The sequence below is a fragment of the Dipteris shenzhenensis genome, chromosome 1, assembly GCF_047967505.1.
Source record: "Dipteris shenzhenensis isolate YYH24624 ecotype China chromosome 1, Dip_SZ_1.0, whole genome shotgun sequence".
Classification (NCBI taxonomy): Eukaryota; Viridiplantae; Streptophyta; class Polypodiopsida; order Gleicheniales; family Dipteridaceae; genus Dipteris; species Dipteris shenzhenensis.
Window position 1 is genome coordinate 42,855,796 of NC_141596.1, and position 65,024 is coordinate 42,920,819.

Consider the following 65,024-nt stretch of genomic DNA (forward strand, 5'->3'; position numbering starts at 1 on the left):
TCATTATTTAATGGAGCCTTACTTTTGGTCTAGCAACAGATTCAAGGAAGATAGACTTTGAGTTACAATCCAAGTTAGCAAAGATTAGGTAATCTATTGACAAATTATGATAAGGTAATATGATGATAAAAGACTTGGTAATACGATGACTAAATATGCATGGCATCATGCTCTAAAATGTAGCCTTAATTTTTGTACCAATATAAATTAGAAGAAGATCTATTTCACTTTGTAATGCAAGTCCATAAAGGTTATGGATTTAAAAGAATAGGATAGGGAGCAAACACACACTTGTGAAAGGATAAAAACTAGCTTTCTAACTAAATCATGATAATTGTGTCCATTATTATAAAAACTTCTAGTAGTTAAAGCAAAGAAAACAATCCTTATCTTCAACAACACTAAAGTAATGGATGCTCTAGGCTAGTAATGTATTCGTAAAGAGTCAAAGGGGAATCTTTTTGAAATGGAGTTGCAAAAGCATCTTTTGGGATAAATATACACAGTGATGGGTGGATTCGAGGACCCAAAGTAAACAAGGGGTTGATAGCTTCATCAAGAATAACAAAGCATGCATTAATCAGATAGCCCTTGAGGTGAATATGAAGCTTGATGAAGATATCTATGATGCTCCATAGGGTGGTTGATTGCAACTACAAAAAGATCAGAGTGAAAGAGGTTTGAAGACATAGCAGGCACAACCAAGCTAATCACATGGGCAATGGCATAATTGAATTTTTAAGGAAGAAGAGGTGGCATTGGCAAATTGCATTAGTAGAGGGGCATTTGAAGAGATATACAAGTTCTGGTTTGTAAAAACCTCTAGCAATTTCCCACATGGCATGTACTATCGAAAGGGTTACAAAGGAGGGGAGAGTAGCCCTTTCTTATATGTCAAACACTATAGAAGGGGAATGTGGACTAGAGGTCTATGTGTGGGGGCGATAGAGCTAGCATAGAGATGGGATAAGGCAATTCATGTTGTATTAATTTTGTAGTAAATGGGATAGGTTATCACTTTAGGAAAAGTAAGAAGATCATTAGGCTATAGTCATGCAAGCAATGCCTCTCCTATGTCTAGTGGAGAATTGCGATTCTGGAGTCTAATTGTGGAGATGGAAGAAGCTTTGAAGATGTGGGAATAGGAAAAACTAGAGGATGATAGAGTCAAGAGTAGGTAAAACTGGTGATAGGGTGACTATCCTTTCCATTGTTATTTTTCACATTGTTAACAGAAGCTATAAGAAAGAGGTGATAGATAAGATTCGATATAAAAAAGTAATGCCTACATTGAGCATTGGAAGATTGCAAGAGCAGATAAGTTTGATTAAAAGCTTTGACCTTGTCAAGTATGTGGAATAGGAAGCTAAGTGTGAGGACCTTTTAAAATTAATAGATGACATGATTCCTGTAAGCACACTTTGTCACCCCTTTGGTAGCTAAGTAAGAAGGACTTGGTGGATATGTTTTGCCTGTGAGTTCATCTAAAGATATGTGAATGTAGGGTTCATTAAATTATTTCCAAAGAAGCTTGACAAACTAGTGGTTGGGGATTGTAGACCCATAACCATATTGAATTTATGGAAATGGTTATGAGTCTTAAAATTAGAGAACTTTGCTCTTATACATTTAGTCATGAGCAGACTAGATTTATCAAGGGGCATCAATGAATGTGATGAATGTTTCTTCTACAATTAACATTGCCAAGGCCACTAATAAAAGGGTTTATAAAAATGAAGGGACATCAATGAAAATGTGCTCACTATTAGTTTTGCAATTGACTTTGCCAGGGCCACTAATCAAAGGCATATTCTCTATGATAGGATTTGTTGGAACACATGGGGTTTCGGGGAACTTTGATAGACATTTCCGGGCAAAGTGCCAGTTCCTCTTGTAAATACATGAAGTATCAAGAAGTCAAACGAGCTTGATGGACCAATCAATTGATTGACGTTCACCTTATCCGGCATCTCTTAGGCTCCCATAGTATTTAGGCGCTTTTGACTCTCTAAGGGATTTTCTTGCTGACTGTGGGATACATAGCAAACTCTCTAGCAAGCAAGTTACATTATCCAAAGCATCATCTAACCAACAATGTAACCACCCATATGGAAACAAGAATTCATCAATACTAAACGCTAGGTTCCATGGGAATGCCAAAATGGCAACCCCTACAAGGATAAAGGATATACCCACCAAGAAATTTTGAATTGCTTTAGATACACAAAGTTAAAAGAAAAAATATTTTCCTAAAAATTGGAAGAAGGGAATCTAAAAGAAGAGAAATCCAAACCTTCAGATACTCATATTAAAATGAACAAGGAATAAGGGAATCCGAAAAAAGGGAAATCTAAGCCTTCAGATACGCGTACTAAAAGTCCCTTGGACAAGGGCAATCCTGAAAGAAAGAATATGTAGCCAACGAGTAGCCAACACATCTCACGTTGAGGAAGATTTGAGGGTATTTATTTAAAGAACTTCACATCTGGCAGCATGCTAATTGCACTTACCCAAACTATCCAAGAGTCAAATGTGGAAGAGATAGGTCACCAAAGAGAGCCCCTTGGGTCACATATGCATTCACAAGGAGGCCATACTCGAATACAAGGAGCTTTCCATAAAGAATAAATAGAACCCCTCCACTTTAATCCGTTTCTCAAGTCATGGCTTGACTTTGTCCACAGGCACCTTACAAACCACTGTCTTTGCGAAAGCCCCTCTTTGTTCAGCAACCTACATGCAACAATTGGTAAGCCTCCTCATTTGAAATCCTTGGTACCACATAAAGTTGATAAACCTTATCAGTATACACAACTCTTTCTTTCTGAGATAGGTCCACCCCCTCAAAAATTCACGAATCCATAATACACGTATCTCGTGAACCGTAATATCCACTACCACAGTGTCTAAATCACCTTTCCCTCACCCATGTGAAGCCCAACAAAACGTGATGAAGTATTTAAAACCTCAAACCAATGAAATCTATGGCCTTTCCTCTTGGCCCTTACTTCAAGCTCTGGATTGTGATTGTGCCACCCCCCACTCGACTACATCTCGCATGCTCTGCTGTCGTGCACTCACGACCGTGGTGATTGTACCACCTTATTGAAATTGGAATATTGTAAGGATCAAAATCACACCGATATTACTTTTGAGATGTCAGCTGCCTGCCAAGTAAGCTCGGCAATTAATCACTTGCCAATGTCACACAAAGATGTGGTCCTATCCATGTCCAAATGGAAGATGTGGTCCTATGCATGTCCAAATGTATTCCGCTTGGAGTAAAAAAGAACTGGGCATGGGTTGACACGTGGTATTGTTCCATGCTTTGAGAAAACCAATGGTCATGTGCTAGAGGAAATGAAAGATGCCATTGAAAAGTTAACTCAGGATCTGTTGCTCTGCGGATCTTCGGAGCGTCCACGATGAAACACGGGCGTTGGTACGCTACGCTCGCGCTCGGCTCGGCGATCTGCGGCGCTGCCATGGAGTTATTTATGATCAATACGGGCTTCTGTGTGTGAGATGCTCCAAAACTTCACGTCCTATCTTCTTGAAAAAGCAAGCTTGCTCATATTCACATCTTTGAAGTCAAACCTTTGAAATTAGATCAAAGAAAAGGCACTAGAAAGAAGTCGAAGTATGCCCAAAATACACTTTCTGTTTGAAATTTGGTTAAAGAATGGGCACGCATTGGACGGTCTTACTGGCGTAAGTATCCAGGTTTTGTTTCTTGGCTCCACGGAAGTTACGGAAATCTTAGGCATAGTACAGATGCTCAAAATAATACACAAAAAAGTTGGCTCGGGGGTTCGTGAGAGGGAGAATGGTATTTACTAAGGCTTGTGAAAGACCAAAAAATGCTTATGAGACCACAAGCTAAACTGAAACACCCTGTATAGGGGAACTAGAAATTTGTAGCACACCTCTATTTATGTAGTGAAAACTAGAGAAAAAGCTGTAAATACATACGAGATTTGATGAAACAAGCCAAGGATCTCGCTGGTGTCCAGAGCTGGCCCATAGCTATTCCTGGATCTGTAGGTGCCCAGCGTCAGGATAAAGCCATTCTCAGTCAGCCAGAGAAAATGGTTTCTGTAGGATGCTAGTTTGATGGCATGAAGTGGCATTGAGGATACCCAAGTAGGTGTACCTGCGTCAGGATAAAGTCATCCTCAGTTAGGCGGAGAAAATGGCCTCTCTAAAATGCCATTTTGATGGCATAAAGGAAGAAGGAGGTCGTCTCTAATGATCCAATGGATCTTCTATTGTGTCAGACATAGAGAGGGTGCATCTAGAGAATATTGGTATGGAGGAGGTGGACATGCTTAGAGAGTTAAAAAATCTGATGACTCGTGCATACCTTTTTTTTGTTTTTTAAACAAAGAAAATGAACTGCCATTAATGCATTGAAATAACCAACCATACAAATCAGCAAAACCAAAAGGTGTTGACCATAGGAAACAAGATAGAACTTAACAAAACCAGCTTACTCCTACAGAACTCAGCTCACTGCCTAGGGAATCTCTAGAACTTGGTTGTCAAAAAGAAACCAGCTTACTTTAGGAGAACTTAGCTCACTGCCTAGGGAATCTCCTAAATGGGGGTTAGCAGCGAATACCTCTTGCCACAGTGAGGACATAAAAAATGCATGCATGCCATGCCTTGCAGAAACAGTCCTGCTTTCCGGCGGTAGCTCCAGATTCCGGAGTCCTTGTGCTCCCAGATGGCATGTAGGGTGTAAAGAATATCCTACCAAATGGCGACAAAAGTGGCTGCTAGGAAAATTTGATGTCCTCCCATCACCAAAATGCAATGGGCAACCCATATGTTCCAAGCAGTAATGTTGGGCACCGTCTTCCATACACTATTCTCTAGCGAAGGCGTAGGGCGTACATGGCAGGGAGGCACCGCATCATATGCCTCAATCCTAACCACATGCTGGCCTTGGATCCGGTAAGTTAGACCTCCCTACGCGACCATCCCCCATGTGAAGTCTTGTTGAATCGGCTGCATGTTGACCACAATCCTACACGCCACTAACCAAATCCTATCTAGCGCTGGGCATCCCAGAGATAGTGAGATATCAACTTTAGCACTCTGCCTGTGCAACTAGTGGCAGCTGCCATCCACCCGCATCTGCTCCATCCAAGGGCGAATGGGCAAGCTCCCATGAGCCATGAGATTTTCCGTGGTCTCAGGCTAGTCCAGAGACGCGACCAAAAGCGAGAGAGAACCTCATGTGGACCTCTTGCTCAACCCAATGACGCTTCCTCAAGGGGGTCCAGGCTATGGCTTTTAGCTGCAAGCAGTGGCCAATGTGAGTCGTATAGGAGAAAACGGACACCTCCTCTACTCTATTCGTGTGCTCTACTCTGAAGGATCGCATAAACAAAAGAGAGCACGTACAAGGTGTTGGGATATCAAGCTCCACTCGTGATATGCCAGGGTGACCGTTGTGCATTTATGTCACCGACTTGTTGGTACACCACCCATGAATAATAGCTGGATTACAACTATCTTTATGTACTCTAGTTAGTGCAAATTGGTAAAGTTTCTTTGTCTATGCAGGATGGGAAAAAGAAATACTTGTCTGATGTATTTCATGTCCCGAATATCACCAAGAACCTGGTTTCTGTTGGTCAAATGGTTGAGCAGGGCTTGCAAGTCAGATTTAATCCTCATGGATGCTTTGTTGAGGATATGAAAAATAAAGGTCGCTTGATAGCAAAAGGGAAAAAGAAGGGCATGATGTTTATGTTGGATGCGGACATGTCTGAATTGAGTACAGCAATGTTTGCACATAGGATCGGTGGAGTTGCAGATATTGATATTTGGCATAAACGCATTGGTCATGTTAATGTACAACAACTTAAATTAATGCAGGCTCAAAATATTGTTGCAGGATTGCCTAAGTTCAAGGTTGCAGAAATGCATAAGGTATGTGAAGCCTGTCAATTTGGAAAACAGGCAAGGAAACTATTTCTTAGACATGTTCAAGAGAGTAAGAGGTCATTGGAATTAATCCACTCTGATGTGTGGACTACTAAAGCTGCATCTATTGGAGGCAGTTATTATTTTGTCACTTTTATTGATAACTATAGCAGAAAAATTTGGGTATATTTTATGAAAAAGAAAAGTGAAGTGTTTGGGCATTTCAAAGCTTTTAAAGTTATGGTTGAGAAAGAAATAGGCTTGCAAATAAAATGCCTAAGGTCAGATGGAGGGGGAGAGTACCTCTCAAATGAGTTTGCAAGATTCCTGCAAGAGCATGGCATAAAGCAAGAGAAGTGAAGTGTTTGGGCATTTCAAAGCTTTTAAAGTTATGGTTGAGAAAGAAATAGGCCTGCAAATAAAATGCCTAAGGTCAGATGGAGGGAGAGAGTACCTCTCAAATGAGTTTGCAAGATTTCTGCAAGAGCATGGCATAAAGCAGCAATATTCATGCAGTCATATCCCACAGCGAAATGGACTTGCAAAAAGGAAAAACAGGCATATTGGAGAGGTATCTCGTGTCATGCTCCACGAAAAAGACCTGTCAAATTATTATTGGACTGAAGCAGTTGCTACAGCAGTCTACATAATGAACAGGACTCCTACTGTAGTTATACATGGCATGACGCTAGAGGAAAGGTATACTGGTAGGAAATCAAATATTTCTCATTTAAAAGTTTTTTGTTGCATTTGTTCGTGTGTCAGATGAGTTGAGATCCAAGTTGGATTCAAAAGCTGAGAAGTGCATCTTTATTGATTATTCTCTGCAGCAGAAAGGCTATAGATGCTATAACCTTTCTACTCGTAAGTTTACAGTGAGTAGAGATGTTTTTTTTAATGAGATGAGCAGCTGGTATAAACCAGTAAATGGTATAGACCTGTCAGATTATTATTGGACTGAAGCAGTTGCTACAGCAGTCTACATAATGAACAGGACTCCTACTGTAGCAATACATGGCATGACGCTAGAGGAAAGGTATACTGGTAGGAAATCAAATATTTCTCATTTAAAAGTTTTTTGTTGCATTTGTTCGTGTGTCAGATGAGTTGAGATCCAAGTTGGATCCAAAAGCTGAGAAGTGCATCTTTATTGATTATTCTCTGCAGCAGAAAGGCTATAGATGCTATAACCTTTCTACTCGTAAGTTTACAGTGAGTAGAGATGTTTTTTTTAATGAGATGAGCAGCTGGTATAAACCAGTAAATGTGATTGATGATGTAGATGCACAAAATGGTCAGTGGACATGTAGTGTACTCTAGCAGTAATTCACATACTTCGCCATGGATAGGCAGATTGAGATCAGGAGAATCTCCTCAAAGCAATGCAAATAGTGGTATGCAAGTATCACGAAAGGAAAAAGAGAAAGTAGATCAGCCCATGGTTGATGTGAATGCAGGTCACTCTTATGTGGATGGTGAATCCAGTGGCTCAGAACAGAGCCTTGATGATGAGTTGGGTATTCCTTCTGTTGTTACACCTGAAGTAAGGAAGACAAAGGATGTTTTGAGAGTACCTGGTAGTAAGCCTATTTTGCGCAGGTCTACCAGAGTTAAGTATCATGTGGATAGGCTGAAATATGATGGAGTTACAGCCATTCACTATGCCTATATGATCAAAGTGATACATAAACCAGAACCCACTTCTTTTGAGCAAGCCATGGGAAAAGAAAAATGAGAGAAAGCTATGGTTGAAGAAATGGATGCTTTAGAAGCAAATGCTACATGGGAATTGGTGTCTTTGCCTAAAGACAAGAATGCAATTGGCTGCAAGTGGGTCTATAAGGTGAAGCACAATGCAGATGGTTCTGTGAGCAGATACAAGGCAAGATTAGTTGTCAAGGGGTATGTACAGACATATGGCATTGATTATGAAGAAACATTCAGTCCGGTTGCAAGGATGGCAACCGTAAGAGCAGCCATTGCTATGGGTGCATCAAAGGAATGGTCTTTACATCAGATGGATGTAAAGAATGTCTTCTTGCATGGTGATTTGCAAGAAGAGGTCTATATGGAGCAGCCATCAGGTTATGTGCATGATGTTTATCCTGAGTTTGTTTGCAGGTTGAAGAAAGCCTTGTATGGCTTGAAGCAAGCATCAAGAGCATGGTCTGATAAAATAGGACAGTATCTTGTCACTATAAGCTTTCAAATTTCCACGGTAGATTTCTCACTTTATGTGAGAAAACAGAGAAAGGTATTATGCTGCTTGTCATTTATGTTGATGATTTGATCATCACAAGTGATAGTAATGAAGATATCATTCATGTGAAAATGCTATTGAAGCAGAAGTTTGAGATAAAGGATTTGGGAAAGCTGCATTACTTCTTGGACATTGAGGTGATTAGATTCACAAGTGGAATATGGCTCTTGCAGAGGCAGTATGGATTGGACATGCTGTCCAAATATGAGATGACAGGCTGTAAGCCTATTTCAGTTCCTTTGGAGCAAAACGTGAAGCTGAGCGCAGATGCAGGTGAGCTTCTGAAAGATCCTACTATGTACAGACGCATAGTAGAAAGTTTGATTTATATGACTATTGTCGTGCCAGATTTGAGCTATGCTGTTAGGTTGGTAAGTCAGTTTATATAAGCTCCAAGGAAATCGCATTTGGATGCGGCTAGACGCATACTGAGGTATGTGAAGTTCACATTGTAGTATGGACTATTTTATGAGACTGGGGTTCAGATACAGTTGCATGGATACACTGATGCTGATTGGGTTATTTCTGATAGACGATCTACGAGTGGATATGTGTTCTCTTTTGGGAGTGGTGCAGGCTCCAAGGAAATCGCATTTAGATGCGGCTAGACGCATACTGAGGTATGTGAAGTCCACATTGTAGTATGGACTATTTTATGAGATTGGGGTTCAGATACAGTTGCATGGATACACTGATGCTGATTGAGCTGGTAGTATTTCTAATAGACGATCTACCAGTGGATATGTGTTCTCTTTTGGAAGTGTTGCAGTCACTTGGAGCAGCAAGAAACAACCTACAGTTGTCTTATCGAGCACAGAGACTGAGTACAGAAGTGCAGCAATGGTTGCATGTGAGGTAGCTTTGTTGCGTAAGCTACTTTATGATTTGCATCAGTCTACAGATGGGTCAGTTGTCATTTATTGTGATAACATGAGCAGTATACACTTGGCAAATAGCCCAGTCTATCATGCTAGAACAAAGCACTTTAAGGTGCATTATCACTATGTGCGAGAGAAGGTTCTAGTAGGTTTTATTGATTTGGTTTATGTCAACACAGAGGATCAGGTAGCTGACATATTCACGAAGGCCTTGGGTGCAGAGAAGCTGCACAAGTTCAGAGACCTGCTTAGTGTGCAGGAATTGGGATTCAGCTTGAGGAGGAGTGTTGAGATATTGAGCTCCACTCGTGATATGTCAGGTTGACTGTTGTGCATTTATGTCACCGACTTGTTAGCTGCAGATGTGGTTGGTACACCGCCCATGAATAATAGCTGGATGACAGCTATCTTTATGTACTCTAGTTAGTGGCTCAGTTAGTATGCCACCTAGGTTAGCTGAGTTTGGTATGAGACCCACATATAGGGTTCATCTATTCCTTTTGTACTAAGAGAGAGTTCTTTTGGCTTACATAACTAAGAAGAGGAAAACTGTTTTCAGCCTCCACCTTTGTGTGTATTCCCCCATTGTGTATGTGAGAAAGTTGCAAGTGAGACTCCTTACTTCTCTCCCACTAACTTCACACAAGGTACAAGGGTCGATGAGAAACGCCGTCATGTCAACTAGGATAGATGAAAAAAGGAGTACAAGGTACTTGTACCTAGACCTAGGACTAAGTGTCTTAGGTGTCACATAGGACTAAGTGTCCTATGTGGCCTAAACGGCACTAACACTACAAGTGCCTATATTTATGCCTACAAGGCACATATCATGGCCTATAGGGCATCACTTTACCAGAGTGTCACATACTGGCAATGATATGTGCCTTGTAGGCATAAATATAGGCACTTGTAGTGTTAGTGCCGTTTAGGCCACATAGGACACTTAGTCCTATGTGACACCTAAGACACTTAGTCCTAGGTCTAGGTATAAGTACCTTGTACTCCTTTTTTCATCTATCCTAGTTGACATGACGGCGTTTCTCATCGACCCTTGTACCTTGTGTGAAGTTAGTGGGAGAGAAGTAAGGAGTCTCACTTGTAACTTTCTCACATACACAATGGGGGAATACACACAAAGGTGGAGGCTGAAAACAGTTTTCCTCTTCTTAGTTATGTAAGCCAAAAGAACTCTCTCTTGGATCCAAAAGCTGAGAAGTGCATCTTCATTGATTATTCTCTGCAGCAGAAAGGCTATAGATGCTATAACCTTTCTACTCGTAAGTTTACAGTGAGTAGAGATGCTTTTTTTAATGAGATGAGCAGCTGGTATAAACCAGTAAATGTGATTGATGATGTAGATGCACAAAATGGTCAGTGGACATGTAGTGTCCTCTAGCAGTGATTCACATACTTCGCCATGGATAGGCAGATTGAGATCAGGAGAATCTCCTCAAAGCAATGCAGATAGTGGTATGCAAGTATCACGAAAGGAAAAAGAGAAAGTAGATCAGCCCATGGTTGATGTGAATGCAGGTCACTCTTATGTGGATGGTGAATCCAGTGGCTCAGAACAGAGCCTTGATGATGAGTTGGGTATTCCTTCTGTTGTTACACCTGAAGTAAGGAAGACAAAGGATGTTTTGAGAGTACCTGGTAGTGAGCCTATTTTGCGCAGGTCTACCAGAGTTAAGTATCATGTGGATAGGCTGAAATATGATGGAGTTACAGCCATTCACTATGCCTATATGATCAAAGTGATACATAAACCAGAACCCACTTCTTTTGAGCAAGCCATGGGAAAAGAAAAATGAGAGAAAGCTATGGTTGAAGAAATGGATGCTTTAGAAGCAAATGCTACATGGGAATTGGTGTCTTTGCCTAACGACAAGAATGCAATTGGCTGCAAGTGGGTCTATAAGGTGAAGCACAATGCAGATGGTTCTATGAGCAGATACAAGGCAAGATTAGTTATCAAGGGGTATGTACAGACATATGGCATTGATTATGAAGAAACATTCAGTCCGGTTGCAAGGATGGCAACCGTAAAAGCAGCCATTGCTATGGGTGCATCAAAGGGATGGTCTTTACATCAGATGGATGTAAAGAATGTCTTCTTGCATGGTGATTTGCAAGAAGAGGTCTATATGGAGCAGCCATCAGGTTATGTGCATGATGTTTATCCTGAGTTTGTTTGCAGGTTGAAGAAAGCCTTGTATGGCTTGAAGCAAGCATCAAGAGCATGGTCTGATAAAATAGGACAGTATCTTGTCACTATAAGCTTTCAAATTTCCACGGTAGATTTCTCACTTTATGTGAGAAAACAGAGAAAGGTATTATGCTGCTTGTCATTTATGTTGATGATTTGATCATCACAAGTGATAGTAATGAAGATATCATTCATGTGAAAATGCTATTGAAGCAGAAGTTTGAGATAAAGGATTTGGGAAAGCTGCATTACTTCTTGGACATTGAGGTGATTAGATTCACAAGTGGAATATGGCTCTTGCAGAGGCAGTATGGATTGGACATGCTGTCCAAATATGAGATGACAGGCTGTAAGCCTATTTCAGTTCCTTTGGAGCAAAACGTGAAGCTGAGCGCAGATGCAGGTGAGCTTCTGAAAGATCCTACTATGTACAGACGCATAGTAGAAAGTTTGATTTATATGACTATTGTCGTGCCAGATTTGAGCTATGCTGTTAGGTTGGTAAGTCAGTTTATATAAGCTCCAAGGAAATCGCATTTGGATGCGGCTAGACGCATACTGAGGTATGTGAAGTTCACATTGTAGTATGGACTATTTTATGAGACTGGGGTTCAGATACAGTTGCATGGATACACTGATGCTGATTGGGTTATTTCTGATAGACGATCTACGAGTGGATATGTGTTCTCTTTTGGGAGTGGTGCAGGCTCCAAGGAAATCGCATTTAGATGCGGCTAGACGCATACTGAGGTATGTGAAGTCCACATTGTAGTATGGACTATTTTATGAGATTGGGGTTCAGATACAGTTGCATGGATACACTGATGCTGATTGAGCTGGTAGTATTTCTAATAGACGATCTACCAGTGGATATGTGTTCTCTTTTGGAAGTGTTGCAGTCACTTGGAGCAGCAAGAAACAACCTACAGTTGTCTTATCGAGCACAGAGACTGAGTACAGAAGTGCAGCAATGGTTGCATGTGAGGTAGCTTTGTTGCGTAAGCTACTTTATGATTTGCATCAGTCTACAGATGGGTCAGTTGTCATTTATTGTGATAACATGAGCAGTATACACTTGGCAAATAGCCCAGTCTATCATGCTAGAACAAAGCACTTTAAGGTGCATTATCACTATGTGCGAGAGAAGGTTCTAGTAGGTTTTATTGATTTGGTTTATGTCAACACAGAGGATCAGGTAGCTGACATATTCACGAAGGCCTTGGGTGCAGAGAAGCTGCACAAGTTCAGAGACCTGCTTAGTGTGCAGGAATTGGGATTCAGCTTGAGGAGGAGTGTTGAGATATTGAGCTCCACTCGTGATATGTCAGGTTGACTGTTGTGCATTTATGTCACCGACTTGTTAGCTGCAGATGTGGTTGGTACACCGCCCATGAATAATAGCTGGATGACAGCTATCTTTATGTACTCTAGTTAGTGGCTCAGTTAGTATGCCACCTAGGTTAGCTGAGTTTGGTATGAGACCCACATATAGGGTTCATCTATTCCTTTTGTACTAAGAGAGAGTTCTTTTGGCTTACATAACTAAGAAGAGGAAAACTGTTTTCAGCCTCCACCTTTGTGTGTATTCCCCCATTGTGTATGTGAGAAAGTTGCAAGTGAGACTCCTTACTTCTCTCCCACTAACTTCACACAAGGTACAAGGGTCGATGAGAAACGCCGTCATGTCAACTAGGATAGATGAAAAAAGGAGTACAAGGTACTTGTACCTAGACCTAGGACTAAGTGTCTTAGGTGTCACATAGGACTAAGTGTCCTATGTGGCCTAAACGGCACTAACACTACAAGTGCCTATATTTATGCCTACAAGGCACATATCATGGCCTATAGGGCATCACTTTACCAGAGTGTCACATACTGGCAATGATATGTGCCTTGTAGGCATAAATATAGGCACTTGTAGTGTTAGTGCCGTTTAGGCCACATAGGACACTTAGTCCTATGTGACACCTAAGACACTTAGTCCTAGGTCTAGGTATAAGTACCTTGTACTCCTTTTTTCATCTATCCTAGTTGACATGACGGCGTTTCTCATCGACCCTTGTACCTTGTGTGAAGTTAGTGGGAGAGAAGTAAGGAGTCTCACTTGTAACTTTCTCACATACACAATGGGGGAATACACACAAAGGTGGAGGCTGAAAACAGTTTTCCTCTTCTTAGTTATGTAAGCCAAAAGAACTCTCTCTTGGATCCAAAAGCTGAGAAGTGCATCTTCATTGATTATTCTCTGCAGCAGAAAGGCTATAGATGCTATAACCTTTCTACTCGTAAGTTTACAGTGAGTAGAGATGCTTTTTTTAATGAGATGAGCAGCTGGTATAAACCAGTAAATGTGATTGATGATGTAGATGCACAAAATGGTCAGTGGACATGTAGTGTCCTCTAGCAGTGATTCACATACTTCGCCATGGATAGGCAGATTGAGATCAGGAGAATCTCCTCAAAGCAATGCAGATAGTGGTATGCAAGTATCACGAAAGGAAAAAGAGAAAGTAGATCAGCCCATGGTTGATGTGAATGCAGGTCACTCTTATGTGGATGGTGAATCCAGTGGCTCAGAACAGAGCCTTGATGATGAGTTGGGTATTCCTTCTGTTGTTACACCTGAAGTAAGGAAGACAAAGGATGTTTTGAGAGTACCTGGTAGTGAGCCTATTTTGCGCAGGTCTACCAGAGTTAAGTATCATGTGGATAGGCTGAAATATGATGGAGTTACAGCCATTCACTATGCCTATATGATCAAAGTGATACATAAACCAGAACCCACTTCTTTTGAGCAAGCCATGGGAAAAGAAAAATGAGAGAAAGCTATGGTTGAAGAAATGGATGCTTTAGAAGCAAATGCTACATGGGAATTGGTGTCTTTGCCTAACGACAAGAATGCAATTGGCTGCAAGTGGGTCTATAAGGTGAAGCACAATGCAGATGGTTCTATGAGCAGATACAAGGCAAGATTAGTTATCAAGGGGTATGTACAGACATATGGCATTGATTATGAAGAAACATTCAGTCCGGTTGCAAGGATGGCAACCGTAAAAGCAGCCATTGCTATGGGTGCATCAAAGGGATGGTCTTTACATCAGATGGATGTAAAGAATGTCTTCTTGCATGGTGATTTGCAAGAAGAGGTCTATATGGAGCAGCCATCAGGTTATGTGCATGATGTTTATCCTGAGTTTGTTTGCAGGTTGAAGAAAGCCTTGTATGGCTTGAAGCAAGCATCAAGAGCATGGTCTGATAAAATAGGACAGTATCTTGTCACTATAAGCTTTCAAATTTCCACGGTAGATTTCTCACTTTATGTGAGAAAACAGAGAAAGGTATTATGCTGCTTGTCATTTATGTTGATGATTTGATCATCACAAGTGATAGTAATGAAGATATCATTCATGTGAAAATGCTATTGAAGCAGAAGTTTGAGATAAAGGATTTGGGAAAGCTGCATTACTTCTTGGACATTGAGGTGATTAGATTCACAAGTGGAATATGGCTCTTGCAGAGGCAGTATGGATTGGACATGCTGTCCAAATATGAGATGACAGGCTGTAAGCCTATTTCAGTTCCTTTGGAGCAAAACGTGAAGCTGAGCGCAGATGCAGGTGAGCTTCTGAAAGATCCTACTATGTACAGACGCATAGTAGAAAGTTTGATTTATATGACTATTGTCGTGCCAGATTTGAGCTATGCTGTTAGGTTGGTAAGTCAGTTTATATAAGCTCCAAGGAAATCGCATTTGGATGCGGCTAGACGCATACTGAGGTATGTGAAGTTCACATTGTAGTATGGACTATTTTATGAGACTGGGGTTCAGATACAGTTGCATGGATACACTGATGCTGATTGGGTTATTTCTGATAGACGATCTACGAGTGGATATGTGTTCTCTTTTGGGAGTGGTGCAGGCTCCAAGGAAATCGCATTTAGATGCGGCTAGACGCATACTGAGGTATGTGAAGTCCACATTGTAGTATGGACTATTTTATGAGATTGGGGTTCAGATACAGTTGCATGGATACACTGATGCTGATTGAGCTGGTAGTATTTCTAATAGACGATCTACCAGTGGATATGTGTTCTCTTTTGGAAGTGTTGCAGTCACTTGGAGCAGCAAGAAACAACCTACAGTTGTCTTATCGAGCACAGAGACTGAGTACAGAAGTGCAGCAATGGTTGCATGTGAGGTAGCTTGGTTGCGTAAGCTACTTTATGATATGCATCAGTCTACAGATGGGTCAGTTGTCATTTATTGTGATAACATGAGCAGTATACACTTGGCAAATAGCCCAGTCTATCATGCTAGAACAAAGCACTTTGAGGTGCATTATCACTATGTGCGAGAGAAGGTTCTAGTAGGTTTTATTGATTTGGTTTATGTCAGCACAGAGGATCAGGTAGCTGACATATTCACGAAGGCCTTGGGTGCAGAGAAGCTGCACAAGTTCAGAGACCTGCTTAGTGTGCAGGATGGGATTGAGCTTGAGGAGGAGTGTTGAGATATCGAGCTCCACTCGTGATATGTCAGGGTGACTGTTGTGCATTTATGTCACCGACTTGTTAGCTGCAGATGTGGTTGGTACACCGCCCATGAATAATAGCTGGATGACAGCTATCTTTATGTACTCTAGTTAGTGGCTCAGTTAGTATGCCACCTAGGTTAGCTGAGTTTGGTATGAGACCCACATATAGGGTTCATCTATTCCTTTTGTACTAAGAGAGAGTTCTTTTGGCTTACATAACTAAGAAGAGGAAAACTGTTTTCAGCCTCCACCTTTGTGTGTATTCCCCCATTGTGTATGTGAGAAAGTTGCAAGTGAGACTCCTTACTTCTCTCCCACTAACTTCACACAAGGTACAAGGGTCGATGAGAAATGCCGTCATGTCAACTAGGATAGATGAAAAAAGGAGTACAAGGTACTTGTACCTAGACCTAGGACTAAGTGTCTTAGGTGTCACATAGGACTAAGTGTCCTATGTGGCCTAAACGGCACTAATACTACAAGTGCCTATATTTATGCCTACAAGGCACATATCATGGCCTATAGGGCATCACAAGGACATGTGGCCCAGTCACTATCCGTGTAAGCATGCATAGTAAGTGAACCCTAATCACCATGGAAGAGGGCTAAATCCTGAGTGCATCATCCTGAGTGCATCTGAGATATCTGAAGACTCTCTTCATTGCCTGCCAATGCTCTGCCAATGCTGTGAACTGGGCATCTGCATGAATTTGCTGAGCTGAGATACTGCATACTGTAAGTCAGGTTTGGTGTGACATAAATAAATAAGGCATCCAATAGCCTGGTGATAAAGAGTGATATCTCATGGTGGGATCCCATCATGAGCTGAGAATTTGAAGCCAGGGTCCACTGGAGTAGAGATTGGCTTGCAATCCTCAAACTGAAAATGATCGAGGAGCTGTCCAATATACTTGGACTGAGACATCATGATACCCTCCACAACATGAGCAAATTGAATGCCCAAATAATAATGGAGCTGTCCCATGTCTGACATGTCAAAAATCTGCTGCAAATCAGTCTTGAAAGTTGCAGTTTGTTGAGTATCTGGGCTCGTGATGAGCATATCATCCACCTATAAAATCAGCACTTAAAAATCAAATCCACTCCCACGGACATAAAGAGTGGGCTCTTTGGGGCTATTCTAAAAACCAAGAGATAGTAAGTGTGCATGAATTTTGGCATACCATGCCCTAGGTGCTTGCTTCAAACCATAAAGGGCTTTTCTCAACCGGCATACCTTATTTTCAGAATTAACAACCTCAAAGCCAGGAGGTTGTGTGACATATACTTCTTCCTGCAGATCCCCATGAAGAAAAGCAGTCTTGATGTCAAGTTGGTGCACTTGCCAATGATGATGGGCGCAAGGGCAATGACACATCTAAAGGTACTAATCCTGCATGTGGGAACAAATGTCTCCTCAAAGTCAATGCGTTGTTGTTGGGCATACCCTTTTGCAACAAGACGGGCTTTGTATTGATCTATGTTGCCATCAGATTTCCTTTTTAATTTGTAGACCCACCGGGTACCAATGGCATGCTTGCCGGGAGGGAGATCTACTAATTCCAATGTGTCATTTTTGGCAATGGATTGTAACTCAGCTCTCATTGCATCCATCCACTCTTTGCTGCCAAAAGCATCTTTATGGCACAAAGGGTCTTCATTGCAAGCTGTAGCAAGGAGTGCAAACTCAAGAAAGTGACCATGCATTTGTCTATTCCCTAATCTTGTCCGGGCAGCAAAAGGCTAATCTTGTTTGCTGTCCCTCAATGTATCAAGAAGCCATCTGGGAACTTGCCTTTGCTATCTATTGACAGCTCTTTCTTCAATGACTGCATCATGAATAGTGGGATCATTTTGTGCTGGAAGAGAAACCTACAAATCAGCATGGGGTAGTGGCTGATTATTGCTTGGTGGAGGGCCTGCAGGAGGCTCATGTTGCTGGTCAAAGTCCTCTTCTGAGGATGGCAGAGGTAACCAAGATTCAAAGGCATCAAACATGTCAACATCTGGCTTAGCTTTGTAGTCCACAAGAGGAGAAGCTGAATGTTCAGCAAAGATTACATCTCTATTGACAATAATCTTCCCAGTATTTGGTTGATATAACCAATACCCTCTGCTCTCTTGGCTGTAACCAATAAATATGCATTTGATTGCCTTGTCATCAAGCTTATGTCTCAGCTGAGATGGTACATGAACATATGCAAGAGACCCAAAAACTCTCATGTGTGAAAGTGAAGGCTTCCTGCCTTTCCATGCTTCATAAGGTGTAACAGTCTTCAATGCCCGTGTAGATGATCTATTCAGCACATAGTTGGCACACATCACTGCATCAAGCCAAAATTTATTGGGCAAAGACTTGGCCTTAAGCATGCATCTAGCCATCTCCATTGTGGACCTATTTTTCCTTTCAGAAACAGGATTCTGCTAAGGAGTGTAAGGAGTAGTGCATGAGTGAATAATGCCCCGTGAAGACAAAAATGCATCAAACTCCTTTGACATATACTCTCCCCCCCTATCTGTATTGAGGATGACAAGCTTGCATCTTAAATCTTTCTCAACCATATTTAGCCACCTCTGAAAGCATGAGAAAACTTCAGATTTGGCTTTTAAAGGATATACCCAGCAATATCTTGTGACATCATCAATGAGAGTCATGAAATATTTGTACCCTCCAATGGCATTTGTCCTCATTGGGCCACAGACATCAGTGTGCACTAGCTGCAATTTCCTTTGTGAGAGTTTTAGACAATTCTTTTGAAAAGCAAACCGATGCATCTTACCCAAAAGACAACCCTCACACACATGTTTGGAAACTGTGTGAGTTTGAGGTACATCATTTTCCATCTACTGTCAATGTAGCATTGCAAGAGCTCTATAATTGAGATGACCCATTCTCTCATGCCAAAGATGAGTTTCAGCAAGCTGTGAATCTGAAATAGCAAATGCTTTAATAGCAAAGTGCAGCTGAGTGTGATGATCAAGGTGATAAAGCCCCTTTTGCAAAGTGCCAGTGAGAACTATGGCATTGTCATCATGAAGATCATAAACTAGGCATCTGTAGCCATCAAAAATCACTCTGAAACCTGAAGTAGCAATTGTTGAAATTGAGATCAGGTTGACTTCAATTACAGGCACAAAGAGAACATTTGTCAAAGTGACAGAATGACTTGAAATAGATGTGAGCTGCACATCTCCGATTCCTTTTACAGCATATGAAGCATTATTAGCACATGTGACAGTCCCCCCTCGAGGTGCATCAGCTAAAGAGTGAAACAACTGTCTACAAGATGTGACATGCTTCGAAGCACCACTATCAAAGTATGAGGACTGAGCATCATTAGCAGTAAAGAGTGCATTAGATTTGGGATCAAATGAGCAATGGACAGCCCATGCCCAATCATCCTGAAGAGCATGTGCATGTGAAGCATCTGCTGGCTCATGGGATTCAATAGCATGTGAGGCATTAACTGTCTATCCTGCTTTCTCTTTCTCTGAAGCAGTGCGCTTCCTGCATTCTGAAATGTCATGTCCATGCTTCCCACAATAGTGGCATCTTTTCTTCTTTGACTTATCTACTGTATTTTTAGATGCATGGGAGGAATCACAGCTGCTATGCGCAGATTTTGGCTTGCCCATAGGCTTGGAAGCCTTGCCTCTTCCTGTCTGCTGTGAAGCAAATGCATGATCAAGAATAATGGCTTGTCTATTAGCTCGACTTTGCTCTTCCTGCAAAAGCAAAGTAACCAGTTGATCAAAAGAATAGTGGTCTGGATTCATGGCCACTAATCGAAGGGTTGTAGCAAACCCTTGGTATGTATTTGGCAGTCGATTCAATGTGGTATTGACAAGCTGTGAATTTGGCACCACCTCATCAATGTTGGCAAGTTGTTTCATGAGGTCCTTGACCTTTGTTAGATATGCATCCATAGAGTCACCTTCATTCATACTGACTTCCTGTAATTGCCTTCTCAAATATGCAACTTGAGCTTCATTGTGAATCTGATAGAGAGAAGCCAATTTATCCCAAGCATCCTTTGCTGTCCTGCAAGACCGGATGTGTGGAATAATGATTCTCTTACATGATAAAGCAATACATAGTGCTCTCTCTTACAACCTCCCCATTCTCTGCAACTGCCTTGCTTATCCTTTCTTTGAATTCTTTATTCAACCTAGTTCTCCATGACACAAGCTTTCCATCACGACGAGATGGGCGCACATGGCTTGGCGTACTGATTTTTTGCATACGAGATGGGAAGCTCATGACACCAATAGCATCATCAGTCTCAAATACAAATCCTGCCCTTACCAGGGTCTCCCTCTCATCCACAGTAATTGATGTCCGACATGCAACCTTCCACACACCTGGAGAGTTTCCAGCTTTTGTAGTGACACCCTTGAGGCTTTTGGGTTTTCAGGTCTCTTTCAGGGTATCACATTTACTATGGCTGGGAACAATCAAGATCTATTTGGCGTTCTTTGTGAAGATGATAAGTTGGATGGCACCAACTATTTGATGTGGTCTTATCTTATGAAACATATTCTAGTTGCAAAGCATTTGAGGAATATTGTTTCTGGGGTTGATCTGAGGCCAGCCAATGCTACAGTGGTTGCCTCTACTACTGGTCCCTTTGCAGGGGGTACTCCTCCTAATGCCTCATCTTCTAGCACTCCTGCTGCTACTCTTCCAACTCAGGAACAGTCAAGATGGGATGCAAGAGATGCAAATGCACATTCACGATCTGACCCAACTGTGACTATGGCAGGCAATGTTCACTGCAAAAACAGCAAATCTGGCAAAAGCCCCAAATTTAATGAGGGCAAATAGGCCAAAAAGAAGGCAAATGCAGAAAAGCCCCAAATTTTGCTGAAATTTTTGCAAATGTGACCCAATGTATAGCCTCAAGGCTTGAAAATGCAAAAATATGAGTTACTGTCCCAAACACCAGTTGAAATTGAGCTCCCAACACAAAAGCCCCAAATTTTGTTGACCTAAGTGATGACGTGGCACAATGTGACAGTCCTAAACCTGAAATTAACTGAAAACTTCAATTTTTGGAAGGATTTCAGTTGTCAACCTTGTCCAAAGTATTGTATTGATTGGTTGAAGGTCCAGATGTCAAAAGCCCTAAATTTTTTTGTTGGAAATTAGGGTTTGACAAAAAAAACTGTCAAAAACAGTAAAATACTGCAAATGTTGCTTGTGAATCAGCTTCTGGTCCTTTGAGATTAGGACTGAGGCTCAAAAGGCCTCTGTAGGTAGAGTATAACCAACCACGAAGCTGCTGCAGCAGGTTGAAGTGCAAAAGACAGCTGGAGCGTAGCTGGAACAGCCCTTAGACACCTCGAACTTAGTGCGTGGCTGGTAGTATCTCCTTTGGAGGGCTCTGAACAGGTCGCGATAGCAGAACGTCTTCAGCAGATGACTGTGGAGAGGTCACGGGAGCTAGGCGCTTGGATCTGGGTCTGGTCAATGTCGCGGGAGCTAGGCGTTTGGAACAACAGTACAAAGGTGACAATAGATGGTCATGGGTACTGTGGAGGACCTCGAAAATGCTGCAGCTGAAGCCTACAAGCAGTCGCCTCAGTTTGGGAACAACAATGAGGCACTTTGTGGCGACGAAAAAACACTAGAAGCCTTGGACAACAGTTGGAGGAAACGTACGGGATCTATACGTATTTGTACGGACAGTACGGAAAAGAGGTGTAGGAAGCAGAGCTGGGCTCTGATACCACTAAAGGGTCGCGTAGACAAAAGAGAGCACGTACAAGGTACAAGGGTCGATGAGAAACGCCGTCACGTCAACTTGGATAAATGAAAAAAGGAGTACAAGGTACTTGTACCTAGACCTAGGACTAAGTGTCCTAGGTGTCACATAGGACTAAGTGTCCTAGGAGGCCTAAAAGGCACTAACACTACAAGTGCCTATATTTATGCCTACAAGGCACATACCACATCACTAGAACCACCAGGAGATGGCCTACATACTCAAGCTGGCCGAAACCACTCACTAGGTCCCATTGGATGTCAGGACGAGGTTGACCCTCCCATGGCCAAAGGTGCCACTGTGTTTCCTCCGGATCTGATAGGGCTGTGTCTGGGTCAATAGTCCAAACCTTGTCCAAGTGGCCCACTATCTTGATCCTCTACCACACTAGCCCATCCAAGACCTCCTCATCCCATGTTCTTGCTCTGTCTCATCCTGCAAGAGGCAGTTATTACCCAGTGACTACTAAAGGAAGTGAATCCTACGAGGCACTACTATCCTCGAGAACTGTCCTGACCAATATGGGGGTCCAGGTGGTGCTCAGTCCCTCCCTCCAAGAGTTGGGAATCACTGCATCAATCTTTGCCATCCATATGCCTACCCCCCTCAGATGCCAGAGTGCTTGGACCATGTCCTTTGCATCCATAGGGAGCTGTCTCCAAATCCCAAAGGACCTCTCTGGGCCACTGTCCCACTGTGCCTAGCCAATATGTGACCGTTCTCCTAGCATATGTCCCTCTAGGTCCTTAATCTCAGGGTGCCATATGATTGGCTACCGCTCCTCACAGCATGTGGGCCTGGCCTAAATAAGTCCCCCAAACAAGCGCTTTCAGAAGGTTCCTCATAAAGAGGGAGAGGGCTCTGAAAAAATCCATCTACGGGGCTGTTCCCGAGAAGCCCTTGCTGACCCCAGAGCTTCTAGGGCTTAGAGTTTGGGGTGAGACCACATACATCTACTTTGCAATGATGCTAAGGCTTCCTTGGGCCTCCGGTAGAATCATTGTTTGCCATGCCACCCTGATTCTAGTGTTCGGTGTGTTATTAAGTGCCTAAGCTGACCCATGCGTCCCTTGTGAAAGCACTAGCATGAGGCTATGTACCAGGCTGTGGCAAGAAGGAACTCGTTGGCCACCAAGGCCCTGCCTACTAAGGAGAGTTGGGCCGAGCTTTAGTAAAGAAGCTTGTGCCGCACACTCTCTAGTACTGGGGCAATCTGCTGCTGTGTTGATATGTTCACACCCACCTGGCACCCAAGATATCTCACTTGTCTGCCCCCACGGAATCCGTCCAAAACCAAGGGCAGTCCCTCAGCCTCGGACCTCCTAGACCTCCTCAGTCTCGCTGAGTAGTATTGCTTGGATCAGAGGGAAACTTAGAATTGTTCCTGACTCGGCATCTGGAGTGTGTCTTGACTCGTGTGCTCACTTTGTCACCTCGAGTCACATCAAGGATCTCAAGAGCATCCACCAACTCCTCATCTCGGAGAGCTCAATAATCATGTTTAGTTCAGCTGTCCCCATGTTTCACATTTTGCATACTTTACTATGCTCGAGAGCCCATTTCTCCCCACACTTAAAAGCATTGATTTGCCCTCTTCCTGTTGTCCATAATGGCTCGGGTACGTTGTTTTATTTTTTATTTTCCTGCTACAGCATGTGGGTTTCCTCCTAGTTTCCCATCGGATTGCAAGCTTTGCATATGGCATTTTGCTACCCCATATTTTAGGAAGCCTAGGAAATGGGGCTGCTACAGCCTTCTAGTCATGCCATTCAAGCATCCAGGGTTTCTTTTCAACCTCAAATGCAGTCCCATGTGAGCTGCCTGTAGCATTCTTATACCCGTGGACATACTTGGGCTCGAATACCTTCATGATCTTGGCAGCTCACTCAATGGTTTGAGGTTCACGAGCCCACACATATGAGGCAAGGGACAAATGCAAGCCGTGAATGAAATGCAGCAACTTTCCCTTCTCGAAAATGTCATTCAAGTACTCCTGGAACGTGCCTGTTTGAGATAATGCGTAAAATTCAGCCAAGTACTGCTCAAGTACTACCGGGAATACAAATGTAGTGGCCATCAGCTTTTGTAACCCTTCCCAAGTGGCTGGCCTGTTCCCACCAAGTGTGAACATAATCATGTAAATGCATGCCGGCAAATATACTGCACTTCTCGTCATGTTTAGGATAGAAGCAGAAGTAGTATTGCAGCTTCATGAGCCATTCTTCCAGCTCATTGGGAGTAGGTGTCTCACGTTTAAATTTGTGCACAGTGAGCTTATCCTTGACATCTTTCGCTGCATAATTCCTGCTTTGGCTACTCCCAAATGTACGGTCATCATCATGCTTAAGGTTCACCTAATTATGGAATGGCATCTCCTAACGGATGGCCACGGTAAGAGCGCAATGCCTTGGACAGCATATCATCAATCTTGGGCTGCTGTCCATGGCCAACACTCTGATGAAATGTAGAGCCATCCATCTAGTGCACGGGCTGTGTATGGCTATAAGTACTCATCGGTTGCGGAACGGGAGCATGAATCCCCGGCTCTGTATACCCACCAAATGCATCTCGTTGCAGGGACTGCATACCAAAAGGCTAGAGGAGGATTGACCTCTCTCCCCCTGCTGTGGACTGGCCTGTGAACCCAAGACAACTCCAGGCAAGCTGGCTGGTGTGGTGAAAGGACTGACGGTGCTCATAGGAGCACTCATCGAATGCACAGAAATGGGTTGGCCCACGAGAGATGGCTCCATCTACAAATGCAGAGAGCTGCAAATTGCAGAACGCGACAAGAGGGTTGGAGGTGCAGAATGCATCCTCAATGCCATGATAATCCCCATATTGCGGAGCAGGCTGGTCAAACTGAAACGGACTGAAGTGCTGAAATCCTGCTGTGCGTCAAGCATCTGCCATAAAACCCCCGTGTGGTGCAGAGAATGCATCCTAGCTGTCCGATTGATCCCCATGCTATGGTATAGGCTGCTTGCCTTTGTTCGGTGATATGGTGTGGTGACTTGGTTGAGTTACTTGGTTGAGTTGATGGCTGATCTGCTGACCAATTTGCTGCCCCAACTAGAGAAATGCACCATGGAGCGTGGAGGAAAATGCCTCTAGGAAGTGTACCTGTGCATCCCAAGATGTGGGAGAGAGGGGCTGAGTAGTAGAAACATGACCACCAATGGATGCACCCACTATGGAAGGCGCATGCTGATGTTGAGAGCATCATCACTGTTGTCATGTGCACGGATGGGTATCTGATGTGTACAAAGGTACCCAAGACTAGCTCAGTTAGCCTAGGGAGGCTTAGGGCTAGGTAGGCTTGATTCTCGAGTTGAGTGACAAGGGTACGAACCAGATAGAGGTCTTCGCTATTTTTGGCGCATTGGGCTCGAGTTTATAAAAGGGGCCCAAGGGTTCAGTTTCCAGAGAGCAGGGGGGAACAAGACTAGCTCTCTCGTGCAAGGTCTTGATCTTGGATCGTGTCGTGGACACACGCCTACATCCTAACGTAGCCCCAAGATCCAACAACAGATCCAAGGCCTCCAGGCGCCACCTGGTGGTATGGGACACCAGGTTGGTTGGGGATCTGGTTGGGAGTTCGTGCCAGTAGCTCAACTCATGGCTCGGAGGAGACATATCTTGATTCGAGATCATTTCTCGTAGATGTCGTGGTTGGGTGGTGAGCAGCCTGCTCAGACTCTCATGTTTCTTGTTGTTCTTGTGTTTGCTTGCAGGTTTGGATTCTCAGGAGCTCTGGGGTCACGTCAGTTGATATTAGAACCAACTCCTAAGGTATGATTCTTTGGGGATGACGATGGAAAGGGACGTGATTTCCTCTAGGTAAGATTCAAATTCAAAATTTCTTGGGATAACCTGCAAAAGCTTGTGGATTCGTCAGTTAGGGTTACAATTCATCTAAATTGGGATAGAAGGGATTCGTGAAGAGAGCCCATGAGGATTCGCTATGAAGCAAGGAGAGTCATGAAGATTCATTGAAGAATCAAGAGAGAGAGATTCACAGCTAGGGATTTGTGATTGAGGGGATTTCCTAGCAGGAAGATTAGCTTGCGTAGGGCTGCCGGGGATGCAACGGAATGTCTAGCTGAGAGTATTAGGACTGGCATGAGAGAAGAGGGCTGAAAGAGAGGTGGAATGGAGCTGGTCAGATCGAAAGTGGCAGATCGGAAGTGGGCCGAGAAGGGTTTGATGCTTGGAAGCTTAATAAAAAAGCGAGAAGGCTTCCAAGTTAGGTGGATGGTTTTTTTGGAAAGTTTGGCTTTCTAAAAGCTAGGGTTTACGTAAGCGTTTTATTTGTGAGAAGCAGGGTCACACAAGGAACGATTGTCCTAAGTGCAAGAACCAGACACAAACACAGGCACCGAAGCTCCAAGCAGGCCAAGGAAACAAAGCTAAGGGAGCTAACCAAGCCTTGATGACATGTATTTTTGTAAATGTCATTACCTAGCCGACTTTCATGTAATTGCACTTTTAATAATTCGTTATTTGGCCCCCATGACCTTTTTCGAGCTTATGAAGAAGTGAGGGACAAACTAGTTCACATTCCCCGGGCAGCTCTCACAATTTTGTGAATTACAAACTTGTGCCAAGGTTGGGGCTGTCGCGATCACACCTACGAGGTGCAGCTTCCAGTTGGGAAGTAGTTTTGGAATCGCAAGATCGGCGATCTCTCTCTCCGGATTCAAGACTCCACAGATACTCTTATGTGCTTAGTCACCTTCTTCCTTTCTTGTTCTCTTTCTCTCTTTTTTTCCTTTTCTTTCTTTCTTCTTCTTTTGGACGTATTTTAGTAAGCACTAGGTTTGCCCAAGAGACTCTGCGGGTCTTTAGAAACCTAGTATAGCTACTTATGCTTGGGCACTGATGACAACATAACTGTTGCTTTGCTTGCTAAGTATGTCTTCCTTTTGTTTTTCATAAAAGTTTTTGTTTACCTCTTTTTTCTTCTCTTTCATTTTCCGTTTTATTTTTTGTGTAGATTTTTAGTCTTTAGAACAACAAAAATTCTAAATTTGTATGATTGGACTTATTCTAGTCTTACAAAGGTATATGTTATGCACTTGGAACATGTGGACTTGTTGATCGGAATAGAGTGGTTTAAAACCCATGATATTCAGATCAGATGGAAAAATCATACTCTCTCTCTTTGGATAAGGACATCCAAGTTTGTATTAAAGGTGATGATATTCCCTCTTCTCAAGGACCTATTGTATCTGCGATGCAGCTTCATAATATATTAAACACTTCTCATTATGATGTGTATCATTGTGTTTTGATTCCACTTTCTTCATTTGTTGTTTCCGTTAATAACGAAAATGATTTAAGCGCGTTTGAACACCGAGAATTGAGAACGTTATTAGATGATTTTGTTGATGTATTCCCTGCACAACTCCTACCTCTAGAAAGGGCAGTAGATCATCACGTAGATTTAGTCCGTGGGGCTCAACCTATTAGTATTCCACCTTATAGGATGAGCTAGCTTGAGGAGGACAAGTTAGCTTCGTAGCTTCAGGATTATCTTCGCCCAAGTAAATTACCCTGGGGTGCAATGGTGTGGCAGATGCCTTAAGTCAAGTCACGTTCGTAAATGCTATATCATTTACGGAAATGTCCTCAAACCTATTTCAATTCTTGAGAGGACCTTGCACAACTGATAGTCATTTCAGGTTTTTCTAGCAGAAGGTCCAAGATGAGAGCTCCATGGTTGACTAGAACTCAAGGATTGTGCCTTCTATCGCTGTTCTGGAATCAAAAGATATGTGTGCCAGATGTTTCGGATCTTCGATCCAAGATTCTCTAGGAGTGTCATGATGCTCCTAGCGCTAGACATCCCGGGGTACATAGGACTCTGTCTCTTGTGAAATATACTGTAACCGGCCCTTGATCACAAAGGACAGTGTACCTGTCTCTACTATCTCACAAAACTGAAAATACAGCCAACTTGAAAGATTGCCTTTGTCCACAAACAAAACTCAGAGCATAAAACTTCACTGTATAGCATCATGGAACCATTTAAGACAAGGGAGGCTAGAATGCCCCTACTCGGAAGCATAAAGAGTGACACTTATTGGCCCCAACACTTGGCGCCCCTTGCGGTATTTATTTCATTACTGGTTAGCTCAAGGTACAAAGGGACTCCCTTCAAGAGCTCACCCGCAGAGGTGCAACCCAATACAATGCCAACCCGTGGCTGTGCTAGTGACCAACTCCTAGTGCTATTCCTTTGGTTCCTTTCAAAAGTCATGCATAACACAAATAGACCAATCTAACAACATACCAAGCAATGCATTCACACATGTCCAGCCAATACTGAGCCCAAGGCTAGCCACTGCAACCCCAAGAAGAGAGTATCACAACCAGTGCCCCAATCCTCTCCCGGGCCAACGGCAAGGCATCCAACCTAGCAGAAACTCAGTAAGAATGGCAGTAGCATAGAGTAGGAAGAGAAGATGAAAATTCAGCCAACAGAAAGAGCCTGTTTCAGCCTGGAACAGCTCCAGAAGTAGGTTGAATAGCGGACAGCAAACTCTGGTAGGAGGGAGCTGCCTATGAGTGTCTTCCAGCACCAGAAAAGATCAGAAAAGAGTGCGTCCACCAAGCTGTAGGAAATCCACCATGAATGCGTCCTCCAGAATGGAGTTTCCAGCCCACAAACACCTCAGAACTCAGTGCGCCTTGCACCAGACAGAGGCCAGGAGTATATGGCCTCATATGCAGGAAAGAAGAACTTCTATCTCGAAGAAAGTCGAGAAAAGCTTCAAAAATGGCCCAAAATGGAGGCGTCCGGGTCCAAGAAGCATGCCAACAACAGAGAGCACCAAGAGGAGGAGAACTATTGTGAAGAAAGCTCGAAAATCCACTTCAGCCAGCAAGAGGGAGGCTGCAAAAATCCGCCATGTTGAGAATGAAGTAGAAGTCTCAAATCAGCAAGGAAGGGAAAGGAAGGGCTCCAGAGCCTTCCAGGGACTTCCAGGGGTGACACCTAGGTGCCACAAGGCAAGCAGAGAAGCCACATGCAGACACATGTACTAAATGAGACGTGGGATTTTTGTTAGAAATGACCCAACAAAGGGTACGCACAGCGGAAGACTGATAGTAATGCCCAGGAGCTCACACAGTGTGCGTGTGGGATGTGGAATCACAAACTCCTTAACTTATGTGCATAAAATAGATGTGCAGACTCATCAATAGACAATGCACCAGCCAGATAGAGAAACCACCAAAATCATATATTTCCATCCAAAACTATGGACACAATACAAAAGAGATAGATCCAGAGTCCCACCAATGGTGTGGTCCTCTAATCTTACCACAAGGTCCTCCTCCTATCTGCTAGTTATCTCTAGACTCGAGCTCGCGTGCTCCAACCTTGAGCGTCTATAGACTTTCCGTCCAGTGTGTTCTTCTCCACCTTACTGCCTATGAATCAGCCTAGGTGGGCAGCCCTTGCCAAGCTTTGTCTGCACCACACAGGTCCCCTTGGTCCTTGTGAATGTAGGCCCCAAGATAGCTGTTCCACTACTCCAACCTACTTGTGAATGGCTGCTCCAGAAGATGATGATCTCAGCAACCTTCTGTCCTAGAAGACAGTCTAGGTTCAGCCTCTCCCTGGAGCTAAGTCTGCAGCAACACCTCTCTCCTTCACTTCCTGTGTAGAGGCCCAAGGATGGTGGATATGCTACTCCTTTCTGCTCCTCCCAAAGCTGCTTGGCTGGATGTGAAATGAGGCCCAGGGCCTCTCCTTGTATAGGGCTCAAGGCCCCCTTGAACCAACCGACCAGCCAGCCCTAAATGGGCCGACTGGCTGGTCTGCTAGGTTGGCTGGCCAACCGACCTGGTTGGCTCAGCCCAACCAGCCCTGCGGATGTGAAGAACACTAAGCTGTGGCATGAGAGGTTTAGTCATCTAAACCTTAGTTCTTTGAAGGAGATGCATAAAAGTAGAATGATTGCAGACCTACCAGAAATTTCAGATCTGTCCGATATATGTGAAGCTTGCATGATGGGCAAGCAGCATCGGCATCCCTTTCCTAAAGATGCCAGCAAGGCAAAGGCTCCTCTAGAGGTCGTTCACACGGACCTCTGCGGAAAGATGGAGACGGAAGCTTTGGGTGGTTCCTACTACTTCATGACGTTGATCGACGACTACAGTAGAAGGATATGGATATACTTCCTGAAGACGAAAGACGAGGCTTTCAGTAGGTTCAAGGAATGGCATGTAATGGTCGAGGAAGAATCGGGGAGGAAGATGAAGAAGTTGAGATCAGATGGAGGTGGAGAGTTCACATCGACTGAATTTGAAAGTTACTGCAAAAGTCACGGGATCAAGAGGTAGAAATCCCCGTCACATACATCCGTACCTTCTTTGTACTGAAGCGCTGTCTGTCCTTGCTGGAAATCCCTGCGCAATCAAGCTGCTGCAGGTCCCTGGGGATTGTTTGGGATTTGTCCCATACTTTGTTGCAGGTTTTGTGACAGGCTGAGGTGTTTGGAGCCTTTTTCAGTGGACAAAACAGTGTATGACAAGTGGTTTATGCATATAAAATCAGTGCAATACCTCATCTGAGGTGGGAGAAGTGTCCAGGACAGCAGTGTTTTGTGCTTCGTCAGATGATGATGCACTGATAAAGCACTTGTGGAACAGCTACAGCATTCTGAAGTTACTGTTTTATGCCTATTTGAGCACGGTACAGTGTGTCAGAAGGTACAGTGACTGGAGGGAAAATTCTGTTTTGCTGCAGATTTTTTGACAGTACAAAACAGAACTATTGTGAGTGCTCCTGGCTCTTGATAGAGCAGGTTTTCTGAGAAATCAGAATTTTATTTAGTCATTTTTGACTTACAGGGAGTCAGGCACTTTCCTTATCTGATATGGCATCAGGGGGAAGTGAATCCTCAATACTAAACATAAAGAAATTGGAAGGGGCACACAATTATGCATTATGGGCAGAACAGTGTTTGAATGTACTTTTGCTAAAGAAGATTTCTAAGCCCATAAGGGTGAAGGGTGTCAAGCCATCTGGGATGGCAGATGATGAGTGGGAGGAGCTTGATTTGTCCGCAAGGGCTGCTATCATGCTTACTCTCACTGATTCTCTTGTGTTCAATGTTCAGGCAGAAATGTTCAGGCAGAAAAGACCTCTTATGGCCTATGATAGAGGCTAGAAGAGTTGTATGCCCAAAAGAGTTCAGCCAGTAAGGTTTATTGGTTGAAGAAGCTTGTCGACCTTCGCATGAAGGAAGGTACAGCTATGACCTCACACTTGAGTGAGTTCAATGCCATCTTTACACAGCTTAGGGGACGAGCATTTTCTGAGCGAAATCTTCCGAGTGTCCGAGCGAAGGAAAAAAAAAGCTTCCAACTATGCATAAATATGGCAAAAATCAATCAGAAGAAAACATAGTTTCACTTAGAAATATGCAAAGTATTATAGCAATGCCTATTTTATACAAAAATCTTTAGGTGAATCTGTAGGAATGGTGAGAGCATAATGGGATGGCTTTTGAAGAAACCCACATGTAGAGTAGACTTCTCTATGAAAATTCCCTTATGATCCTTCTTACAACTTTTACTTAATAGGGGGTGACATTGAAAACCCTCTCTCAACCTATCTTCATGAAAGAGTTTCTTCAAAGAAAACTCATTGAAGCAAGCCATCCAGGTAGTTTCGCCAGCGAAACCCCTTTGAAGCAAGTCTCCCAAGGTAGTTTCGCTGGCGAAACTACCTTGGACAGCACTTTTAAAAGTGACATAACTTTCATATCCAATGTCCAAATATAGTCATTCAACCACTCAAATTGATCGGAACACCCCATTTGAGCACATCTATGAAGTTATATTTTGGAAAATCTTTCATATATAGTATTAAATATTACATGTATTTTATGAGAGTGATATATAAGCCCAAGTTAATACTTATTTATAGTAATTTAGACTTCTTTAGAAACATGTCCATAAATATGCTATAAAAACACTAAAAAGATATTGCCATATGATATAAATGTGTTAATAAGTAATTATATATGCATAGTATTATTACATTGAGAGTGATTATGAGGAATGTTTCTTAAAGGAATCAACACTTTTTTAAGGTAATAACAGGGGTACAAAGGGATGTCTCTAAATAAGAAAATTATGTTGTGTAAAAATGAATGAGTGACTAGTCTGTATATTTTTATGATAAAGGGATCTAGTTCTAGTGAAAATAAAAGTGTAAAAACCATGTTTCCTAAAGAAAAACATTTTTAAAAATCTCTTGAAAAACACGCTCGGATAAACCTGCTCATAGGTTTTTGCTCGTAAAATTGACGCATCCACACAGCTTATCGCACAGGGATTGAACCTTGATGAGGAGTTCAAGGCTACTTTCTTGTTGTGTACCCTCCCTGAGAGTTGGGACACTTTCAAGACCACCCTGTCTAATTCAAATGTCACTCTTATGTATGCTGATGTGGAGAGCTCTCTTCTCATGGAGGAGATGAGCAGGAAGAATAATGCGGGCAGCAAGTCTTCCAATGCTTTGCAAGTACAGGAAAGAGGTAGGACTCAGCAGAAGGGGAGATCTGCTGGCAAGTCCAAATCCCGCAGTCAGTCCCGTGGCAAAAAGGATATTGAATGCTTTTACTGTGGCAAGAAGGGACATGTGAAGTCTAAGTGCTTCAAGTTTATACGGGATCAGAAAGCCAAGAAGGCTGAGACAAAGTATGCAGGCAGTGGAAGCAAAGGCAAAGGCAAGGCCAAGGCAGATGACTTGGATGCATTGAATGTTGCAGCAGAGGACAGTGACAGTGACAGACATGATGTATTATGTTCTTCTGCTGTAATTGCACATACATTGGTTGTTGATGGCCATGACATGCACACCTGGCTCTTGGATTCAGGTGCTTCTTTTCATGTTACGCCTCATAGGGAGTGGTTTACTTCCCACACAAGTACTCATGGAGTTGTTCACCTTGGGAACAACTATGCATGTCAGATTGCAGGGATTGGCAGTATACAGATAGTATTCCCTGATGGACGCATATTTATGCTTGATGGTGTTCGCCATGTGCCGCAAATCAAGAAAAATCTGATTAGCACTGGCTTGTTGGATGACAGTGGTTACCACACCACATTTGGGGATTCCAAATGGGTGATTACTGATGGCCAGGTTGTAGTGGGTGAGGGTTATAAGAGTGATACCTTGTACCCTCTTTATGTTTCCAGTGCAGGTAATTGGCATAACCGAGCTGCCAAAGGTTTCATTGTGGCATAGCCGGTTGGGACACATGTCCGTTAAAGAAATGCAAGAACTGTCACGTTTGGGTTGTCTGCCGTCTCTTTCTTTTTCAGATTTGCCTACTTGTGATCATTGCATTTTTGGAAAGCGTTCTATGACTCCTCATAAGAGGAGAACTCCCCAAAATAGAGCACCGCTTGATCTAGTGCACACTGATTTAGGTGAGATGCCACAGCTATCACTAGGGGGTGCAAAGTATTTCATTACTTTTATTGATGATGCCACACGCAAAGTGTGGGTCTATTTCTTGAAGCATAAGAGCGATGCCTTAGATGCTTTCAAGAAGTTTGTCGCTCAGGTTGAGAATCGGACAGGACGCAGGCTGAAATGCCTCAGATCCGATAATGGGGGTGAGTATGTGTCACCTGCTTTTGTACAGTTATGCGAAGCTAAGGGCATTAAACAGGAACTCACAACCCCTCATAATGCATCTCAAAATGGTGTGAGTGAGCGGATGAATCGAACTATTCAGGAGAAAGTTCGATGTATGTTGTCTTATGCTGCATTGCCCCATGGCTTTTGGGCAGAAGCCGTGCAAACAGCAGTTCACCTAATTAACAGGTCGCCGAACAAGGCTTTGGAATTGAAAGTGCCAGAGAAGGTGTGGTCTGGCAAGCCACCTTTATATAAGCATTTACGTGTGTTTGGCTGCGAGTGCTTTGCTCATGTACGCAAAGAACTGCGCACCAAACTGGAGCCAAAGTCTTTCAGATGCATCTTCATGGGTTACGGTGACGAAGGTGAAATGGGGTAAAGGTTATGGGATCCCGTCAAACGGAAGATTATACGCAGCAATGATGTCATCTTTAAAGAGGATAGTGTACACAAAGAACCCGTGCAACCTGTGGAATACAGAAGGGTTGTTTATGATGATGTCGGACAGCAAAGAATGCCCATTAATATGCAGCAGCAGGCTGCTGTAAATAACCCTGTTCAAGAGGGTATACAGGCTGAAAATCAGCCAGACAATTTTGCCAATGATGCATCACTGGATATGCCAGCAAATGGCGCTGTAGAACAGCCAAATATGGTGGTACAGCCACCCGTCATGCATGACGAACAAGCTAGACAGCAGCCTATTACGGAACTTTTTGTTAGGAGGAGCACCCGTGTACAACGGCCTCCTGACAGGTTTGTTCCAGGAGCCAATAATGTGGCTGATTTTATCATGCTGACAAATTGTGGTGAGCCTTCCAGCTTCAAGGAAGCTATGGGAAGAACAGAGAAAAGGAAGTGGGAGAAAGCCATGCAGTCAGAAATGGACTCCCTACTTCAAAATGATACATGGGACTTGGTGCAGCTACCTGCAGGCAGAAAGGTTTTGCCATGCAAGTGGGTTTACAAAGTCAAAGTGGATTCAAATGCTTTACCGAGGTATAAGGCCAGATTGGTTGCCAAAGGATTTAAGCAGGAGAAGGGCATTGACTTTGATGAGATCTTTTCCCCTGTAGTCAAGATGACTACTTTGAGAGCAGTGTTAGCTCTTGTTGCTCATGAGGACATGGATTTATATCAGATGGATGTGAAGACTGCTTTTCTTCACGGAGATTTCCATGATGAGATCTACATGAGTCAGCCAGAGGGATATGCTATTAAAGGGAAAGAGCAGCTTGTGTGTAAGCTCAAGAGGAGCTTGTATGGACTCAAGCAGGCGCCAAGAGAATGGTACAAAAAGTTTGATGCCTTCATGCAGTCCCAAGGGTATCATAGGTGTGAGACCGATCACTGCTTGTACACCAAACGGGCAAAGGATGGCAGTTTGATGCTACTCATTCTATATGTGGATGACATACTGATTGCCAGCAAATCTCAGCAGGAGATTATTGCTTTGAAGAAGCAACTACATAAGTCTTTTGACATGAAAGACTTGGGTGATGCAAATCACATACTAGGTATGCGGATTACTCGTGACAGGTCTAAGGGACTTTTGTTTCTGTCACAGGAAGAGTACATTGGCAAGGTACTGCAGAGGTTTAAAATGGAGGGGGGGAAGTCTATTAGTACCCCGTTGCCTCCTCATTTAAAACTTAGCAGTAAGGACAGCCCCAGATCAGATGATGATAAGGCTGAGATGGCCAAGGTTCCATATGCATCTGCAGTTGGTTCTTTGATGTATGCCATAAGTCTATTAGTACCCCGTTGCCTCCTCATTTAAAACTCAGCAGTAAGGACAGCCCCAGATCAGATGATGATAAGGCTGAGATGGCCAAGGTTCCGTATGCATCTGCAGTTGGTTCTTTGATGTATGCCATGGTTGCCACTCGTCCGGATATTGCTTTTGCGGTGGGAGTCATCAGCAGGTATATGGCAAATCCAGGCAAGCGGCACTGGGAAGCAGTGAAAGGCGTCTTGAGGTATCTCAAGGGTACCAAAGACTTGTGCATATGCTATGGTAGGCAGGATGCATCGGTGCATGGTTTTACAAATTCAGACTATGCAGGAAATGCAGATAACCGGAAGTCTACTACCGGTTATATTTTCACATTTGCAGGAGGTGCTATATCATGGGTGTCTCGGTTGCAGAAATGCATTGCACTGTCAACCACTGAAGCTGAATATGTTGCAACCACTGAGGCTTGCAAGGAAGCAATATGGCTTACTCGGCTGGTGGGAGATTTGGGCATTACAGGAGATATGCCAGTTTTGCATTGTGATAGTCAGAGTGCTATCATGTTGGCAAAGAATCCGGTCTTTCATCAGAAGACCAAGCACATAGATGTGAAATACCACTTCATCAGGGAGGTACTGGAAGACAAGCGGCTTGAGCTTGTGAAGGTGCATACTGATGATAATCCTGCAGATTTGCTCACTAAGAGCTTGCCTACAGAGCGGTTTGCACATTGTCGCCACATCATGGGATTAGGATGAGACCATTCTTATTTTATGGTCTTGTATACAGTAACTGTATATTGCTGTAATTTTTATTCTTTTCTCCCCTTTAGGCACATTGGCCTTTAGGTGGGAGGTTGTTGGGGTAAAGGCACATTGCCACCCTTTAAAAGTTATGACCCCTATGACTGTCTTAAGACAGTCATAGGGTGAATCCCTAATCCTAATAAAACCTATGAGTTTGTGGTGTGGCTCAACACATGATACACACCCACACTCCTTGTGTCTCTCTGTCTCCATCGTTCCACCCCCTCTCTTTTCCTCACATGGACACAATACAAAAGAGATAGATCCAGAGTCCCACCAATGGTGTGGTCCTCTGATCTTACCACAAGGTCCTTCTCCTATCTACCAGTTATATCTAGACTCGAGCCCGCGTGCTCCACCTCGAGCGTCTGTAGACTTTCTGTCCAGTGTGTTCTTCTCCACCTTACTGCCTGTGAATCAGCCTAGGTGGGCAGCCCCTGCCAAGCTTTGTCTGCACCACACAGGTCCCCTTGGTCCGTCTGAATGTAGGCCCCAAGATAGCTGTTCCACTGCTCCAACCTGCTTGTGAATGGCTGCTCTAGAAGATGATGATCTCAGCAACCTTCTGCCCTAGAAGACAGTCTAGGTTCAGCCTCTCTCTGGAGCTAAGTCTGCTGCAACACCTCTCTCCTTCACTTCCTGTTCACTTCCTGTGTAGAGGCCCAAGGATGGTGGATATGCTGCTCCTTTCTGCTCCTCCCAAAGCTGCTTGGCTGGATGTGAAATGAGGCCCAGGGCCTCTCCTTTTATAGGGCTCAAGGCCCCCTTGAACCAACTGACCAGCGAGCCCTAAATGGGCCGACTGGCTGGTCTGCTAGGTTGGCTGGCCAACCAACCTGGTTGGCTCAGCCCAACCAGCCCTACAAGGGCCCTCTTGCTGGCCCTTTTGTACCCGCCTTGCCACGAGGCACTGCGCCACTGGCCCAGGCCATATGCGCCCTATTGCGGGCCTTCTTGCAGGCTCCAGCCTGCCCTGTTTGCAGCACCATGGTTGCGCCTCTCTGCTGCAGCAACCTTGCCTCCTGCCAGGTCTATACCAGCCCTATACAGCCACGTATGCATCCCGTACCTTCTTTGTACTGAAGCACCGTCTGTCCTTGCTGGAAATCCCTGCGCAATCAGGCTGCTGCAGGTCCCTGATGTCCACGTGTCTGCCCCATACATCAGGAGCTCCACGACTTGCTAGGTACCCTTCATGCTAGCCCATTGGCCATGTCCGGATAGCTGCCCACATGGCAGCCTGTGTGCTGCCCATGTGGCATCCCCAATATCCCCTGGTCTACCTCCCCCATGCTCTCCTCATTTGGGGGCTTACAGATGGGGAGGTGACCTTTCCAACAATTTTAATGCGCCTAGGGGGTCAAATGGCACACCATGACCCTAATGCTTGGGAACAAATGACCCTAGTTTGTAGGATCTCTAGGGGGTCAGTTTTTAAAGAATGACCCCACTGAACCAAACCAATGACCTTAGAAATTGAAACCACTCTAATAGCACCAGGAGTTGCACTTATTGCACATGAAATCATAGGTACCTTTTGGGCATTAACTAAGGCCCCTAGCTTGGTACCCTAGGTTAAATTTAGTGATAGTTAGTTTAGACACTTCACCACCACCACCACGTCCCCGTGACATACCCCCCTCTTGAAACAACAAACTATCTTGTTTGCTGTCCCAAAATTACAGGAAATAGAAAAGGGTGTCACAATAGGCATAAACAGCCCATGATCAATAGTAGTACATCGCATGAAGTACCAAAAATAATATGTACATACAACAGGACTGCAGATCCATTCGTTATCAACCAACTGGAGTGTCATGATCACTCATCATAGAAGTCTCACGGCAGAAACACTGTCAGCATCAGTGCCTTGGGTGAAGCCGTAGTGTCACCAAGCGACCTCTAGATATCCTGTGAGCCTGTTCGCACTGTGGGTGCGGAGGTGCCCCCCCCCCCCCCCCCCCCCGTGAGCCTGTCTGCACTGTGGGTGCAAAGATGCCGTCTGTCCTTGCTAGAAATCCCTGCGCAATCAGGCTACTGCAGGTCCCTGATGTCCACGTGTCCCCCCCCCCCCCCCCCCCCCCCCCCGAGCATCCGGTAATGCCCTAGACCTATGATGTGCTAAACTGGCATGAGTCGCTACCGCAGTAGGATCGAGACCAAATGCCTCAAGGTAGAGCTGTAAAACCTGAGGTGGATCTGCCAATTCACTCTCTTCCATCCAAATCGCATCGTTCGTAGGATAATTCTTGCACTTCACTCGATAGCGTCTGGCAACTCTACCATTAACCTTCCGATCCTTATGTGCCACAATCTACTCAGGAATCAAGACCTCATCTTGCTCATCAACTTCAGATTGCTCTTCAACTGGCATATCCTGTGGCACTTCTTCGTGAAAAGGCTTCAACAAGCTAACATGGAAAGCATTGTGGATGGTCCACTGCTTGGGTAACTTCAACCTGTAAGCTACCTCATTGATCTTCTCAAGAACTTGAAAGGGGCCTTAGTACCTCATATTCAGCTTGGTGTACAGCTTTACCTTCCCTTTCTTGTTCCTGAGGTATGCCTTAAGAAAACGCAGCAAGACCCAATCACCTTTTGTCAAGGCCAGGTTCCTGTGATGATTATTTGCAGCTCTTTTCAGCTTGTCCTAGCTGCGTTGGAGGGCATACTTAACCTTTTCATAGGCTGCCCGCAAGTCCTCCACATACTCATTTGCCACAAAAATCTTCTCTTTTGTATGCAAAATAGGAGGAACCTTTCTCGCTCCTTCCACTATTTCAAACAGTGCCTTACCCGTAGAAGAGTGCACTGTATTGTTCTACGCATACTCAATCAATGGCAAATAATGTTCCCACTTCGCTTTGTGCTCAAACACATAACAACGCAGTAAATCCAAAGCTGTAGAATACGCCTCTTCTGATTGACCAGCAGATTGTGGATGATAAGAAGATGAAAACAGCAGTGAGGTACCCATGTCATCAAACAAACCTCTCCAGAACATGCTGGTCATCCGTGGATCTCTATTGCTCACGATAGACTGAGGCATCCCATGGTACTTGAAAATAGATTTCAAGAACTCCTTTGCCATCTGCTCGGAAGTAATCTTCTTCCTTACTGGAATGAAATGAGCCATCTTGTTGAATCTGCAAATTATGGTCCATATGTCATCATGACCAGGAGGAGTGCGAGGGAGATCAAAAACAAAATCCATAGCGATGCTCTACCATGGTCTATCTGGTATAGGCAAAGGCTGACGTAAATGGGGCTGTTTTTGCCCGTCATACTTCACCTTTTGACAAGCGATGCATGTCCTGACATAAGCCTCAACATCCTTTCATAAAGACGGCCAATAAAAGTAGTGCTCTACTGCTTTGATTGTAGCCTCAATACCCCTATACCCTGCATACGGTGGGGCATGACTTTCAGTGAGCACCTTATGCCTCAATGGCTGCGTTACATGTGGAAGGGAGAGTGTGAGAGCACACACACACACAAGCAGGATTTGCAAAACAAGGAGTGTGGGGATAAAAGGTATGTGTGTACCTCCCCTAGCACACAGTGAAGCTTTTATATAAAGGGATAAGGTTACAACACTAAGTACGGTGTACTTAGTGTACTTAACTTTACTTGGGTGGCCATAGAGCCTTTACCCCAACAACGTTGTGGAAGGGAGAGTGTGAGAGCACACACACACACAAGCAGGATTTGCAAAACAAGGAGTGTGGGGATAAAAGGTATGTGTGTACCTCCCCTAGCACACAGTGAAGCTTTTATATAAAGGGATAAGGTTACAACACTAAGTACGGTGTACTTAGTGTACTTAACTGTACTTGGGTGGCCATAGAGCCTTTACCCCAACAACCTCCCACTTAAAGGCAATATGCCCTCAAGTAAAAATAAATGAGGCTCAACCTATACCCATCAACTGTCGGCAATGTGCAAACCGCTCTGCAGGCAAGCCTTTTGTCAATAGATCTGCTGGATTATCATCTGTGTGAATCTTGACAAGCTGAATCAGCTTATCATCTATCACTTCCCTGATGAAGTGATACTTCACATCAATGTGCTTTGTCTTTGCATGAAAGACAGGATTGTGTGCCAACTGAATAGCACTCTGACTGTCACAATGCAACAATGGAATATCACCCGTAATGCCCAAATCTCCCACTAGCCGAGATAACCATAAGGCCTCTTTGCATGCCTCTGTGGCTGCAATATATTCAGCTTCCGTAGTAGACAAGGCTATGCACTGCTGCATCCTTGACATCCATGACACTGCACCTCCAGTGAATGTATAAACATAACCGGTAGTAGATTTCCGGTTATCGGGATGACCAGCAAAATCTGAATCCACATAACCATGCACCTTTGCATCTCGCTTGCCAAAGCATATGCACAACTCCTGTGTGCCCTTCAGGTATCTCATGATGCCTTTCACTGCATTCCAATGCTTCTTGCCTGGATTTGCCATATACCTGCTAACTACTCCCACTGCAAATGCAATATCAGATCTGGTAGCAACCATGGCATACATGAGACTGCCACAAGCTGAAACATACGGAATCTTGGCCACTTCAGCCCTATCAGCATCTGAGTGTGGGCTGTCCATTGCACTGAGTTTCACATACGGAGGCAATGGAGAACTAAGGGTTTTCCCCCCTTCCATATGAAACCTGTGCAATACTTTGCCAATATATTCGGTCTGAGACAGATACAACAAACGCTGTCCCCTGTCTCTCCGTATCCGCATTCCCAGTATGTGATTTGCATCACCAAGGTCCTTCATGTCAAAGGCCTCATGCAGTCTTTTCTTAAGGTCATCAAGCTCCTTACGAGCTGTACCAGCAATAAGCATGTCATCCACATATAAAATGAGAATGATTAATCTGCCATTTGCAGCCCTTTTGGTATATAAGCAGTGATTGTCATCACTTCTCCTGAAGCCTTGGGACTTCATGAAGGTATCAAATTTCTTATACCATTCCCTTGGTGCCTGTTTCAGCCCGTAAAGGCTCTTTTTAAGCTTGCATACAAGTGACTCCTTGCCCTTGACTGCAAATTCTTCTGGCTGCTGCATGTAGATCTCCTCATGAAGATCACCGTGAAGAAAGGCTGTCTTCACATCCATTTGGCATAATTCCAAATTCTCACATGCAACCAAAGCAAGTACAATCCTGAGTGTGGTCATCTTAACCACTGGAGAAAAGATCTCATCAAAATCAACACCATACTCCTGCTTAAAGCCCTTGGCAACCAACCTGGCTTTATACCTTGGCTTAGCTCCAGGTGTGACTTTCAATCTATACACCCACTTGCATGGCAGTACTTTCATGTCCTTAGGCAACTGCACCAATTCCCAAGTACCATTTTTATGGAGACTGTCCATTTCAGACTTCATGGCTAGTTCCCATAGCCTTTTGTCATGCATTTGCACGGCTTCCTTGTAACAGGAAGGTTCTCCACAATCTGTAAGCATAATAAAATCTGCTCCTGGAACAAATCTGTCTGGCGGTTTCATTTGTCTAGTGGACCTTCGGACCCATTGGTCTTGCTGTCCAACTTGCTGCTCACCTAAAACAGGTTGCTGTTCTAGTAGATCAGGCTGCAGAATTATGCCTGGGAGGTCTTCCAAAGGTGGCATGTCCCGTAGTACATCTTCCGCCACTGCGGGCTGTCCATTTGGACCTGCTGCAGCATCATGCATTGGCTGATTACGCTGCTGTTGTGGCTGATTTGCAGCCTGCCTGAACTGTACAGGATGTCCCAAGTCATCAATGTCAACCTTTGAAGCATCAGAAGGCTTATCTGCTGTCTTAAACATACATGACTCATCAAATAAGACATCATTACTGCGTATTAGCTTCTTATTCACAGGATCCCATAGGCGGTAACCCATCTCACCACTGTCACCATATCCAAGAAAAATGCATTTAAGAGACTTAGGATCAAGCTTGCTGCGATTTTCTCTGCGTATATGCACGTACGCAGTGCAGCCAAAGACCCTCAAGTGCTTATAGGAAGGAGGTTTTCCTGTCCAAAGCTCCTCTGGCACTCTGCCATCTAGTCTTTTATTTGGTGACCTATTGATGAGGTGTACTGCTGGTTTTTACAGCTTCAGCCCAAAATCCATGAGGTAAAGCAGCATGTGACATCATAGAGCGAGACTTTTCCTGTATGGTTCTATTCATACGCTCTGCAGTGCCATTTTGCGCTGGACTGTAGGGAGCAGTGAGTTCTCTTTTAATACCTCTAGCATCACAAAATGCATTGAATGCATTAGACATATACTCCCCACCGTTATCTGACCGCAAAGCCTTCAGTGTTCTGCCTGTTTGGTTCTCAACCATAGCAAGCCATTTCTGGAACACTGGAAAAACATCACTCTTCAATCGAAGAGGATACAACCACACCTTCCTTGTGGAATCATCTATAAATGTGACAAAGTACCGTGCACCTCCAAGTGAAGGACTAGGCATCTCACACACATCTGTATGCACAAGCTCAAGTTGAGCATCTTTATGTCCTAATCTCCTTTTATGAGGACACTGTAACTGTCTACCATATATGCAGTGCTCACAAAACTTTAAATCAGAAAATTTAAGAGACGGTAAGTAGCCAAGGCGAGCCAATTGCTCCATTCCACTTATGCTCATATGTCCCATCCGGCTATGCCACATAGAAATATTCGGCAGCTCGGTGGCATGAATATCAACATGATTACATACTTTAGCATGAAGAGTATACATTGTGTCTACCTTAGAGCCTCTGGCAACAACCAGGGCACCTTTAGTGACCTTCCAGAAACCATGACCAAAGCTGGTCACAAAACCTTCGTCATCCAACATGCCAGTAGAAATCAGATTTTTCTTAACTTCGGGTACATGCCTAACATTTTGAAGCATAAGCTGAGTACCATCAGCAAATACAAGCCTGACATCTCCAATACCAACAATGCTGCATGCATGATTATCCCCTAGAAAAACGACTCCATTACTGCCTGCTGCATATCTTACAAACAATTCTTTGTAAGGTGTAACATGGAATGAGGCACCTGAGTCAATGATCCAAGAGTGCATGTCTGCAAGATCTCCTGCATGGAGAGAATGAGCATCCAAAGTAGAGAGAAATAGAACCTCTCCCTCACTGTCATAACCGTGTGTAGAATGAAGCTCTTCAATCTTCACACTGCTCTTTCCATTGCTTACTGGTACAATTGCTTTTGCATCTGACGCATCAGTATTTTTGGCTTTGTCTCTCTTATCATTTTTCAGTTTAAAGCACTGCTTTTTAGTATGTCCCTTTTTGCCACAGTAGTAGCACTCAACATCTTTGTTGGAGCGGGACTTACTCCTCCCTTTTCCCCTTTCCTGAGATTTGCCTCTTTGCTGACTTCTCCCCCTTGCATTTAAGGCATTATTAGGCTTTACTGCATCTTGAGCTTTCAGCTTCTACTCTTCTTGCAAAATCAGCCCGGTAATATCTGAAAAACTTATGAAAGTGTTTGCATTTGTTACAGCTGTGGTGAATGTATCCCAACTTTCAGGAAGAGAAATCAAGAGTGCCATACCCTTGGTTTCCTCATCCACCACATATTTTTGATTTGCAAGTTGAGTGACAATTGAATTAAACTCATTGAGATGTGCATCCATGGAGGTCCCTTCCTTCATCTTCAGATTGAAGAACTTGCGCAGCCAATATATCTTTGTAGCTACACTCTGCTGCTCATATGTGTCCTGTAGCTTTTTCTACACGCCCCAGGCTGTTTTCTCACCATCCACATTCCAAACAGCACTCTCATGGAGTGACAATTCAATTATGGACTTTGCTGACAGATCAGATAGTGCCCAAGCATCATCAGATGTGCCAGTGGGCTTCACACCTTTGTGTATAATAGGAGCATGAAACTGCCTGAGAATTAGCACATTCAGGACCATCTTTTTCCACATTGGGTAGTTAGCAGCACCTTGCAACTTTTTAATATTGAGAAGAGAAGATTCCGAGGATGAAGCCATTACAATCAGCAAAAAATATAACCCACACTTGGGTGCTTGACTCCCTGCAAACTAAGTGCACAGATGCACTTGTAGTTGTGCTCAAAAGTTAATTCCTGCAATTTTCTCCCACTTAACAGTAAATACTGTTTGTTTCCTGCCGGCTGCAGATCCAGAAAAGTAATACTTAATGCATTAATTGAGGCTCTGTAGTACAGTACAGCAGTACCTTGATTTGACACAATGTATGTCCCTGCTGTAACAGTGAAAACAGCACTGTTTTATGCACTTTAAACTTCAGTAAAGTGACTGTTTACAGTCCAAAAAATTGACTCCGGACAGTACCCGACTGTACTTTCTAGTACAGCAACAGAAATTGACTGTATAACTGTCCAAAACTGTCAGAATTAGACTCTCTCTTGCCTCTATAACTGTGTTACACAGTTTAGAACTTGAATGAGGCAAAAGCCCCTTGACTAGAAGCCAATTTTGAAGATTTTAGTGCATACACAGCTTTCCCAAAGCTCCTCTGATCACATAAAGCATCCAGGTGTTTCCCCAAACACTGATATGCATAACAATGTCAAAAGCCCCAATTCATATGCATCTGCCACTGTCCCGTAAGTCATAAAATGCATCAAATCCTTGCACAAATCAACTCTAATCAGGAGGATATACGCAAATATGTGCGTGTAGAAGCCAATGCTTGGCTGTGGCTGCAAAAGCCCCTTGATTCCACAGTTCAGAAATGAGAATTTCTCTCACATTGGAGGGGGTAGATCTGCAGATCTACCTCACTGACAACAGAAGGAACCAAAAAAGACAACCTGTCCCCGAGCTCTCCAGCTCTCCAGCGATAACGTGAACCTGTGGCCACGTATGGCTCTAACGGCGGATTTGATGGTGGCCTTGGCCCGGGCTAGCGCCGGTGGCTGCTGGTGAGCCGATGGCGTCGCTGTCGGGCGCCGTTGGTTGCTGGTGGCCTGCTGGCCGCTGGCGTCGGTGGCCTGCTGGCCCTGGCTGGCGCTGCTAGTCGCTGGCGTCGGTGGCCTGCTGGCCGCTGGTGTCGGTGGCCTGCTGGCCCTGGCTGGCGCCGCGGTATTAAAGGGCTGCTAGCGCAGCGCTAGCAGCTGAAGGTGCCGTTGGCTGCTGGCTGATGGCGTGGAACTAAGCCTAGCGATGGCTGGGCCTGGCGATGGCTGACCGACGAGGCTGGAAAGGGGCAAGTTTTTTGCAGGATGTCGATGCTGCCTAGCGATGGCTGACCGACGAGGCTGGAAAGGGGCAAGTTTTTTGCAGGATGTCGATGCTGCCTAGCGATGGCTGACCGACGAGGATGGAAAGGGGCAAGTTTTTGCAGGATGTCGATGCTGCCTGGCGATGGCTGGCGGTGCCCCTTGGCTGTTGGTAAGACCCACGTTTGGGCACACCCACGTTTGGGCTCTGATACTAGTTGTGGAAGGGAGAGTGTGAGAGCACACACACACACAAGCAGGATTTGCAAAACAAGGAGTGTGGGGATAAAAGGTATGTGTGTACCTCCCCTAGCACACAATGAAGCTTTTATATAAAGGGATAAGGTTACAACACTAAGTACGGTGTACTTAGTGTACTTAACTGTACTTGGGTGGCCATAGAGCCTTTACCCCAACATTACACACAGCTTTCCATGCATCATCATAAATCCCTCCTTGAGTGTATAATGATCATGCTGATTGCCCTCCTTAAGCTGATCATATATACGTGCAAAAGCATCATCTGTACCATACTGCTCTTTCATGGTATCAAGCTCATTGTGATAAGAAATAGTAACTGCAGATACCTGTGGTTTCTTGGACATAGCTTCCGTACGTGGCCTTCTGGAAAGTGCATCAGCCACTACATTTTTCTTTCCAGCCACATGCACAATCTGAAAATGAAAAATGGAAAGGAAGGTTGCCCATCTCATGTGCTTCTATGACAACTTTCTGTAAGTTAGAAAGTATCGCAGCGATTGATGATCAGTTTGCACATAAAAATCAGCACGCAAAGGATAGTGCTTCCACACAGTGAGAGCATGAATTACAGCTACCAACTCTTGCTCATATACATTCATGTTGTGTTCAGCATCTCGGAGTAGCTTGCTCTCATATGCAACCACTCTGCCTTCCTACATAAGAACTCCACCAACACTATTGCCGCTTGCATCACATTAAAGAACAAAAGGCTTTCGCAAGTCTGGCAAAATGATGACAGGATTAGAGCATAGCTTTTCTTTCAGCTCATTAAATGGTGCAATTTCTTTCTTTCCCTAACGGAAAGGCATTGCCTTCTTTTGCAAAGCATGTAAGGGTGAAGCTATCTCAGCAAAATAGCGAATGAAGCGCCTGTAGTATGAACACAAGTCAAGAAAACTACGGACTTCATGTAGGTTCTTTAATGGAGGCCAATTCTTGATTGCCTCTATCTTGGCAAGGTCCATCCTCACTCCATCTCGTGAGATGATGTGTCCCAAGAAATGTATCTCTGGCATGAAGAACTCACTCTTCTTTGTGTTGACCAGCAAGTTGTGTTTCGTGAGTTCTGCAATTACAACTGCCAAGCGTCGCCTATGCTCCTCTTCATCTTTCGAGTGCACAATAATGTCATTAAAGAATGTACCCACAAACTTCCTATGCTCTCTGAAAATGCGATCCATCATACGATTTAAGGGAGCAGGAGCATTAGTCAAACCAAATGGCATGACAAGAAACTCATAAAGCCCAAAAGTGGTCCTGAAGGCAGTCTTATGTACATCTTTGGGCCTGATTCGTATCTGATGGTAACCACTCTTCAAGTCAATGCGACTGAAGATGGCTGATCCCTCTAATCGATCCAAGATGTCATCAATGCGTGGAATAGGAAATCGATTCTTGATTGAGATCTTATTCAAAGTCCTATAATCAATACACATTCTCCAAGATCCATCCTTCTCCTGCACAAGTAGAACGGGAGAACAATATGGAGAAGAGCTTGGCTGAATCAGCCCCTTCTGTAACAATTCATTCACCTAACACATGATCTCCTTCTGCTGTGCCGCACTCACCTTGTATGGTGGTCGGTTAGGTGGAGAAGTGCTAGGAATGATATCAATGGTATGATCTTCTAGCCTCTCAGGAGGTAACTCCTCTGGGAGTTAATTTGAAAAATAATCTTGAAACTGAAATACACACTCAGTTTGCTCTTTTTCGAGCTTGAAAAAGTTAGAGTTATCCTCAACTGGTTCTTTTTCTTTGACAAAAATCAAATACGATGAAAGATGCTTTTTTCATTACAGAAGAAATCGCCGAAGCGGATACAACTGGGACTAATTCTCCCTTTGAGTTTACATCTATGACTTGGGTTTTACCCCTATAAGTCAAGGTAAGCTTCTTATCATGTCTATCTATGATAGCATGCACATGGTACATCCAAGGCATCCCCAACAAAACATCACACTCAGGTAAAGGCATCACATAGAAATCCTCATATTCCACATATCCCTGAATGTGAATCCGTAGCTTCCCTATCATAGGAGTGACAGGGGTACTTAGCTCGAGACTAGCCATGTTGGCCTCACAAAGAGAACCAATCTCCTCTGGTTGAAGACCCAACTGAGCTGCAAGTTCAGGAGTAATGAAATTTGCTTTGCTGATGTGCACATATTTGTCTTCTTCTCATCATGCTCACCCCCAATGATGTCAGGTATGTGGCCAGCACTCGGCTTGGGTTTCTTGCCTCTGGGGTCCTCTCTATTGCCTTGATTAGAGTCAGCCCGAGTTACTGCAGGTTCTTTCCTCTTCTTGCTAGGACAATATGCTGCCCTATGACCTATCTCTGTGTAGAGAAAACACCTCCCTTCAGCAAACATCTTATTTCTCTCTTCAGGAGTGAGAGAAGAGGGCTGCTGTTTTCTCCTTTGTCCCGCCACAAACTTTGATTTAAGAGGGACTTTTCCAGCTTGCTGTGGTTTCTTTGGCTCCTCCTTGAAGTTGCTTTTGAAACCTAAGACTCTGCCCTGCATGAGTAAGCTGTGTTGGCATTCTCTATCAACTGTGACATGCTAGAAATGTGTGTCTTGGTGCAATAGTCCCTCAACTCTTTGGGAAGACCACAACAATACTTTTCAGCTTGCTCTGAAATGGGGACTGTTTTGTAAGAGCTCACAAGTAGAAGCGCATCCCAAAACTTCTTGTTGTAATCTTCTAGATTCCTGCATTCCCTAGCATTCAAGTTATGCCACTGAGTCATGACATCCACTTCAATAGTGGTGAGCCATGCAGCTGAGAATGCCTTTTTCAATTCAACTCATGTAGCAGGTGTTTAGCCTTGAAGGAGAAGGTTACGCCACCATGGCATGGCATTACCCCTTAAGGAATGTGGCTGCCTTACTGAATTTCGAGGACTCTTTGAAGTATCCTCCAGCAAAAGCCAAGTCAAATTGCTGCAAGAAAGTAAGAGCCTTCATCCTATCTACATGACCATTGAAGGTCTCAAACTTCACTGCTGCCTCCCCTTCCTTGTAATCCTTCATCTTGAGCCTGGGCTCTAACTGATCATAGCCAGGGGGCTGCAAATAAAGAGGCTGCTGTCTTTGGGGTCCTTTTGGGACTTGAAGAACACCCCCCACAGCTGGGTTTGGAGGCACAGGTGGTACTGGCTGAGTGTGTGACATCATGGGACTGCCTCCCTGCAGTCCAGGCTGTATCCCCACATTAGCATACAAAGAATTTGGGGGCTGGCTGTGAGGTCATGGCCTGAAAAATGAATCCTCCTCCAAAGTGTGTAGGCTGAACCACATACTGTGGTTGGGCTTGCTGCCCTTGCTGCACATTCTAAGCATTGCTACCATGCTCATTCCCATTTGGTAATTGTCTCCGTGGCACTACAAGTGGCTGTACCACTGGTGTCGGTGGCTTTGGTAGTGGCTGTCCCACATGCATCTGTGGACCCTGAATGGGTTGTGCCTCTGCCCTCAGCATCAAAGCTGGATTATGCATAATTTCCTCTGAGTGAGTTGACTCAAAACTTGCAACACCGAAGCCATTTGTGTTTGCATTACTACCATAGCATTTGGCTGTACACTTGGGACAACACCCAATGCAACTGTACCCACAGGATTTTGCACTTGTGGAGCTGGCTGCCCCAATGCATCAACTTGAACATTCTGCCCTTCATGGGCTGCATCGTGCACTCTTATTCCGGGGTGTGCTCCCCTTATCTGTGGCTTTGGCTCCAGACTCTGAGTCTGCATCATAACCAAGCCTTATATGCTCCATATCGAAGTGCGGCTTTATTACAGCCATTGCAAATCCTCAATAATAAATGGGAAAGTATTTCCATGGACTTTATTATGGGTTTGCCCAGAACGCGCAAGGGTCATGACACCATTTGGGTCATAGTTGACCGTCTGACAAAGATGGCTAGATTCTTACCTAGTAGATTGACCATATCAGCTATTCAGTTGGCTCACGAGTTTGTGGATCAATTATTTAAATTATATGGTTTGCCTTCAGACATAGTTAGTGACTTGGACTCAAGTTTACATGTATCTTTTGGACACCTGTTTTTGAGAAGTTGGAAACTACTCTAAGTATGAGTTTCTCAAATCATGCACAATCTAATGGCAATACAGAAACGGTCAACTAGTTGGTTGAAGATATGCTTCGTGCATATGTTTCTGAGAGACTTTCTTCATGGGAAGACTATCTCCCGATGATAGAATTTGCTTATAACAGTGCAAAGCATTGAAGTACGGGTTACAATCCTTTTATGCTTATGTACGGGTTTCAACCTAAGTCATCAGTTATGGTTGGATTCAAGGGAATAAACAATGATGTTGCAAGGACATTCTTGCAAGACATGCAAGAAATGTTGCAGTTCGCCAAGGAGTCTATTAGAACTGCCCAGGATCGGAATAGATTTTATGCTAATAGACATCGTTCACCCAGAGAGCACTTTGATGGAATGATGGTATATTTACGTATTCCCAAGGAATCCAAGAGTTTTAAGTACTGGTATGGTTCCGATATTATCCCCCAGATAATGTGGTCCATTCAAGATTATTAAAAGAATTGGCCCAGTTGCATATAAACTAGAATTGCCTCTTGATGTTAAAGTGCATCCAATTTTTCATGTCAGTAGACTGAAAGAGTTACTGGGTGCTGATGATCAGCTTGTTTCTCCTCAAGAAATAATAGAAGTTACTGATTTGACTTTTATTCCACACGAACCTAAGAGTATTCTTGAATTTCGTGAAAGACAAATCAGGAATAGAACTATCACGGAATGCAAGATCAAGTCGAAGCATCATGTTGGAGGAACATAAGAGACATAAAGGATGAATAGAAGGCAGAATACTGAAGACAAGTTAGAGAGCAGTGGGATGCCATATACTTATATGATATCTCCTTCCCAGCTTGAAGAATTTCCTGTTGAAGCTCTTGGAGCTTGTTGATATGCTCCACATGGAGGAAGGCTTTGCGGAATCCAACACCGTCATCTGAACTTCTAGAGAAACCCTCTTCATGGGAGCGGTCCGAGTTATGCAAGGATGCCAGGTGCTCCCATATGCTTTTGGCTACCATCATATGCTTCAGATGATTCATAATTTGAGGAATACATTTCAGAAAAATGAAAGTTACGTACCCTTGCATCACTCTGTCCTAGACCTGAGCCAAATTCTCGGCCTCCTTCTGATCAAGGATCCCTAAGACTGCTGCAAGGGGGTCTGGCCTTTTTTATACCCACCAAAATGAAGGCACAAGTCATATGATGTTAAAGTGCATCCAATTTTTCATGTCAGTAGACTGGAAGAGTTACTGGGTGCTGATGATCAGCTTGTTTCTCCTCAAGAAATAATAGAAGTTACTGATTTGACTTTTATTCCACACGAACCTAAGAGTATTCTTGAATTTCGTGAAAGACAAATCAGGAATAGAATTATCACGGAATGCAAGATCAAGTCGAAGCATCATGTTGGAGGAACATAAGAGACATAAAGGACGAATAGAAGGCAGAATACTGAAGACAAGTGAGAGAGCAGTGGGATGCCATATACTTATATGATATCTCCTTCCCAGCTTGAAGAATTTCTTGTTGAAGCTCTTGGAGCTTGTTGATATGCTCCACATGGAGGAAGGCTTTGCGGAATCCAACACCGTCATCTGAACTTCTAGAGAAACCCTCTTCATGGGAGCGGTCCGAGTTATGCAAGGATGCCAGGTGCTCCCATATGCTTTTGGCTGTGAGGGAGAGAGAGAGAGAGAGTGGAACCAAAAGGAGACAAAGAGAGGGAGACACAAGAAGTGTGGGTGTGTAAAAAGTGTTGAGCCACACCACAAACTTATAGGTTTTATTAGGATTAGGTATTCACCCTATGACTGACAGTCATAGGTGTCATAACATTTTAAAGGGTGGCAATGTGCCTTTACCCCAACAACCTCCCACCTAAAGGCCAATGTGGCTAAAGGGGAGAAAAGAATAAAAATTACAGCAATATACAGTTACTGTATACAAGACCATAAAATAAGAATGGTCTCATCCTAATCCCATGATGTGGCGACAATGTGCAAACCGCTCTGTAGGCAAGCTCTTAGTGAGTAAATCTGCAGGATTATCATCAGTATGCACCTTCACAAGCTCAAGCTGCTTGTCTTAAAGTACCTCCCTGATGAAATGGTATTTCACATCTATGTGCTTGGTCTTCTGATGAAAGACCGGATTCTTTGCCAACATGATAGCACTCTGACTATCACAATGCAAAACTGGCATATCTCCTATAATGCCCAAATCTCCCACCAGCCGAGTAAGCCATATTGCTTCCTTGCAAGCCTCAGTGGCTGCAACATATTCAGCTTCAGTGGTTGACAGTGCAATGCATTTCTGCAACCGAGACACCACCCATGATATAGCACCTCCTGCAAATGTGAAAATATAACCGGTAGTAGACTTCCGATTATCTGCATTTCCTGCATAGTCTGAATCTGTAAAACCATGCACCAATTATATGGTTTGCATCACCCAAGTCTTTCATGTCAAAAGACTTATGCAGTTGCTTCTTCAAAGCACTAATCTCCTGCTGAGATTTGCTGGCAATCAGCATGTCATCCACATATAGAATGAGCATCAAACTGCCATCCTTTGCCCGTTTGGTGTACAAGCAGTGATCGGTCTCACACCTATGATACCCTTGGGACTGCATGAAGGCATCAAACTTCTTGTACCATTCTCTTGGTGCCTGCTTGAGTCCATACAAGCTCCTTTTGAGCTTACACACAAGCTGCTCTTTCCCTTATACAGCATATCCCTCTGGCTGACTCATGTAGATCTCATCATGGAGATCTCCGTGAAGAAAAGCAGTCTTCACATCCATCTGACATAAATCCATGTCCTCATGAGCAACAAGAGCTAACACTGCCCTCAAAGTAGTCATCTTGACTACAGGGGAAAAGATCTCATCAAAGTCAATGCCCTTCTCCTGCTTAAATCCCTTGGCAACCAATCTGGCCTTATACCTCGGTAAAGCATTTGAATCCACTTTGACTTTGTAAACCCACTTGCTTGGCAAAACCTTTCTGCCTGCAGGTAGCTGCACCAAGTCCCATGTATCATTTTGAAGTAGAGAGTCCATTTCAGATTGCATGGCTTTCTCCCACTTCCTTTTCTATGTTCTTCCCATAGCTTCCTTGAAGCTGGAAGGCTCACCACAATCTGTCAGCATGATAAAATCAGCCACATTATTGGCTCCTGGAACAAACCTGTCAGGAGGCCGTTGTACACGGATGCTCCTCCTAACAAAATGTTCCGGATTAGGCTGCTGTCTAGCCTGTTCGTCATGCATGACGGGTGGCTGTACCACCATATTTGGCTGTTCTACAGCGCCATTTGCTAGCATATCCAGTGGTGCATCATTGGCAAAATTGTCTGCCTGATTTTCAGCCTGTATACCCTCTTGACCAGGGTTATCTACAGCAGCCTGCTGTTGCATATTAATGGGCATTCTTTGCTGTCCAACATCATCATAAACAACCCTCCTGTATTCCACAGGTTGCACGGGTTCTTTGTGTACACTATCCTCTTTAAAGATGACGTCATTGCTGCGTATAATCGTCCGTTTGACGGGATCCCATAACCTGTACCCCATTTCACCTTCATCACCGTAACCCATGAAGATGCATCTGAAAGACTTTGGCTCCAGTTTGGTGCGCAGTTCTTTGCGTATATGAGCAAAGCACTCGCAGCCAAACACACGTAAGTGCTTATATGAAGGTGGCTTGCCAGACCACACCTCCTCTGGCACTTTCAACTCCAAAGCCTTGTTCGGCGACCTGTTAATTAGGTGAACTGCTGTTTGCACGGCTTCTGCCCAAAAGCCATGGGGCAATGCAGCATAAGACAACATACATCGAACTTTCTCCTGAATAGTTCGATTCATCCGCTCACTCACACCATTTTGAGATGCATTATGAGGGGCTGTGAGTTCCTGTTTAATGCCCTTAGCTTCGCAAAACTGTACAAAAGCATGTGACACATACTCACTCCCATTATCGGATCTGAGGCATTTCAGCCTGCATCCTGTCCGATTCTCAACCTGAGCGACAAACTTCTTGAAAGCATCTAAGGCATCGCTCTTATGCTTCAAGAAATAGACCCACACTTTGCGTGTGGCATCATCAATAAAAGTAATGAAATACTTTGCACCCCCTAGTGATAGCTGTGGCATCTCACACAAATCAGTGTGCACTAGATCAAGCGGTGCTCTATTCTGGGGAGTTCTCCTCTTATGAGGAGTCATAGAATGCTTTCCAAAAATGCAATGATCACAAGTAGACAAATCTGAAAATGAAAGAGACGGCAGATAACCCAAACGTGACAGTTCTTGCATTCCTTTAACGGACATGTGTCCCAACCGGCTATGCCACAATGAAACCTTTGGCAGCTCGGTTATGGCAACAACATGATTACCTCCACTAGAAACATAAAGAGGGTACAAGGTATCACTCTTATAACCCTCAGCCACTACAACCTGGCCATCAGTAATCACCCATTTGGAATCCCCAAATGTGGTGTGGTAACCACTGTCATCCAACAAGCCAGTGCTAATCAGATTTTTCTTGATTTGCGGCACATGGCGAACACCATCAAGCATAAATATGCGTCCATCAGGGAATACTATCTGTATACTGCCAATCCCTACAATCTGACATGCATAGTTGTTCCCAAGGTGAACAACTCCATGAGTACCTGTGTAGGAAGTAAACCACTCCCTATGAGGAGTAACATGAAAAGAAGCACCTGAATCCAAGAGCCAGGTGTGCATGTCATGGCCATCAATAACCAATGTATGTGCAATTACAACAGAAGAGCATAAAACATCATGTCTGTCACTGTCACTGTCCTCTGCTGCAACATTCACTACATCCAAGTCATCTGCCTTGGCCTTGCCTTTGCCTTTGCTTCCACTGCCTGCATCCTTTGTCTCAGCCTTCTTGGCTTTCTGATCCCGTATAAACTTGAAGCACTTAGACTTCACATGTCCCTTCTTGCCACAGTAAAAGCATTCAATATCCTTTTTGCCACGGGACTGACTGCGGGATTTGGACTTGCCAGCAGATCTCCCCTTCTGCTGAGTCCTACCTCTTTCCTGTACCTGCAAAGCATTGGAAGACTTGCTGCCCACATTATTCTTCCTCCTCATCTCCTCCATAAGGAGAGAGCTCTCCACATCAGCATACATAAGAGTGACATTTGAATTAGACAGGGTGGTCTTGAAAGTGTCCCAACTCTCAGGGAGGGTACACAACAAGAAAGTAGCCTTGAACTCCTCATCAAGGTTCAATCCCTGTGCAATAAGCTGTGTAAAGATGGCATTGAACTCACTCAAGTGTGAGGTCATAGCTGTACCTTCCTTCATGCGAAGGTCAACAAGCTTCTTCAACCAATAAACCTTACTGGCTGAACTCTTTTGGGCATACAACTCTTCTAGCCTCTGCCATAGGCCATAAGAGGTCTTTTCAGCCTGAACATTGAACACAAGAGAACCAGTGAGAGTAAGCATAATAGCAGCCCTTGCAGACAAATCAAGCTCCTCCCACTCATCATCTGCCATCCCAGATGGCTTGACACCCTTCACCCTTATGGGCTTAGAAATCTTCTTTAGCAGAAGTACATTCAAACACTGTTCTGCCCATAATGCATAATTGTGTGCCCCTTCCAATTTCTTTATGTTCAGTATTGAAGATTCACTTCCCCCTGATGCCATATCAAATAAGGAAAGTGCCTGACTCCGTGTAAGTCAAAAAATGACTAAATAAAATTCTGATTTCTCAGAAAACCTGCTCTATCAAGAGCCAGGAGCACTCACAATAGTGCTGTTTTTACTGTCAAAAAATCTGCAGCAAAACAGAAAATTTTCCCTCCAGTCACTGTACCTTCTGACACACTGTACTGTGCTCAAGTAGGCATAAAACAGTAACTTCAGAATGCTGCAGCTATTCCACAAGTGCTTTATCAGTGCATCATCATCTGACGAAGCACAAAACACTGCTGTCCTGGACACTTCTCCCACCTCAGATGAGGTATTGCACTGATTTTATATGCATAAACCACTTGTCATACACTGTTTTGTCCACTGAAAAAGGCTCCAAACACCTCAGCCTGTCACAAAACCTGCAACAAAGTATGGGACAAATCCCAAACAATCACCCTTCTGCCAAGGGGATAAAAGGCATCTGAAGGTCTCAAACAGTAACTCAAGTGCTCACAAGCAAAATCTGGGCAAAAGCCCCTTGATTTGACACCTGTACCAAGTGAAAAAACACCTCAACACTGAGGTAGCATACAAAATACAGCGCTCTCCTGGCACTTTCACCTGACAATGTAATGCATAAACGGCCCTGTGCACACAGTAACAACACAGATCCCAACGTACAAACACTGAAGAGAAAATCTTTTGAGCACTGTCAACGATGGACAGTTAGGGACCGAGTAAACTCGATGCGCCCTGGCCAAGCGTGGCTCAACTGAGATTTTCAAAGTGTCGTACATAGAATGTGACCTGCAAGAAATGTCACTGAATACACTGCGGAAACAAGACCAATGTGGGCACCTTGGCTCCACACTGCCTCAAGGCATACACTGCATACACTTCCAGGCAAAAGCCCTATGAAATTGTCACCCGAAAACTGAGATTTGCACTCAGCAAAAGCATAAAAGCCCTCTGCAAAATCAAGGCATCTGACCTTCCCGAAACAAAATAACTGTGGCACTAGTCACCTCAAGCACGTGGGACACGAGTGTACTTGCTGTACCTCAAACACACAGTTTTGAGAACTGAAAAAATTCCGGGAATGAAGAGCAGAGTGCTCTCTCTTTTCCTTCTTCCCCCAAAAAAAATGTGCCTGCTGTACCTTCTGTACCTGCGCAGGGTACTCGCTGTACCCTGTACCTGTGAGGGCACGAATCCCCAAAAAAAAATTTCGCCCTATACTTGCTTGTCGAGGCATCCATACGGCCGCATCCGTACGGTACGGCTGCCTGTACGGCGTCCGTACAGCCGGTACGGATGGCCGTACCTGTCGCAGCTGCTGCCTTGCAGCCGGTCGACGGGCTGCAAGCAGCTGGTGCTGCGCGCGCTGGCTGCGCCCGCCGGTGCTGTGCGGTGCGCGTGCTGGTTGCGCCCGCGCAGCTAGCAGCAGCTAGCTGCTGCTGCAGCTATAGCTGCGTGAGCAGCTGCTCCTGCGCGTTGGCTGCTCGCCCTACTCGCGCGCGACCTGCTCCTGCTGCCGCTGCTCGCTACTGCTGCTGCCGCTGCTGAGGGTACGAGGCCCGAGGGGAGAGGGAGGGGTAGAGGGAGGGGTAGACCAGAGTTGAGAGGGAGAGGTAGAGGCTCTGATACCACTTGTGAGGGAAAGAGAGAGAGAGAGTGGAACCAAAAGGAGACAGAGAGAGGGAGACACAAGAAGTGTGGGTGTGTAAAAAGGTGTTGAGCCACACCACAAACTCATAGGTTTTATTAGGATTAGGTATTCACCCTATGACTGTCTTAACACAGTCATAGGTGTCATAACATTTTAAAGGGTGGCAATGTGCCTTTACCCCAACATTGGCTACCATCATATGCTTCAGATGATTCATAATTTGAGGAATACATTTCAGAAAAATGAAAGTTACGTACCCTTGCATTCACTCTGTCCTAGACCTGAGCCAAATTCTCGGCCTCCTTCTGATCAAGGATCCCTAAGACTGCTGCAAGGGGGTCTGGCCTTTTTTATACCCGCCAAAATGACTTTTTTATACCCACCAAAATGAAGGCACAAGTCATATGACTGCAAGATAGACTCCATCATAACACGCCAAACACCGTAGTTATTCCCATCCAGTTGATGATCTAATGGGAAGGTGGGTAATACCGGAGTCTTCACCTTATTCTTCGCTATCTCTGACATGGTAGCCATGTTGAACGGAAGAGGAAGTAGAACGAAAAGAGAAAGTTGGGTGGGAGGATAAGAGAAAGGGGTATGAAGGAAGAAGAGAGGAGAGGGCTTTTGGCAAAAGACAATGAAGAAAGCTTGCAGCAAACACTACCTTCAAGCTCCTGCAGTCTGGCCCTCACAAACACTCTGATACCATGTGAGAAGTGCAGCGGATGTGAACAACCAACGGAGAGCACAAACACTGCAAACTGGAAAGCAAGAGAGAAAGCGAGAAGACTGCACACAAACTCAGGGAAATGCCTCTACTACTAGCAGAAAACCCTGCTGGAACTGATCAGAAACAATGAGGGGGGAGCCCCTATATATAGGGTCCCCCATCTGCCCAAAAAAGTGGATCGGAGGGGGCGGTATGGCCAACCAGGTCCGACCATGGGTCGGGTGTCTTGACCAGGGTTGGGGGCCAGGTTGACCCCCCAACCAAGGCACCACCTAGGAACCAGCAAGGCAGCCTAGTGGCAACCCCAAAACAGGACATGGGGGCGGGCAGAAGCAGCCCTGCACCCCTCTACGTGCCATCGTGGCAGCCTAACACTGGCCTGGGGGCGGGTGAAAACAGCCCTGCTCCCCTCCATACATTTGTATGGCTTCACAGCCTCCAGGGTGACCATGAGACCAACCCCCTCTACCTCTCCTAGGCGGGCAAACCCACAACCAAGGCCCTCACTCTACCTCACATGGGCGGGCAGACCCACAACCAAGGCCCTCTTTCGATGATACAGGAGATGCTACCTCTAACAGTCTTGCCATACATCACGCTTGTAATTCCACCTCCTGTGGCCATGGTAGGAACTTTGAACTTAGGAGAGAATAGAATCAAGGGAAGGAGAGGAGAATAGAAAGAGAGACAGGGAATAAGATGGGAGGGTTTGGGAAGTGAAGCTTAAAGAGAGTCGGCTGTTGCTCAAAAAGGCGAAGGGAGAGAGAGAAGAAGCAAGGATTTTTTGGTGCAAGCTCGTGTGGGAAGGAGGGAGCAAGGATGAAGGAAGAGAGCAAGAGATGAATGTGCCAAAATGGAGAAGCTGGAAAAAACTAGCTGGCTGTCTAAAACAGCCAGCCTGGGCTGCAAAAAGTCCAAACATTCCAATACGTTGCAACAAGGGAATGCGATCTTCACAAAGGAAGGGCACAATGGGGGCAGAGAGGCAAGCGAAGGAGGGGAGACCCTGACAGGTGAAAGCCATACGTCTGAAGAAATTGGGAAAACAGTGCTAATTGACAAGTCAAATACACCTCGACCCCATAGAAGATACACCTGTTTGAATCTGAGCACCTGCCTTCTTGCAGAGGTCCCATCTTTCAGATGCTAGTGTGGTGCTCTGAATCTTTGACTACATATGTATGTTGGTATACACAAACACACACAGAATGTATGTATGTATGTGGGTTCATGTGTGCGCATGCATTTACACTCCATAGTCACTGGAGTTTGTTACTGTCATTTGTCACATGACTGCACTCAACTGCCTTGTCTTCTTGGAAGCAGAATTTTGGTCTTAGTGTCGAGGTCTAACCTCCCACTCTGTGCTGCTCGTTGGCAGCTTCATATGTTTGAAGGTCACCTTAAAAGAGCGGTTTAATGCTTTCCATTGATGTGCACTGTTGACTTCACTGGATTCCATCAGCATTAAAGGACAGATTTTGCAAGTGTAACCCTGCGATGCAAGGCGACTATCCTTCTCAAAGAAAAATAAGTAAGCGTTGGTGCAGCCATATAGCCTTGTATTGTTTTTCATGAGCTGGTGTATTCGAAACGACGAGGTTATTTTTCACTGATGTAAAGCCCAGAACACGGTTTTGAACCCAGCAAAGGTGCTCAGCATCAGGGTCACTTTGATCTCATCAGAATGAAACAGATTTGACTTTCTAACTTCTATCCCTGAATTGATAAAACATGTTGGGCCCAATTTTTATCATTTGTAAAGCCTTGTCCAAGTTTTTGTAGTGACGAGAACCTGAATTTGAGGGGAGACTATACTTTGGTTTATGCTCAGCATGATGATGGGAAACTATAGTACTCTTGTAATGGGTTTGTGCTGTTATACTTGTCATATTTGCTTTGGAGTTGGAAAAATTCAATCCGTCATCTTGTATATTTCATCTCCGTTGCTTTCTCCTTGCCAATTCTTGTTTATTACCTACTCTTAATTGAAGTACAATCTGTTAATACGTTTCTACGCTATTGTTGTACCAGATGAAAAAGTTACGGCAATTGAAGCTGAGCGAAGAGCTGAACTTCAAGCGGCTCAAGCTTCACCTGAGGCTATTGTCCCATTGATTATGTCAAAACCAACAAATCCTGAGCAACACTAGTTATGAATTACTAAGCAGTATTTTTGTTAACTCACCCGTAGGATTTTCTTGCTATCGGCTCAAAGTTTGTATTGGAGGAGACACAAATCACCATTTTTACTACCATACAATGAATACACATCTATTAGTTGCAAAATAAGAAATTTTTATATTTCTTTGTGCCTCATTGTCAATGCTCTTGTGTAAACCATTGCAGACACTGAAATAATTTTGGTAGATGTTCTTATTGAGTAGTTTTTAAGTGTATCTTGCCTGCATGCTTACTGGTAGTAAGCATTTGTGAGCAGGCTGAAATTGATGTTGCATCCACTATCCGCATGTAAACAAAAGGGATAGAAATATATACAAAAGTATGTGTGGGTGTGTGGATTTGTATGTGTGAGAGCATATTTTTATACTATGGTCTACACCCACTATTGGGCACTAATGATGTCAGTGGGGATGTCATAGTAGCTAGTCCCTGCTATGCGTGATGGAGTTTATGGTTTTTAATCTTATGAGTGACTCTCGTGAGATTGAAACTGCACTATGTTGTGTTTTTAGAGGATGAGTTTGGGAATGTTCCTGGATTCATCTAGGTATATATGTTTCAAAAGAGAGTTTGATTGAGTATGCTTATGCTTTCTAAGTTAGGAATGTAATTTCGCCTCTTTGTAGGAAGTGATAGATGAGTGTAAAGGGTCCATTTAGCTTTTTATGTTTTAAATAAGAGAGAGAGAGAGAGAGATAGTTTATTAAAGTCTTCGGAAGACCGATGGGTCTATGAGATTAAAAAACTTGATACAATGAGCTTTGGAAGTGGAGCTACTAAATGAGCATCCACACCAATGCATAATGCAAAAAATGCAAATTGGCAGTATTAAGTCGTAAGTACAACATAGTACAACAGTCATGTCGATAGCATCATCATCATCATCATCATCATCATGAGAATCATCATCATTCTCATCATCAGCAGCAAGACATCAAGATGGATGAGGTAGTGGAGGCATGAGGTCAATAATAGAGCGTTGTTGGTCCCTCAAGGATGCAGTCTTGGTACGTCTCTTAGTCGTAGCTCTGCATCTAACCAAAATAAGGAGGGGAAGTCCCCAAGTATGATCTGTTTGAGCTATCGGGTCACAAGCTCCGAGTCACAGTCATGTCGAGGTCTTGTCTCGTGGGGGTTTGTGATCTGGTTGAAAGAACTCCGTGATAGAGCTCTGAGAGGTATCAGTCGGAGAAGTTTGCTTTTGTCTTCATGCTCAGAGCATTCTCTCGTGGTGTCTAAGCACCTCATAAATGAAACCAACCAAACACTGCTGATCTGGGTAGGAGAGGAGACGGGCCAAATTTTCATAACTATCTCTGAAGAGGCAATAGAAACGTCCTTGGATCTCATAGTAAACAGGACACCTGAAGATGAAATGCTCCTCTGTCTCAACCTCCTGCATGTCACACAGTGTGCATATGCGCCTTTGTCGAGGTAACCGCTCTAAACTCCCATTCAAGTCTATCATAAGCCTTGTCAAAGTCAACCTTCAAGAAGCATATGTCCTGTTTTGTTTCTCTGGCATACTCACATCCCTCCCAAATGTTGATGATAGCTTTAAGTAAATGTATGCCCTTTATGAAGCCTTTCAACTCTGGTAGGATCCACTTGGCCATTCTGTTTTTAATCCTCAGAGCCAGAGCTTTAGCAAAGGTTTTATATCTACGGTTGAGCATAGTAAGAGGTCTCTAGTTCCTTAGCTCAGTCTTATCTCCTTCCTTAGGAATAAGTTTTATAACACCACCATTGATATGTGTAGGCAGGCACCCACTTTCAACACTTTCCTGCCATAAGAGGAGAAGGTATGGGCCGATAGTGGACTAGAATCTTTTGTAGAATTCAATTGGTAGTCCATCCTCTCTTGGTGTTTTACCATCAGCCATCACCTTGACAGCTTCAAAAAGCTCCTCTATAGTCAGAGGTTTCTCCAGGTACTTGTTATCAAAGCTGAGAAGAGTGCTTTTTGTAGCTTCCTTGCAAAGTTCTCTAGCTTTAATCACTTCATTGTCTACTTGAATGGTGCAGGACAGTAAACTCTGAAAATGAAGCTGAATGAGGTCAATGTCCTCCTCATTGGACAGGGCCAAAGAGTTGTCAGCTTTTCTAAGAAGGGGTACCTCTTCATTAGACCCTTTCCTTCTAATACTTTTGAAGTACTCCTTGGTAGGTCTATCAGCTTTGGCAGCCTCTGAAGTATACCTTAGAGTCATTTAGAAGAATCTACTCAATCCTAAACTCATTTCTTTTGAGCACCAAGTCAACCTATGCCGGAGGGTCCCCCTGTCTAGCTAGGGTCTCCAGGGTAGTAATCATGCTCTGAATGATGTCCATCCTCTTGGCCCTAATTTTAGCTCTGTCCTTTCTAGCTTTTTTGAGGAACTTTTGGGTCTAATCACTGCAGTATACCAGGATTCACTGGCAGAAGGAGACTCAGTGAAAGCCTTGAGCCAAATAAGTTTAACACCTTCTTGAACACTCCTTAAGTCAAAAAATTTAGGATCATCCTTAAACCATGATGTGGTTTTTTGGCCCAGGCCAAAGTCACACTTGAGAAGGATTGGCTTGTGGTCTGAAAGAAAAAAAGAGGAAAAAACTCAACTCTGGCAAGAGCTGGTTTGGCTAACTAGATCTTGTGAGACATATATCCGATCAAGTCTGGCCTCTCTTTTGTTGTCCCCCACTTGACTGTTTGACCATGTGAAGGTGTCTTTCATCCCCATGTCCACTAGACTTAGCTCTTCTTTCAAGTCCTCCTAGCTCTGATGACTGTTCCTTTACCCATCCATCTGTCCTTGGAGCTTTCCACCATGTTAAAGTCACCAGCCACAAAACATTTATTCCCTGCCAGCAGGAGTGATTCCCAGCTAACCATTCTTTCTTGTGAACTGTTAGAAGCATGAAGTGACACCACTATGAATGTCTGCCCATGTATCATGCATTTAACCATAATCCATCTCTTCTGTGTATCCACTTCCACATCCAAAATCCCCTGAGCATAGTTAGATAGTATACCAATTGCTACCCCACCTTGCCCTCCTCATGGCCAGTGAAGTACCATTTCCTTCTCTTATCAATAACAGTCAATCTCTTCTCCAAAAAAGGACCAGAGACTTTAACTTCTTGCAAAGTAAGGAAAGTAGGAGAAAGAGCATTAGTTCTTAGCCAAAAAGCTAACTCTCCTCCTCTGCCAGTAGTAAGCCCTCTAACATTGAGTGAGAGGATGGCTATTGGTTTACTTGACATTCTTCTTAGTTCCCTTTCTAGCCTTGGGATTGGGGCTGATTATATGAGGGGAGGCATTTTTTCCTTGAGATAGTTTTCTCTTGCTTTGTACTTGAGTAAAAGCCTTACCTTGGTCAGCAGTATCCTTTTCAACCCCCATATGATCAACTCCTAGGTCTTCCTCATTGATTTTTGAAGAGGCCATCTCATCCTCTGTGTTTATATCCTCCTCAAAATCTTTTGACCAACCTATTTCAATCTGAGAGTCAATGTCCAGGTTTTGATTTTTTTTTATATACTCCTCAGTTTCACTGTCTGCCAAGGTGTCAAAAACATTATTCAGAACTATGGTGTCATCAATCATCCCTTTGCCTTTATCCTGGGGAAGCAAGGGTTTGAAAGGGTTTATCTTTTGGAGAAGGATTTTTTCAGTAGAAAGTTGTCCTAGCTCTCTTGCAATCTCACATGTTATTCATGAGTTGCATCCCTCACTTCCTCTTCCTCCACTTCCTCCTCCTTCAATTCCTTTAACTTCCTCAGTTCTAAGAGTTTTTGCTTCTCGAGACTATAGAAGAAGACTTCTTTAACTAGATAGATTAATGTCTTTGGGTCTTTTTTCAATAAAAGTTTTTGAAAAATATAATGTTGAAGTTCTTTTTAAACTTCAATACACTTTGGAAAACTTCTCTTTTGAGGATTTGAACCTAAATAAGCTCCATCTTAAAACTTCATTGGATCGCTCTTAAAAGTAAAAGCTTCCTTTCAAAGCAAAGAAGTCTATCTAAATAAGGAACTCTTGATTTGTATTTTTACTTCTCCCTCTCTTGACAAGGTAGGCTTAAACTCAATTTTGAAGTCTCTTGAAGTAATGGATTCTCTCCCACATTTTGTGAGAAGAATTTGGAAGCATCCAGTAGTAGCTTGAAAGTATGTAAAAAGTTTAGGACAAAAGGCTTTCAACTATGGAGAGATAGGTAAAAGGCATTCAAAATCTTCTATCCTTAGAGAACCTTGTTGTTGTAAAAGTAAGAGATTCCAAAGCTTTATTGATGCTGATTTAGGACATGTAGTCATAGCTGATACCTCAATTTTGTCTTCTAGTAACTTAAGAGACCTTTTCATGAAAGGCATGAAATTTGTACTCTTTTAAAGAGTCTTGCCTTTTAAAAGCTATTGATGATAAGGGAATCTCAAAGTTTGCTTTGCACAATTAGAAGAATGTTTAGGAGTTCAAAATATCTTATCAGGAATGAAAGAGAAGATTTTGAAGAAAGTTGCTTAAAACTAGAAGTCCCTTCCATTAATTGCTCAAAGCAAAGTAACCATCTTTCTAAAGAAGATGAAACTCTTCTTTAAAAATTCCATAGGAATTTTGTCGTTTCTTATATGGACAAATGTTCCAATAACTTTGTTTTTATTTGCAAAAATTTTTACTTAAAATGTCTTTTAAGAGTAGTGAACTCATCTACCAAAACTTACGCCCCTGCATTAGTTTCTCAAAAGGATTTGATCTCAAAACACCAGAGTTTTTGTGTCTTTTGGTTTGTTTGCAATCCAAGTATCCCTTTTCTTTGTGTTGCTTGGAAGTTTCACAAAACTCTAAAAAAGCCAAGATTTATTGCAGTTGCTTGTGAGACTACTTTGACGGATGTCTCTAAATGGCTAAGCTACTGCTTCAAAGCCATGTTACATAATGTCCATGAACTTTGGAGGGACTTATTAAAGGAGGCAGATGTCCCCTCACACTCAAGCTAGATTTTAAACGATTCTGCAGGAGTGATTCCTGTTGTAAAAAAAATTTATTCCTCTTGAAGCATTCAGGAAAAAGAGTCTTTTGTTCTCCTTCAAACCTACGATTTTACTACACTTTACACAAAGATCAAACCAGAAGATCTGAAGTTTAGAATCAAAAAACTAGTGCTGAAGTTTTCAAGCTAAGATTTGACAAAGATAGATGCAAAGTGCTAAAAGTTGAGAAAACAACTTTATGCTTTGACTTTTTGTGGCTAAAAATTAAAGATCATGACATCAGTTCTAAAAAGAAAAGATCTACAAAAAATGTAACTGTTGAAGATGTTTTCTCTTGGATAGATTTTCTTTTAAATAATCTCTACATCACCATAGGTGATTCTTTGTTTCAACAAATTATAGGAATCCCCATGGGCACTAATTGTGCCGTCTTTT

The 65,024-nt window shown here is 43.7% G+C and overlaps 1 protein-coding gene across 2 annotated transcripts; it reads left to right on the top strand.

The window, feature by feature from the left end:
- The first annotated feature begins 3,265 nt into the window (after window positions 1–3,265).
- Window positions 3,266–59,767, top strand: LOC147905882 (DNA mismatch repair protein). 2 transcript variants are annotated; one of them, XM_087382246.1, is made up of 2 exons: window positions 3,266–3,516; window positions 59,469–59,767. In XM_087382246.1, exons 1-2 carry the CDS (start codon window positions 3,426–3,428, stop codon window positions 59,585–59,587), a joined length of 210 nt encoding a protein of 69 aa, XP_087238372.1. In that variant the 5' UTR covers window positions 3,266–3,425; the 3' UTR covers window positions 59,588–59,767. The 2 variants fall into 2 exon arrangements, 1 of the variants encoding a protein (XP_087238372.1); XR_015541860.1 differs by lacking the exon at window positions 3,266–3,516 and adding an exon at window positions 58,873–58,968 and having other exon boundaries at window positions 59,469–59,604.
- The last annotated feature ends 5,257 nt before the right edge of the window (window positions 59,768–65,024 follow it).

Excerpts from the sequence above, each read along its gene's own strand:
- LOC147905882 (XM_087382246.1), top strand. The coding sequence starts at position 3,426 with ATGAAACACGGGCGTTGGTACGCTACGCTCGCGCTCGGCTCGGCGATC. Across the intron at positions 3,517-59,468 it reads TATGATCAATACGGGCTTCT|ATGAAAAAGTTACGGCAATT; the intron begins GTGTGTGAGATG and ends TTGTTGTACCAG.